The sequence below is a fragment of the Cupressus sempervirens genome, chromosome 11 (genome assembly GCF_028749045.1).
Source record: "Cupressus sempervirens isolate cs-2001-9-10 chromosome 11, ASM2874904v1, whole genome shotgun sequence".
NCBI lineage: Eukaryota > Viridiplantae > Streptophyta > Pinopsida > Cupressales > Cupressaceae > Cupressus > Cupressus sempervirens.
In genome coordinates, this window is record NC_143128.1 from 554,750,666 (window position 1) to 554,822,754 (window position 72,089).

Below are 72,089 nucleotides of genomic sequence, written 5' to 3' on the forward strand. Positions count from 1 at the left end.
GAAGATTTAAAAGAACACATGTCTTTTTGGTGGAATGTATGCGGATCTTAAATTGTCGTTTTAGAAAAAAGAACATAATTAGTGTATAATTTATTTATTTTTTAATACAAAATTATAGTAAATTTTATTAATATTAATCTTGTATTTTATTTTTAAAATAATTTTTAAAAAGATAAGTAGTCAAAGGGCCCTTGGTCTATTAGTATTTAGCTTCATTTTTTTTTCTTTTTATTTATTTAAAATATTAAAAGAAATAATATCTTTAATAAAAGGAGATAATATTAAATATATTCTTATAAAAAGATATAATAATATATAAAATAACTTTGTATTAATTTTTTAATAATAACACTTAAATAAATAAATAAATAAATAAATAAATAAATAAATAAATAAATAAATAAATATTTAAAGTTCAAACTTATTATAATTGGTTTCATATGGGATTCCTAAATGGCCCTAAATGATTTAAGTGGTGACCTTAGATCTAGTGCCTTGCCGAACTACTTGAACCCTCCATAAAAAAATTAAATTTATTATAATTTTAAAGAAGACTAATAAATAACGTTATAGTAAAGAAACACCCACAACTAAAAGCCTATTAGGTTAAATACTGAAAATTATAATTATTTTTACAATAAATAATAGAAAAAATAATTCATTTTTGAAAAGCTAATAAGTTTGGACAATTCAACGAATTTCCCTAAGTCCCCCAAATATTTAATCAAAACGGCAGGGTAGAAGGGTGTGTTTTCAGCGAGGTTGCATACACACTAAGAGACAATTCCGACTGTAGCTTAGGTAGGGGTCCCATGGGAAGGGCTTGGGCTCTATTTTTGTGGAGCAAGGGGCTCCATGGTAATATTTTAGAGGGGGCTAAAGCTTCATTTGGAATCTTTCCCTACAACATAGGAGCCTCAAATTTTTAGCCCTCTCAATTTGAGTGATTGAAAATGGAGTGGGGTTGGATTTAGCCCCACCAGCTTAGAGAAGATTTTTGCCCTCTGTCAATCCTACTCTTCATTTTCTCACCAAAAATGAAATAATCCCACTAAATTTTTTTATAAAAAAAAATATATTTTTATTTTCAAAATTTATAAGAATCTTCCTTAAATTTAGAGGCCAATTTTTAAAATGGATTCACATATAAATAGGACCACTTCCCTTTTCAAATATGCCTAAAAATCTGAGGGGCACCCGCTCTACTTTTAAGAAAGCGGGTGCCCATGGGACCCCGGCGTTAGCTGTCTTTCTCAAGGCAGCGTAGGGCTGTGACAGCTTAAGACATGAGCGCCGTGCGGCATTCGCTGACATAAAACCCTCCATTGCTCTCCGAGGAGGATATCGACATGGAAGATAGGGGATGTGGAGGAGGATAGATCCTACTAAAAGGAAAGGACTCTAGGCTTCCATTCCTACCCTTGTGCTAGTCAAGGCTACTGTTCTCTGGAAGTATATACCGTGAGAGTGCAGGAAGATGATAAGAGATTGACTGTTACTGCTGAAGTCTCCATTAAGGCTGCCAACATGTTCTGCATTTCCGCAGGTTGATTAAAAGCTGTTTGCTTATTACAGGTGTGTTTTTACATATTTTCCCGTTGTTTTAATTTGATAATCTCTTGCGAGATGCCAGTTTTAAGTTAGCAATTTCGTACTGGGCATTTTGCGGGGCGGAGCTAAACAATGGAAAATAGATTTATGGTGAAAAAAGATGGACAATGGAGAAGATATTATTTGATACCACGTTTGAAAAATGCAAAGACTTAGCCATTCTTATGTATTACCATTATAAGAGGCGTACAAAAAGAATTAAACATCATATTTATTCTATTCAGTAATAAATTTTCATGGTGTTTTAAAACAAATTATGTCTTAAAAAGCTGAATCTGACATGTAAACATTTACTGCTCAGCATTTTAGGGGAGAGTATCTAGTATTTGAATATCCAAACTTGGCATCATTATTAAATTTTTATAATAGCTTACTTACTTAGACCGTTGCTTATAATTATGTTTCTAGGTCTATTATCACATCAAATATGATTCCACATCAGTATGTTTTTTAGTTGAGGTGTCCAAACTGATCCAAACAAAAGTATGAGTAATAGTTGTGTGCCAAGTCATGTATTATTGGTTCATTTATGAGGGATCACATGATTGATTTATATAACTTTTTAGATTTAATAAATACATTTCATTCAATAATTAGAATTTGGTATCATAGTTTGCAGACTCGAACTTGTAGAGTACTCGGAAAACCTTCACTAAACTCTGCAGAAACTTTGTAAAATCTTGGCAAAGACTCAACAAAACTTGGTAAGTTAGAAAGTACTGCAAATTAAAATTTCTTAAAAAACATAAATTTAATGCAACATTCAATTACAAAATGTTTTAAAACTAAAAATTGACATCTCAAAAGAGAGAGCATGGTTTTATAGCCAAAGAGGAATGTGCAACCAGCATTTTATTTGCATCGGTGATTTTATCCATGTTTTTCATGTTCCAATAAATGCGTTAGAGCAGAGTAGAGAGTACTGTTGACACGGAGGTTTGCACCCTTGCCTAAAGTTTTTACCTAAAGGCATCCTCGTGTAACATGGAAACAATCTCGAATGTGTGGGACTTTGCAATTAGAGATTGAGTCTCCGGAGAAGGCCGACTTCCTTACTATTAAGGTGCACCTATTTATTTCTTGAGAGGAAAAGGGAGAAGGAGATACATGAAAATCAAACTACTTATTCTAATCTAGAGGGGGTGATACACCAAATAGTATTTTGATCTACTTCTTTCCTAATAGTTGCACTGGAATCCAATAGACTTTGCAAGATATACCACTATCTGCCTTTATTCAATCTCAATATCATAGACAAGTCAAGAAGATAACATAACCATACAAGGGATACAATAGATTCACTTAACAGATCAGTTAACCGAAATGAACATGATCATATGGTATTATAAATATCAAAATACATCTAGAAGAAGTGAGGCATAACAGATTGCACAACCTTAACTGATTGATAATGGATATGACAAAGGCGATTTCTATTGAATAAGAGGCAAAACAAATATAGAGAGTATCTGCAAAAGACTAGGAAAAGAGAGATCCTTAGACCAACAACAAAACTTGCTTTTATAGGGTGCAGGCATAACCTAGATACAACCTTGAGCCCGAACTCCCTAAATCATGAGATTGGATTATGGATGAGAGCAATAATTGAAGATCAGGAGAAAATCTGATCATGAAGCGCAACTACTCACAAGAAATGACAGAAGAACAAGGGAAAGCGTGCACTTTGTCGCAAGAGATCAAATTGAAACAAAAATGATCATGGAGTGCATTTAAGAGGCATGGAGTGTAGTGGCGTTGAGGACACCAAAAAATGGTTGCAGTCGGACAAATCATTCTTCTCCTTAACCTTTCTAACTGTTGTATGAAATGTATTTACATCGCGCCAAGTCAACAATTTCAGCAAGTCAACTGAAGTTGATCATTCCATCTGCCACGTGGCCTTATTTCCTTGAAGCTTTTTGCCACCTCGCACAACATTAAACTTTGTATTGTTGACCTGCTTCTGCTAAGTGTTTTGCGGCGTCGCGACTTATTTCCTTAATTAGATGTCTGACCCTGCAAAGCTGCGACATTGTAAACTTTAACTGCTAGTTTTGCCCTTTGCACGGTCGCAACTTAAAGCTTGTCTGCATCTGGGGTACCTGCAGCCATGTGAAGGCAACCCCTAACCATGATCGCTCTGTTGCGACTGTCATATACTCCTTTCTATTGACCGCAGTGACCATGCGAAGCTATCATACTGATTGGGATTGCACCATCACGACTTAAATATTAACTTTGATGCTAACCCTACGAACGAGTGATCAAAGCAATCGTTGCATCACAGCCTAAACTATGGTTAACCCTTAACCTCTTGCGACAGTGCGAACAAGGCCATTTCGGAACATCGCCACCTGAATCGTTAACCCAACTTTTAACCCTGAGAACGAGCAATGAAGAGATTTCGTTGTCTTGCAACCTTGACCTCAGGTTGGGTTTGACCCTCTGTGATGGTGCGAAAGTGCTTGAAATTTGACTGCTCGAGTTAGGCTTCGCATGGTCACAACCTGATTCTGTTTGAACTCGAAATTGCTTGCGATCATGTGATTGGGTTATACGCTCCATCACAATTGAAATATGAATGTTAGCCCCTCAAGCTGCAAAATTGCGCTGACGTTGAGCTTGACTATTTAGTGTGTTCGCAACCTCCTTGATGGTTAAGTCTTAACTGCCTGCGACTGAGTGAAGAGGGACTATTGCATTGTTGCAGCTTGAAATGCCTCCTTCAATATGGAAGTTATAAGGCTTAGGGATAAATAAAAAGTCAAAGATTTTTGTCGTATCCCCATTGGCTTGCATGGAAATAAATGAATGGGTCAAATGAACGTGATCATGCTTGTCACCTTGGATAATTGAGAAATTAGGAAGGGGGGCAGAATTGGTTAACAAGTACTCAACAACTCGAAGAATACTTGCAGAGTTTGCAAACTATGATTGGTAATCATGATCAAAAGTAATAATTTTTTAAGTCACAACTACTGGTACTATATTGTTAAAAATATTATTTGACATAAAATCAAACTGATCAGCTACTGGGTCCTCAATTAAGAAACTTTTCTATATCACTATTGTTCTGCATTATTGCTGCATTTACATCAGAATTTGAACATTGGGAGTACACAAAGATGACTAATGATCCTGTTATGGAAAAAAACAGTTTTTATAATTATTGTGTTCCTGATCTGTTCTTCCTCATCGAATGAAATGCTCAAATAAGAAGTAAAGAATTACGTACTCTGCATTTTTGACTCAGGACACAAACAACAAATATTCCTAACCTTATAGTTGAACCATGATAAGATTCCCATCATTGCAAATGTGTGATATCTGGATTTTTCCCATTATCTCTTGCAATTTATATAGAAAAGAGGATGCCATTCTCATCTGTATGTGTGCTTTTGAATATCCAACTTTCTGCATCGATGCATTGATACAAGCTATCTACAGATTCCTCACCGCTTTCATTTTAGATCCCGAATAAATGAGGATTCAAGTAATATTCTATCTAATGTGAAGGACTGTACATTGTATGCTGCCTTTCATTGATAGTGCCTATAAATTACTCCATTATAACTTACAGGCATCTCCATTGAAGGACTGCTTGATCACTTACTTTGCTGTGTCCATTGCCTCACTATTATCTCTCATACATGGAACAGCAACATTGACGATTCAAAGAACTTTTACAAAAGGTTCACATGAACTATTGGCCTTTATTGCTCCTTTTGAAAACTTTTTCCCTAAAATAATAGCTGCAATTTATGTGTAGCATGCTCTTTCGAATATATGAAAGATAACAACATATAGCCATGTTATGATTGAGCCCAAATAATAAATTTTATATGTTATACGAGTAAGATGATTATGAATATATGTTCTTTAATTCTGGTATTAATAATTGAGTCTATAATTGTATCTTCAGTAATTGTCTAATATGATTGTAGGATCTCAACAAAGATTGATCTTCTTTTTACATTCTTTGAGTAAAGCTATATTTCTTACTATATCATGTTCCTTGTTTTTATTGAATTTGTGATTCTAGGGTAAAATATAGGGTAATCCCCATAAGGGATTTCAGCAGATATGCGAAGTTTGTCTGGAAATTCACGATTTTGATCATCTTTAAGTATTGTGCTACAATTTAGTGATTTATATATATGTCATAAATTTGTAATCTTTGATAAAACTATTATAATGTTGTGAGTGAATATTATTTAAAAGAATATTCCAAAAGGGGACACTGTAATTGGTATTGGAGCTTTGATCCTGCAGCCTGAGGATAAGTATATGTAGTTGAGAAAAATAGCTCAAAGTGCCCAGGGAATAGGAAAGAGAAAACTTGAAGCAAGTCGAGGTAATCAATTGGATGATCTTGAGAAAAATCAAGTAAATGAATTGAAAGCTTATATGGAGAAACAGGAACAAACAACACAATTGCTTCTCCAAGCAATTAAAAACATGAATAATGCAATCAATGCTTGTAGGTTGAATGAAATTGATGGAAGAGATATTATTTTAAACCATTTTGAGAAAAACAATAGTTCTACTTGAAGATCATGGCCTAGAGTGATGGGGCCTACATTCTTACCAACAGGATAAATCACAAGAAGAAGAAGAAGAACCCAACACGATAACAAATGAAATTGATGAATGTGTGGAAGCATATTCAAAGAATTGGTCTTGATCTTAAAAGGCATATTCCATTTAAAGAATAATACAATGCAAGGGCAAGAATTACGTCAAGAGTAGAAGGCATCCCGACAAAGATTTCTAACAAAGAGTAAGTAAGGTGACTCGTCCACTTTTGATAGTTTGGGAAGCTGAAGATTGTAGCTGTGATAGAGATCTTTATCCCTGATTTTGCTATATATATTGGAAATTGAGACAACACCTATGGATTGTGTTTACAGCTGGAGAAGATATTTATGATAATATTATATGAAGAGACATGTGTCATGTGAAGAGTCATGTGCTTGGAAAGATGAAGAGGCTTGTATTTTGGAATTGAAGAGAACTTTAGGTGTATTATGAAGAGTCTCATTTCAATTTATATATGTGATTGCTTAGTGTGATGATACACGACATCGAGTGGAAAGCACTCTACTTGAATTTTTATTATCAATAAAAGTGATACTTTTCTGGTTTGGTTGGGTTTTTTCCCACTAGATTGGAGGGTTTTCCCAAAATAAATGTCGTGTCTTTTATGCCTATTTTTCTGTTTTTTTTATTGCTGTTTATCATTATTATTGGACAAAATTAACATGGTATTAGATCCAGGTTGATATCAGCAATAACGGAGTGTTAATAAGGGAGTGTTAAAGATGTGGTAGCTGCAAGGGAGCTCCTTCATACCTGTGACTTCCAATTTCTCAGAAATATATATATTTTTGTGAATATGAATGTTGTTGATTTGTGTTCTTTGTTTTGCTATGGAGCTGCATAGATGTTTTGGTTCTTTTATTGGTTCTCACTGAGCAGAGGCTTATCATTCTTCGGTTTTGATTCTAGCTGTCTTCATATGTCTCTCCTGAATACTTAGCTTTTTCTCATGTTCATGCGATTTTGTGTGTTGTGATTCTACATTGCTGTTTCATTCATAATTGCCATCAGTTGGTATTCTGATTGGCTCTTCAGTTTAGCAACATTGTTTTGTTGAATACGATTTTAGTCATATTATCATGCTTCTCCAACTCCTCCAGTTTTTCAGATTTTACCTATTCTTTCTACGTATTTTTGTTCTGCATTGATGTTTTATCTTCCTGGTATCATGTGAACCTGGCCTCCGTTATTTTGTCTTCTCCTCAGATATTTATGCATCAGTGTGAGTTGTCACTTCATTTGTTTGTTAGTTACCTTCCAACCTTATTAGCTATATTCGCTTGTGGTTGTTCGTGTCTCAATTATGATGACCTGGCCCTGGCCCATGAATCCTATGTGGTAAGGGAAACAGTTGACTCGTGGCTGTCAAGGGTGCCGCTCTTCTTACCTCCATTGGCACAACGAGAGAATTGAATGCGAGCCTCGTTGCCGTGAAAAAGCTCTTTGTGACGGAAGTAAATTGTTAATGCTGGTTGGGGTGTATTATTGTGCCTCGAGTCATCATTTCTGAAGTATATGAATGTGCTTGCACATCACTTAAAAACGTTGTGGCTGAGTGTTAAATGATCTTTATCTTTGATTTTGGTATATATATTTAAATTGAGATAATACCTACAGATTGTGTTTACAGGTGGAGAATATATTTATGATAATATATATGAAAAGACATGTCATGCGAAGAGTCATGGGCTTGGAAACACGAAGCAGCTTGTATTTGGATAGTGAAGAGAACTTTAGGTGTTATATGAAGAGTCTCTCATTTCAATTTATATGTGATTGCTTAGTGTTATGATACACGACATCGAGTGGAAATCAGTATACTTGAATTTTTATTATCAATAAAAGTGATATTTTTTGGTGTGGCTGAGTTTTTTCCCTCTAGATTGGAGGGTTTTCCCAGGATAAGTCGTGTATCTTTTATAACTATTTTTCTACTTTTCATTATTGCTGTTATTTCTGAGCAAACTATAACATGGGGAAGGTCACTGCCCAAGTATAGACTTATTAACTGGATACTATCTTTCTCTTAGAATAATGAGAGAAGATGAAGATTTCATCATGAATTTTGGCATCATGGACTAATCACACATGAGCATCATCTCATTGTAACATTGTAATGCCCCCCTTTCAAAGCAATCAGACAAAGGCAATCAACATAAAGACAAAAACGCAATTGCATTAAATTTTCCGATTGGTGGATAAGGAAGACAATAAGGGGAGCACAATATAATTCATGGTGTCATTGTCTACAGGAAGGATAACTAAATTGATTTAAAAGAATGTTAGATTGCTGGAAATAAGTTATAGTAGGGAGTGATTAAAGGGAATACACTAGTTAGTAAAAAATGCAGCTATTGGAGAGAAACCAGTCCAAGTGAAAGGCCATGACCTTCCATCCACATTGAAGGGTATTTAGCGACACATCAACCATTCCAAGAAGCATCAAAGAAGTTATTTTCATTAATCCAAAACTACAGTAGCAAGTCTTCTAATATTTAGTTTCCTGTATCTAGAATAGAATGTTTCTATTTTTTATGATTGTTTCCTAAGGAAACATCATTGATTCTTTTGTATATATTGATCTCTTGATCATTGTTAATATTAAGCAAATATTTACCAATAACTTTGTAATATGGTATTAGAGCCACTATTTCTTTTTTTTTCAAAAATAATAAGAATTTCTTGTTCAAAATCATTAGACCTTTATTTTTTAAATTATTTTTTCATGCTATATTGCTTCAAAATACCTGGTTTGTGCAGGGTTTTCGATGGAAATTTTTTCGGCTATTGCCTACAACACATGTGATATTCAATTGCTTGAGATTAGAAAATCCACGTCTTACATCTGCAACTCATGCGACATTTTTTTACGGCTTGTGTCTGGTTATTGTGGGCTCAATTGACTGCCAAAATCTATTCTTTTTTGCATCATTCTGCGTGATCTGGAAGCTCACAACCTATGTCTGGATCTATTCTTCTCTTTGGCGTCATTTTTCCCATGTGTTAGAGCTTGCAACGAACTTCATTTTTTCTTTCATTTGAAGCAGAAAATGTCTGCAATACTCCCAATTTTTTCTCACAAATACTGTCGCTAACTCAAGACAACACTTTTTTGCCTCTTCAATCCGCCTTTGTTCTGGTCAATTTCTGCAACTATTTCATCCAAATCCACCATTGTTTGGAGCTCATTTTGTAGCTGACTAGGGTTTTGCTCAAAACCTTAATTTCTTATACCAGATCCAAAATATTTTAAAATATTCTTGATGGGCTTTTTGAGAGCTCAATTGGGTTGCCATCAAATTTTCTAGGTACCTCAACTTTCGAGCCAACAGATCTAGAATCCAACATATTCCTTTTGGGTTTTTTTGAGCTGTCTTTTGGGTACCTCTTCATTTTTTATGGATCTGCTTTTTTGCCTCGAAGTACATGCCTCCACAAATTTTTATGCTTTTTTATTGAAAAATGTGCTATGGTATCTCTGATTAATATTTTGCTCAAGAGAAATCATAAGTTCAATGGTCGCAATTATGGCACGTGGAAACAACAGATGCTAACCATCTTAATGTCATGGATGAGCAGAAATCGCTCAGGGAACACTTTAATAGGATTTAGGAAATTCGTGATTAGTTGCTTGCCATTGGACTCAAGATGGAGGAAGAGGACATTGTGGTCATAACCCTCAGGAGTTTACCCAAGTCCTATGAACATTTTATTGAGACTCAACATCACTTCTATTGGTGTTGATATGAAGTTCACAGATCTTTGCACACTTCTACTTCAGCAAGATCGGTGGCAATTCCAGCTCCACTTCCACAGATCAAGCCTTTGCTGCTAAATCCTTTTAGAAGGATAAAGGTGAGTCTCATTCACAATAGTCTTCTCAGCAAAAGTCCTTTGAAAGTGATGTTGATATGAAGTTCACAGATCTTTGCACACTTTTGCTTTAGCAAGATTGGTGGAAATAATAGTTCGGTAGCAATTCCAGCTCCACCTCCATAGAGCAAGCCTTTGCTGCTAAATCCTTTTGGAAGGATAAAGGCAAGTCTCATTCACAATAGTCTTCTCAGCAGAGAAGGCTCCAAGAAAAATAACATTAAATGCAACTATTGCCACAAGTATGGTCACATGAAGTTTGAATTTCGGAAATGCTTAGTTGCCCAATCTAAGCAATCTGGTTCGCAACCCAAAGAGAACAGTACACAACATACTAAGCAAACAAAATCTACCTTTTACGCCTTCATGGCTAAAAGACTTGCAAATCATGTGAAGTCATCTGCCTAGTACGTTGATTCAAGTGCCTCTTGTCATTTCACCCACCACAGAGACTGGTTCATTGGCTACCACCCTTATTCAGATTCTGTTATTTTTGGTGGAGGGGAAGAGTACACCATTGTCGGCAAAGGCAACATTTAGATTCATTAAATTGGGAGGAATATCATTTTCCTCGATGTGTACTACGTTCCAGGGATTGAACTAAACCTACTCTCAGTCAGTCAGTTGCTGCGACACTCTCTACAAGTGGATGTCACCTTTAGTTCACATTAGTGCAACATCATTGATAGGGTGTCTCAGTCTATTGTTGCAGTGGGTCTTAAGGATCATGGTCTTTTTAGACTTATTGATTCTGGTGATTCTTGAGACTTAGCTATAGCTGCTCGACGATCTTCTGTCAGCACACTTTGGCATCAGCAGTATGGGCACTTAAATGTGCACTATCTCTCTCATCTTGCTCAGGAAAAGCTTGTTCTCGAATTGTCAAAGATTTGGACTCAACAACTTGGAGTTTGTGATGCATGTCAGGACGAGAAGGAACATTGCACACCTTTCACCAGTGGCAATTCATGGTGAGCTTCTTTGGTACTTAAGCTTGTTCATGTTGATATTTACGGCCCTATGGCCACTCCTTTTGCTCTTGGGTCTAGGTATATTTTGTTGTTTGTTGATGATTTTAGTAGAAAAATGTGAGTATATTTTCTTATAAAGAAATGAGAAGCATTTATTGTATTTCAAAAATTTAAACCTTTAGTTGAAAAGAGTCTAGGAAATATATTATTTCTCTTAGGTCAGACAATGCAGGGGGAATTTTGTTCTAATGAATTCTCTAGCTTCTGTGATACTCATGGCATTAAGCGCCAATTAAGCACACCCTACACACCACAACAAAATAGTGTAGTTGAACGTCGAAATAGAACAATCATCGAGATGGCTTGATCCATACTTGAACACAAATATGTGCTGAAGAAGTTTTGTGCAGAAGCAGTTAACACTGTAGTTTATCTTTTGAACCGGTCACCTATAGTGACAGTCAAAGGTAAGACTTCGGAAGAGGCCTGGTCAGGTCGCAAGCCCAAAATCATCAGTCACCTGAAGGTTTTTGGCTCTCTTGCTTTTGTTTGGATCCCTAATGCGTCACACACCAAGTTGGATGCCAAGAGTTAGAAACTCATGCTTGCTGGATACAATAGTCTTTATAAAGCCTACCGCTTGATCGACACTTCGACATCTTGTCTCTTGTATAGTCGTGATGTAGTCTTTGATGAGTAGCAAGGACCATTCATGCCCATTTCTTCTATTATTGATCTAGCAGACCAACCTATGAAGGCTCATGATTTGGGAGTTCGACTTCCATTAGGTCCACCTGATGGGAGGGCTCCAACAACTCCTGCAGCTCTAGTTATACCAGTGATTCTTGTATAGATACCTCCGGCTTCTCTTGCAGGATCACCTAGATATGAAGATGCTTCACTTGAATTTGATCCTAATTCTTCTAATGAGGAACCTGCTCATAGAGCATCTCTTGATACCAAGGTTGGTCATTCTCCTCTTCAGCCTAAGTGGTGGGCTAAGACACTTGTTGATCTTCAAGATGATGAGCTCATTGATGGGAGAATTGCTAAAAAAAAGAGCAAACCTACAGAGTCAATTAACTTTGTTCTCATGGCCAACATTCATATTGTGTTTGAACCTCAAACATATTCCATGGCTAAAGGAATTGCAGAGTGGGAACAAGCAATGACATCTGAATGCCAGGGCCTATTGAAGAATAACACCCGAGTCCTTTCTGATCTTCCACTAGGGACGAAACCCATTGGCTGCAAATGGGTCTACAATATCAAATACAAGTCTGATGGTACTTTGGATAAGTACAAAGCTTGTTTAGTTGCAAAGGGCTTTTCTCTATGTTAGGGCATTGATTATGAGGAGACCTTTGCTCCTACTACAAAGATGAGCACGATCAGATTAGTCCTAGCCATGGCAGCAAAGTTTGGTTGGAAGTTTCGTCAGATGGATAGAGTACTTTCCTGAATGGTGACCTACAAGAAGAGGTCTACATGACACAACCTCCTTGTTTCAAGGTTGTTGGTAAAAAACACAAGGTTCATAGACTAGTTAAAGCTCTCTATGGTTTGAAGCAAACCTCTAGGGCATGGTACATAAAAATTGATTAGTACTTTAGTGATCAAGGCTTCAAGAGGAGTTATTTAGACTCAAATTTGTACATCAAGACTACTGATAGTGACAACATCCTTCTAGTCATTTATGTGGATGATTTGATCCTCACTAGAAGTTTGCCATCTTTGATTTAGGGAATAAAAAATTGTTTATGCTAGTCTTTTGATATGATTGACCTTGGGCTCATGCATTATTGCCTAGGAGTTGAGGTTTGGGAGCAATTTACTTGTATATTCATTTCTCAGTCCAAATATGCCAGGGCTCTATTAGACAAGTTTCGTATGCAGGATTGCAAGCCTGCATCTACACCCATGGAGAAAGGTTTCAAGTTATCAGCCAAGTCCGATTCTCCTTTAGTTGATGATACTACATATAGGCAATTAGTAGGCAACCTCATCTACCTCTTTGCTACTAGACTTGATCTCAGCTTCGCAGTTAGCTACATCTCGCATTTTATGACAGCTCCTAAGGCTGATCATTAGATGGCAGAAAAGCGTGTGCTTCGTTATGTGAACGGTACTACTTATTATGAACTTCTTTACTCTTGGAGTTCTAATCCTACACTCAGTGGGTTCACAAATTCAGATTGGGCAGGTTTTTTGATGATAAAAAGTCAACTTATGGATGTGTTAAGTTTGGGTTTTAGTGCCGTCACATGGACCAATAAGAAGCAACAAACAATTTCTCTTTCCTCTACAGAGGCTAAATACAGAGGGACAATCATGGTAGGTTGTGAAGTTGTTGGCTTTGTCGGATGCTTGGGGATATGTAGATGTCACAAGCAGGTTTGACAACTTTATTTGTTGATAACCAAGGTGTTATCAAGTTAGCTCGAAATCTTGTCTTCCATGAATGGATCAAGCATGTGGATGTTCACTATCACTACATATGACAGCTGGTTGAAGATGGGATAATTGACTTGCAGTGGATTTCTACAGCGGATCAAACTGCAAACATTCTCACCAAGCCTCTTGGTCTAGATAAGTTTGTCCAATTTACAGGACTACTTGGTGTTGTGGATAGATTTACCATTAAGGAAGAGTATTACGATAATATACAGTTTCTATTATTATTATTATTTAATGGTTATCTATTGTAATCTCTTGTGAATTTTAGAATGTTTCTAATATTTAGTTTCTTGTATGTAGAATAAAATATTTCTATTCTTTACGATTGTTTCCTAAGGAAACATCATTCATTTTTTTGTATATATTGATCTCTTGATCATTGTTAATATGAAGCAAATATTTACCAATTACTTTGTAATAAAGCCCAACCACACTAAAAAAAATCTCTTGTATTAAAACGATAAATGTCTAGGTACATTGCTTTCAAATGAATACTATATTATCACACAGAGCAATCACACACACACACACACACACACACATATTGAATTGAGAGACTCTTCATATCATAGCTAAAGGTCTCTTAATTTACTAAATGTGACTTTCTTCATATTTCCAAATGCATGTCTCTTCGCATGTCGCATGATTATTTATATATTAAAATATAAAATATTTACTTAGCATACATTGAATACCACATCATGTTCACTTGATTATAAGAAAGATACAAGACAAACATATTATCATAAGTCTCTGCACTAGCTGCTGATGTAATGCTGAGACATTATCCCAATTTCTAATGCAAGAGCATCTTGGGTTCTTTGGTGATCTTGCATTAACCAAAAATATTTCTTTCAGTTGTTCTTGTCAGTTGTTCGAGGAATGACCTTTATTCATGTTTCTTCTCTCCTTGTCGCTGGTTCCTTAATGTGGACCTATCGTGGATCCTTGTCCCATGTTCGTGAAACTTAATTTGATCATATGCGGGAGTTATCCTTTCCCTTTGTTTGTGGCATGTTCTTTCCTTACAGCTCGAGTAACGTGCGGGTTTTGCTTCAGCGAAGTTACGTGTGCTATCAAGGCTTTCTGTGGCCTTGTGAATCTCTTCTTGGTTCACGTGTGGACCTATCTTTGCCCCCGCATATGTTCTTTTTCTTAATTGTAAGGTCGCTGATTTCTCCTTTGGGGTAGGACCTATATTTGTAATAATTCACTTAACAGACTGACTTGTGGTCTTGCTGGTTATATATTTTGAGATCTAGGATTAGGATGGACAAAATGAAGTTAGATAGAAGGAAGATAGTAAGATTTAGCTCGGTAAGTCTGAGCTTCTAAGCTCGCAGATTGTATTTTGAATGTTTATGGCTGCAACTAGGTAGGCTTTCTGTTTGGCATGTTAATGGAAGATTGTCTCATCACATATGCATTGGATTCTATATACTTGTGGTTTCTCCTATATTGTTGGCTTTCGTGTGTAACTCTTAGCGAGGGTAGCTTGGGATTGCCTCCTTTGGCATCCTGGCCTTGCATTAGGTGGTATCAAAGCGAATGTTTCTTTCCTTACGAAGCTTGGATTGCGGAGAACCTTGTTGATTGGTTGTAGGGTGGTAGAATGAGTTTGTGACCTATAACTTGTAAAAGGTTATGATTCTTACATTAACTATTGTCAAAATGGCTCGAGGTAGAGGAAATGCAGATATTGCCTTTAGGGACATGTTGAGACAAATTGCAGCTAGACTTGAAGCTGTTGAGGCAACCCAGAGAAGAGTACATCTTGATGATGTTATTTATGAAGAAGAAACAATTGCACCTAATCTTGAACTTGAGGTAGAACAAGATGAAGAAAGACTCTTGAGAGCCTTGAGTAGAGCGAATTCCAAATCTTTTTTTGAACTTTCTTTTTATAGTGGAAAGCTGGATACTAATGTCTTGTTGGATTGGATCTCTGAGAACGAAAAGTTCTTTGATTAGGAAAGCATCCTCAAGGATAAAAAGGTGAAGATAACAACTACAAAGTTGAGAGGTCATGCTTCTCTTTGATGGGAACTCTTACAGACTGATAGTTAAAGAAGAGGAAAAGAAAAGATCAAGACTCAGGTAAAGATGGTTCGTAAGATGAATTTTTTTCCTTACTGCTGATTATCAAGTTAATTTATTGAGAAGAATACAAAATTTGAGACAAAAAGATATTGCTGTAAAAGATTATATAGAAGAACTCTATAAGTTGGACATTAGATTTGGACATGTTGATGACGAGGTTGAAAAGGTGCTAAATATTTGAATGGTTTGAGGAATCCTATATGAGATTATATTAGTTTTGTAAAGATGGAAATTGTTGAAGAAGCATACTTGTATGCCTTGAGAGTTGAAGAAATATTGCAAAGAAATATGAACATAGACAGAGAAAGAGGTGGAAGATTTCAGAGGAGCATAGGTAGATCTTATGGTGAATTAGTCGATCTGACAGTACACATCATGACAAAGGTAAATCAAAATGCAAAGGGAATAATGCTAACAAAAGAACAGGTAACTACACTAGAGGTAATTCTTCTACTTACCCTAGGAATAACAATAATGGAAAGAGAGAAGATAGATCTTGGTTTAGAGGAAGTTGTTTTAAATGTTAAGGACTTACAACTTTTGAATGTACTTTTTCTAGAAATAAGATAGGAAGTAGTAGAAGAAATGATTTGACTAAAGAGGAAGCTATTAATCCTCTGAATGAACTTGAAAATGGAGAGAACTTGATGATGAGAAGAACCTTGTGGAATGAGTAGTTGGATGGTGAACCTATTTTGAGGAAAAGTTTTTTAAAAACCAGATGTAAGATTGAAGGAAAATGTTGCAAAGTGATCACTGATAGTGGTAGTTCTAATAATTTGGCAAATGAGGAGTTGGTATCTAAGTTGAAATTGCAGAGATTGAAATACACTAACCCTTATCACATTGCTTGCATCAAGGATGAACATTAATTACTAGAAAGTGAATAATGCCTTGTGAAATTCAAGATTGGGAACTACTTTGATGAAGTTTTGTGTGATATTATGCCTATGGATTTTTGTCATATTCTTTTGGGAATACTTTGGCAATATGATAGAAAATCTTTACACGACGGTAGATTGAATCAATGCACTATTTGGGCTAATGGGAAGAAACAAGTATTGTTGCCTTTGATTGAGAAACCTGAAGAGAATCACTATACTACGGTTAGAGTTTTCTTGGTTGAAGGAAACCAATTTGTTAAGGAAATGAAGAGACTGAATGTTTGCTTCATTTTGATCCCTTAAAAGACTGGGAAACAAGATGAACTTGAGCATGTACCTGAGGTTAGATCTTTGTTGACAGAGTTTTAAGATATTATTTTTGATAATGTACTTGATGATATACCTCTTGTGAGAAGTATTAATCATTGTATGGATTTGATACCTATAGGTAGTTTGCCTAGTAAAGCACCACATAGACTAACAAATGTAGAGAATGAAGAATTGAACAGACAAGTGCATGAATTGCTTGAGAAATGTTTGATTAGAGAAAGTTTTAGTCCTTGAAGATTACTTGCTGTAGTGACACCTAAGAAGAATGGAGAATGGAGAATGTGTGTTGATTCTAGAGACATAAACAAAATAAAAATTAAGTACAAAGTTTCCTTGCCTAGAATGGATGACATAATGGATCGTTTGAGTGGAGCAAAATATTTTACAAAGATTGATTTGAAAAGTGGATATCATCAGATAAGAATCAGAGGAGATGAGTGGAAGTCTGCTTTAAAGACAAATGACCATTTGTATGAGTGGTTGGTTATGCCTTTTGTTTTAACTAATGCACCTAGTACTTTTATGAGGTTGATGAATGAATTTTTGAAGTTCTTGGCTAAATTTGTGGTTGTATATCTTGATGACATAATAATCTATAGTAAGAGAAAAGAAGAACACCTAATGCATATCAAACAAGTGTTGCGGAGGTTGAAAGAGGAACAGTTGTTGATAAATTTAAAGAAATGTTCTTTTACAAAAGAAGAGATTGTTTACCTTGGTTTTGTGATTCCTATTGATGGTTTGAAGATGGATCCTGAGAAAGGGAAAGCTATTCTTGAGTGGCCTACATTTGAGAGTGTTGGAGAAGTTAGATCATTTCATGGATTGGCAAGTTTCTATGGAAAGTTTATTAGAAATTTCAGTTTAGTTTGTAATGCTATGACTGAGACTATGAGGAGTGATGAAAATGAGTTCAAATGGACACACAAAGCAAACAAAAGATTTGAAACATTGAAAGAAAAGGTCACAAAATTACCTGTGCTAGCTTTGCCTGATTTTACTAAAGTTTTTCAAGTTGACGGTGGTGCTAGTGGAAGTGTAATTGGAGCAGTTTTGAGTCAAGAAGGTAAACTTATATCTTTCTTCACTGAGAAGTTGAATGATGCTAAGAGAAAATATTCAGTCTATGCCTAAGAGCTCTATGCTACTATATAAGCCTTGAAGAAATGAAGATATTACTTGTTGCTTAAGGAATTTGTGTTGTACACTGATCATAAAGCTTTACAGTATTTGGAAAGTCAGAATAAGTTGAATTAGAGACATATGAAATGGGTTGAGTATGTGCGAAACTTCTCTTTTTGTGTTGAAACATAGAAGTGGACAGTCTAACAAAGTAACATATGCTTTGAGTAGGAGAAGAAGCTTGTTGACAAATATGAGAGTGGAAGTGCTTGGTTTTGGTGATTTGATTAACTTGTATGAAACTGATCCTAATTTTGCAGAACCTTGGAAAGTTTGTAAGAAACAAATAACTGATGAGCAAGATAAGTAGGTTGATTATTTCATTTAGGAAGACATGTTGATTTAGGGAGTGTAGTTGTGTGTACAGAAAATATATTTAAGGAGAAACATAGTGGTGGACTTGCAAGACATTTTAGGATTGATAAGACAGTGAAGTTGATTTCAGAATCATACTTTTAGTTGCAGATATATAAAGATGTTAGGAAGATGGTAGAGAGTTGAAGAATTTGTCAAGTTGTTAAGGGAAGTAGTTAGAATGTTGGATTGTATACGCTTTTGATTGTTCCTTGTAAGCCTTGAGAAGATATTAGATGGACTTTGTTCTAGGATTACCTAGAACTCAGAGAAGTAATGATTCTATCATTGTAGTGATTGATAGATTTTCAAAGATGACACATCTCATACCTTGTAAGAAGACATCAGATTCATTAAACATATCAGATCTATTTTCCAGAGAGATTGTGAGATTACATGGATTGCCTAAGACTAATGTTTCATACAGAGATACTAAGTATACTGGGTACTTTTGGAGAATACTTTGGAAGAAGATAAATACTGAGCTTAAGTTTAGTTCTACATTTCATCTACAAATAGATGGACAAACTGAAGTTGTGAACATAAGTTTGGGTAACTTGTTGAGATGTTTGATTGGAGACAAAACTACTAATTGGGACTTGGTCTTCACACAAGCATAATTTGCATATAACATTTCAGTGAACATAAGTACTAAGAAGACACCTTTGAGATAGTAAATGGAGTGGACCCTAGAGGAAATACAGAGTTGAGGAACTTCAATACTCAGTTGAAACATTGTGCTGAAGTTGGGGAATTTGTGGACTTTATGAAGATTTTGCAGGAGCAAGTGAGGAGTAATTTGAATAACAATAATCAAGAGTATAAGGATAGAGCAGATAAGAAGAGGAGACACAAGATTTTTGAGGTTGGAGATGAAGTGATGGTACATTTGAAGAATGGGTTTCCTATTGGTACATATAGTAAGTTAAATTTGAAGAAATTTGATCCTTGTAAGATGTTGAGGAAATGTGACAGTTGAAATGCCTTTGAATTTGAATTACCTAATGACATGGATATTTCACCTATTTTTAATATTTCAAGAATTTACGAGTACTTTGAATCTGATGAAGAAACACTTGATAAACTTGATTATCGTAAGAAGAAGATAGAGGGAAACAACAAAATTTTGGATACCAAAGTCAGTAAAAGCACTAGAGGAAAAGATTACAAAGAATACCTAGTGTTATGGAAGAATAAACCAATGGAAGACAACCCATGGATATCGCAAAATGAGTTGGATTTTTATGATGCATCTCAGAACATCGGGGTATCTTGATGTGGACATCAATCTTTATTTACCCCAAGTGTCTGATGCAAGAGCATCTTGAGTTCTTTGGCAATCTTGCATCAACCAAAAATATTTCTTTTAGTTGTTCCTATCCGTTGTGTTGGTTACCGAAACCATAGATTGGAAATCCAAGAGCTTTGCCAGTTCTCCAATAGGATTAACCAATTAGTTTTAGCCAATGAACGAGAATAACCTTGATTCCTTTGCACTTTAGGCTTCACTACACCTAGACAGTTATACCTTCACCTTAAACCTTGATTGCTTGGTTTAAAGCTTTTCTATAGCAAGTTTAAACTTTGTATTATCAGAGCTTTTTGAGGATGATATCAACTTTATTTTACTTGACCCTTTTTAAATATACTATGCCGCAAATCGAATTGATGTCTTTCGTTTAATATGGTTGCTAAGTTATTTTTTGAATACCATATTGTTTTGCTGATACAATTGTCTTCGTATTTCTCCATTGAAAGAAAAAAAAGTGAGATTTAGACGGCCATGAGAATGGCGCCTCCCGCAACTTTGGTTATTATCCAATAGTGTAAGCGCAATTTCACTCCTTGTAGACGAAGGCTGTGTAAGATCAATGGGTGGCATTGGGTGAAAAGAAAGAGTATGTTGTATAACGCATAAGGAAACCAACATCCACATCTCTTTTGTCCTCCTATTCGACGAAAAACCAGGGAATGAATTCCTAAGTTGATGACATTGGACATTCACTGTTTGTGTATTGATGAAATCCTTATTCTTGCCTCTTGTTATCTTTTTCATTCTGTATAAGTGACTTTACTGAATGTGATATAAAATTTGTACAATGGTACTGGATGCAATATCAAAAGTTGAAGGTAATATGTATTATCAAACACTGAATTTTTCAACGATGAATGTCATTACCAATGCTGAAATGGGCTATAATATTTAGTACTCTCCTAGTGCCAGGTTGAGTGCGGTGTAACTGAACTGCTGATTGCCCTCCCTTGTTTGTACGTCCTTAGTATTTTAGCGGCAGCCAAGCATTAGTATGCACGTGTCAAGATTCGTATATATAACAATATAATGAAATGTTTTTTCTTTTTTGGGAATCTCTCTTACTCCTCTCTATAGCTATTGCTCAGAGTGTTGATTGCCTGGTCATTGATTGTTAGATATGTGGAATGGATTGATTAATCTCTGTCTAAATTTATTCTATGATGCCTAGATTGCTGTTGCAAGTTCTATTCTCCATATGATATAGTTAACCCAATGTACTGTAATATTGTACGTTGATTGGTCATTTAAGGGTATTCATCTATATGCCAAATGCTGATTGCAATCCATTCTTGAATGGGTCTCAAAAGTCTCCCTTTTATCCATTCCCCGATTCGTCTGTATGTATAATGTATTGGTCTCCAATTTGTTCCTTTCCATTTATAATTAGACCCCCACTGTGAGAAGAATCTGCAACTACTGTAAATATACGGTCACTTTGGACCTTGTCTATGAACTCACGGAAGTCACCATCGAGTTTTTTATGGTCTCCCAAACTTGACAATTCCGTTAGATGCTGCCTTTTCCATGACCCGTTTAATAACTGGTAACTTATGAATGATGTTGAAATTTATTGACTTCCAACATTTTTTCTTTGATGGAGGCCTTAATTTTTTGCAAAAAATTAAGGCTCCATCATGGTGTTTGAGGAATGGCCTTTGTTGTTTATGTTTTCTTTTTCCGTGCAGTTGGCTCCATAATGTGGACCTATTGTGGATCGTTGTCCTATATTTGTGGAACTTTTGATCATATGCGGGAGTTATCCTTTCTCTTTGTTCGTGGCATGTTCTTTCTTGGTAGCTCGAGTAATGTGCGAGTTTGGCTTCAACGAGGTTACGTGTGGTACCAAGGCATTCCACGGCCTTGGGAATCTCTTCTTGGATCATGTGTGGACCTATCTTTGTTCCCGTGGATGTTCTTTTGTTTAATTGTAAGGTTGTGGATATCTCCATTGGGACAGGACCTATATTTTGTAATAATTCTCCTGACAGGTCGACTTTTGGTCTTGCTAGCTATATATTTTGAGATCTAGAATTAGGATAGATAGAATAAAGTTATATAGAAGGAAGATAATAAGAATTGGCTTTGTAAGCCTGAGATTCTAAGCTCGCAGATTGTATTTTAAATGTTTATGGCTGCAACCAGGTAGGCCTTATGCTTGACATATTAATGGAAGATTGTCTCATCATATCTGCATTGGATTATATATAATTTCTTGTGGTTTCTCCTATAGTGTTGGCTTCCGTGTGTAACTCTTAGCGAGGGTAGCTTGAGATTGCCTCCTTTTGGCATCCTAGCCTTGCGTCAATTTCAACATATAGTAATATCAAAGGTAAAGATCTCTATTACAACTATAATCTTCAACACTCCCTCTTTGCAAGAGAGAGATCTTTAGTAAGGCAAACACACATAGCTGCAACCATAAATGTCAATAACAAATTCTCATCAGAGATGATCTCAATAAAAGCATAAGTTTAAAGTCGTGGAGTCACACACATGACTTACACCATGCCTACTTGTAGAGGGTGGATCCACCTACCTACTCGCAGAGGGTGGAATGTTTCACCTCAAACTACTACAAGAGGAGAATGCATTTCCACCATGCCTACTTGTAGAGGATGGATTGAGGACTTTCACCTCAGACTTCTCCTAGAGAAAAAGAATTTCCCCCACGCCTACTCGTAGAGGGTTGAAGCATCGTTCCTACTCGCCAAGGGTGGAACAAGGAATTTTACCTTGAACTTCTCTTGTAGAGAAGAACTCATCAACATGTATAACAGTGACTGAGATTTTATCTCAATAGAGACTCCCTCTCAGTAGAGATTGCTTTTATCACCACAATAAGATAGCTGATTCTAATTTGACAAAACATGCAGCTTCAGCAGTTACACTGCCACACGTGCTTGCAAAACATTCTCCCTTTGTCACGCAAACTCCCTTTGAAGCTGAATTGTATCCCTCTGCTTTCATTTCTTCCTCTTTAATGAAGGTATGTATCATCAAAATTCAGTCCGATGGCTGCAAGCAACATCTCCATTTTCATTTCTACAGTGTGCATGACTCTTGCATATAATCTCTCATCATCTCATTGCTTCTTCGTCCGCCCTGCAATCAAGAGAGATTAAGAAGAGAAATATAGAGATCAAAGCTTAAAGGCATACACTGTTCTCACTGATTAAAAAAAATACATGATCAACATTCAAAGGCGTAATTATAATATACTTATCTCTTTGTAGTCTAATCTTCCTTGAGAAAGATCTCAGTATGCATAACAAGGGTAATGATCATAACATAGGATCTCAGTACGCATAACAAGGGTAATGATCATAACATAGTATTGGTCATGCACATATTGAAAAATACAGAACCATAAAAATTGGTACCTATACATACAGACAACTCCCAATACATAGACAGGCAGACAACTCCTGATACACACCCAGGCAGGTAGCTCTCACTACTCACAAACACTAGCAGCTCCCAACACACACTCAGGCAGGCAGCTCTCGCCTAAGTCACGAAGTTCGAATTTGAATTCGAGTTCGTTGATCATAAAATTGAGATGAAGTTCGGCAGAGGTAATAATTCGGAAAAAACTCAACATTAAATTTAACTTACATAATTTTTTTAATTTTAAATATAAGTAATATATCCACATTATTGTCAAAATAGTGTGACATTGCTAAATAATTAAACAAAACAACTCAATATTATTTAAAAATAAATAAATTATTATAATTATATAAATGTCAAAAAAATCGGATGAAGTTCGGAAAGGGTAAAAATTCGCTGAAATTTGAACTTCATGGATGAAATTCGGCGTATCCTGTGACTTTGGCTTTCACTGTAGTCAAAAGCATCTCTTGATACACACATGCTACCAAAGCCAAAGAACACACATTTTACCACTATATAATAATAATAATAAACAAAGAATGACTAAGCTGCTTATCTACAAAGCTGCTTTTAGCATTCTGCAAACTGATGAATAGAGTAGCCAAAAAAAAATCGTCCAAATTAGATGCACAGAATATGTATCAAAAACTCCCCAGCTCAGCATATATACCAATACTTAATGGCTCACTACAGATGAAAAATGCTGCACAGAATTATTAACCAATGAACTTTCTATTATGCCCGATACCTATCTTGCCAAATAATAACCAGAACTCCATACCAAACTATAGACAATCTCTTTAATTTGACATAACTTCTGAAGGCAACCAATTGACACCAAGAAGGGAAAAGTAATCGATAAATATTATCCGAGCACCTAGAAGGAAAGAGAACTGATAGTATTAAAAGGTAGACAATAATAGAAAATGCATACATGGCTGCTGAGTCAACAAAATCCCAAAACAATTTACCAACTATAATATAAGAGTCTTCACACAAAAAGAACCCAACACGGACATGAGAGGAGGCAGAACGCTTAAAGTACCCAAACACAAGGAGAGTATGAACATAGAAGACGATTCATAAAACTTTAGTTGAAGGCAATAATTACTGAATACAACAGTGCAACTTCTAGAGAAATACAAGTTTTGTTAGGAACAACATGCTCAATAATCCACTCATCTACATATAAACAATGATCAGAGTTTACATCAACAGTAAGGAATTATATCTCAAAATATATGTCTCAGAATGAGATAAAGCTGTCACACATCCTCATAACTTCAATTAAACTCAATATACATTTTGAGGAATACAATTCTTTTATCCACTCGAACTTCAGGTTTGTGCCATTAATGCTAAGGCATTGGACATCAAACAACATCTTGATTCAAAGAGATGCAAGATGAACTCCTTAGCCGCCATAATACACTGAAAAGCAACATAGAGACTTAGTTAAAAACATGGGTGGAAGTCTGCAATAACGAGAAGCGATAGCAGCAACAACTTCCATTGGCAGGTGTTGATGAGCTTGTTCAGTCCAAGTTTTTGGATGAATAGGCAAGGAGGGCTAGGGAACTTAATCTGAAAGTTCGTGGCCTCCCATCCTCCACTGCTGACCCAGTTGATAAGTCGAATGCCTTCCTTTGAGGTCAGCTAGAGATTTTTGAGATTCCCATCGATAGAGCATGGATAGGGTATGATCCACACTTTTTATTAGATTTCTTAATACATCAGACAGGCTGCAATTTTTGAGGGCTTGTAGAAAGCTCTTCCCTTTACCATCTAAAATGTACCTTGATGAGGATTTCACCAAGTCACAGGTTAAAAAGTTTAAACATAGCCGAAGCTTAGTTGCTGCAGCCTGTTTGGAGGGTAAATCGGTAGTTATCTGCAACTTAAGGTAGTTATCAGAGATTGTCCTCCACCTGGTTGGGAATCCAGGTCAGCTCCCCTGGCCAAATGATGCTTAGTGGGTGGGGATGGGGTGGTGAGGTCTAGTGACTCCTTGATTGTTCATTGTTGGAACGGTAATGACACTCTTTGGTCATTGGCTGGTCTTTTTATGGATGTCATTGGCACTGCAAATGTTATTCTTGTTACTGAGACACATGAGAGTCCAACCTGTCCCCTTTTCGAGATTACTGGGTATTAGTGGCTTTTTGCTCATCAAGATGAGGTTAGGTTTTCTAGGGGTGTCAGAGGCTCGAGCAGGGTTGCCTACCTCATATGCGATGGCCTCGTCAGCATGACGACTTTTATACATTTTGATAGCCTTGCTAGATTCATGAGGGTTCACATTAGAGGCAGACTGGACATAGATCTTTTCATTGCTATTTGTTGTTTTTTGCCGACTACTTCTCCATATGTAGTTCATTGTCTCGAGGGGGACCCATTTGATGACCTCGGTGATTGGATTGACAAATTTTTTTACTTTGGGAAACTTGGTTATTTTAGGGGACTTCAACGCCTATACTAGAGATCTTTGGGCTCCTTTTCATGATCAGTGGATAGAATCCCTATGTACTTTTGAGTTAGATAGTGATATGATTGGTTGCCAATATTCCTCTGATGACATCGATGGCCCCTTGACATGGTATGGTAGACATCTCCATCTCTGTGAGTCTTTTGCTCTCGTGGTTCTTAACAAGCTCCCTTGCTTCCCTGGCTCGAAGTTGTTTACTTGTTGGCCTAGGTGCTAGTGTCGTTGACTATGTCCTTGCCTGCACCTCCCTCATCCTCTTCACTAGCCGCTTCTCCATCTCCCGCCTTCCATTGGGTGACCACTCCCTCTCTCTCACCTTGCATGTCCCTCTCTTCACCTCCCCTCCCACCCCCGTCCTCCCCCCTGCCCCTTTGTGCTGCCCTTGCCTACCTGCACCACTTTTTCCTTCGTTGACACTAGTCATGACCTCTTCATCAACCACCTTAGACGCGCTCTTCGGACCGCTCCCTTCATGGACTCTTCTGGTGCTTCCACCGTGTTTGACCTCATGTCCACAACAATTTGGGAGTTTGTCGTCCTCTCTTTCCTGCATTCCTCTACCCCCCTTGTGGAGTGTTCCCCCCCACCCCAGTTCCCATCCCTGAATCACTGGCTTGATGACGACTGTAAATTCTTCCATTGCCTTATTTGTTCCACCTTTACCTATCAGGATCCCTCCTCTCGGGTTAGGCTCTCCTATCGTAGCTCCCTTTGCTGGAAGAAGCATCTTTTCTACCTCGAGCAATGTAGGTCCCTCAGCTCTTCCCTTTGGGCCTTCCTGAAGCACTTTTGGTGCACATTCTTTCCCGTCACTCCACTTTCCCCTCTGACCTGGTTTTCAGCACCCTCATCTCCTACATCATCACCCTTTATGGCATTCTTGGTCAACCTACCTTTTGCGTCACCGCCCCACCCCCCTCTTTACCATATCCACCATTGTCAAGGTCATTAGAGCCATGAGTTGTAGTAAGGCTATAGATGAGGAAGGGTTCCAGCAGAGCTCTTCAAGTTGGGGATTTTAGTTCTTGGTTTGTTTCTTGCTGATCTCTTTAACAAAGTGTTGTGTATTGGCTTTCCGTCGTCTTGGTTTCACCATATTATTCACCAGATCCACAAGGCTGGGCCGACCTTTGATCTAGGTAATTACATGACCATTATGATTGGGCATACCTTTTCCAAACTCTATGCCAACAATTTTGCACTTATTCTCACGAGACAGCTGGATAGATTAGGTTGCAAGGCTAGAGGCCAATCCGGTTTCAAAGCGGATTTTCAAACTATAGATCATATTAGCACCCTTAGGACCATCATTGAGGAGGCTCGACACCACTTGGAAAAAGTCTACAACTGCTTTGTAGACATTCGCTTGGCCTTTGATTTTGTCCCCTAGTCGACATTATTTCAAAGACTCAAAGATATTGGGGTCTTTGAGGTTCTGCTCATGGCCATCATGAAACTTTATGAGAGGGTTGTTGATCGTATTAGGACTCCTCTAGGCTTCTTTGATTTCATTCAACATTCTATTGGGGTCAAGTAGGGCTGCCTGCTTTCTCCTATGTTGTTTGGTATATACATTGATGAGATTGAGTCCTATTTAAGGAGCTTCTTGCTTCTTGAGGACGACGTTATCTTCACTAGGTCTTGATTTCCATCATTCTCTTTGCTGATGACATGGTGTTGTTGTCCTCCTCCCCCTATGGGTTACAACGTCTTTTGAAGGGTTGACCTACTTTTGTGATTCTCGACAGTTGGTGGTTAACTTGGGTAAGACTTGAGTTATGATTTTCAATTGCTTGAAAACCTCTCATCTCCACTTCTTTTTTAGAGGGGATTGAGATTGAGATGACTTCAAGCTGTACCTATTTGGGAATCAGATTTTTTGGGCTGCGTTTTAGTTTAAGTCAGGCCATGATGCTACAGGTCAACAAGGAGCTCGATTCACTTGCTTTACATGAGAGACTGCTTCAGACATCATTTCTAGCATACCACGTCTAAGATGTATATCTTAGACTCCCTGGTTAGACCTACTGTCCTTTATGGATTGACCGTTTATGGGCCCTCCTTGTTGGCCGCTGATTGGCCTTCGGTGGAGAGGGTTCAAACTCTTCTTTTGCGCCTCATCCGTTGTCAGTCGACTACTCTTACCAGTATTATCTTGGCCGAGTTTGATGCTCATCCCTTCATACTTTGTACATACTTTGATCTGATTGGCTACTTCACAACTCAAGGGCTTTGTGGACTCTATTGATGGCAAAACCGTTATTCCTACTTGGCATACTGTTCCTCAGCTTCGATTGCAGCTTCAGACCCTATTGGTTGCGCTTAGTGTTGGTACGCTCAGGCATCCAGTCTCCTCAGCTCTGTGGGTATTGATATTGACTGCCTCCCTCCCTTTTAGTACTCTCTGGACATTCCCACTCATCTCCACACCTCTTAGTCGGAATTGAATGAGATTTCTCAGATGGACATCTACAGGAGGTTTGTTCATGTTATTTGGGTCAACCCATCAAGGGGCCTTTGCCAGTATATGGCTCTTCTATGCAGAGCACTATATTGACATTCAGGATGATATTATTGTTCGACCTTACTACACCTGGCAATGGCCCCTTGCCTTACATATCTAGTTAGGCTCCTTTAGAGTTGGCTCTCACTGGCTCTGAAATCAGACAGATCACGAAAGCAGCAGAGATGAGTGGATTTGTCAGTGCTGTGACATAGGTGTGGGTGAGATGAAGATCCATTTCCTATTCTATTGATCGATATACTATGAGATTCGAGGGAGGTTCCATTGCCTATTCAGAGAGTGCAAGTCCCTGTCCTCCTTTAGGTATGATGATCAATGATTCCTTGTACTCCATCTCCAGGAGGCTTTTTGTCTTCAGGATCTCACTCTTTGGGAGTTTTCTCCCTCTAGATCTGCGTCCTTTCATCAACTTATTGCTTCCTTCTTCACCTTGGTTACCTCTCCTAGAGGAACCAAGTGGTTTGGGGGCTCGTCCACTGCTACTCACATTAGATCAGTGAGACTGCGCAAAGATCACACACACATGCACCATCAGTGACAGTGGCCCTCCTTTCTCCGGCGATGGGATCAAACTTCTTTTCACACGGATAGTTATCCTTTGGTCTTGAGCTACTTTATGATGACTGGGAACCGCTAGTTTGCGGTTTTGGAGTCTCTTTTGTATAGGGTGGTTTCTCTTTGTTTGCTTCTTACTCTGTTGGTTTCCTTATTTTTTGACACTGTTTGGTGGTCCTGCTGCCTTCTGGCCTCTGTTTGTACTTTCAGTCCCTTAGGCCCATTTGTGGTCTCTTGTTGGACATTAATATCTTATCTTATATTATCACCTTGATTCAGATTTGACCAAGATGATCACATTGACTTGTAACTCTTGAAAGGACGATAGAGATAGATTACTAAAGATGCACCTTTCTACACTATGAAAGAACGATTCAGATGAATCAAGGAAGCTACTAAAGATGCACCTTTCTACAATATGAAGGAACAATTCAGATGAATCAAGGAAGCCATTTTAGTTACATCTTGAATGGTCTCCACCAATAATATGAAACATAAATTATAATATTATTATTGCAGAAAGAGACAGACTGACAAAGGAGACTCATGGTGACAATTATAAATATCACCACAAATGTTAAAGAAAATTAGCTACGATACAAAAACGGAACATAGATTGTCATATTGGCAACATATATATTGAGACAGCATATACAAGGATTCCAAGTAAACTGAGAATGAACGGTGACATAAAATCATATATGAAAACTCCACAAACAAATTATTTCGAACATAATTAACTGTCAAAGGCAAACAGAGATATTATTTCTTGCATGCACGATGCTTAGAATTTGCAATGCACAACTAGAAGTCAAATGAACACTAGAGTCTTCAAAGATAATAACATCCTTCAAGTCAGAGGATTCAATGGTAGAGAGTAGAACGATGCACAACAACAAAGTGACACAGGTAGAAAAATGAAAAACATTAAGGAAGATGTAACATGCAGATACCAGAAATTGAACACTTCAAATTGCCTACAAGATACTCAAGCAATATGAACAGGTACACGAATTAAAAAACAAGAGAAACTCTTTTATTGCTGTTATCAAACCGAGCTCTGATAGCATGTCAATGTTTAGCCCAGAAATAAAGATAAACAACAAGAAACAAAAGAAAAATACAAAAGGCACATGAAGATGAAACAATTTATCCTGGGAAACCCTCCAACTTGAGGGAAAGACAGAGCCACACAAGAAAATATCTCTTTTATTAAAATAATAAATCTCTAGGTACAACGCTTTCAACTGAGCACCATATATATTGAATTGAGAGACCCTTCATATTATAACTAAAGGTCTCTTCATTTACCAAATGCATGTCTCTTCATATTTCCAAATGTGTGTCTCTTCATATTTCCAAATGCATGTCTGTTAGCATGTCGCTTGATCTTTAACATAATAAAATATCAGATATTTACTTAGTACACATTGGATGCCACATCGTGTTCACTTGATTATAAGAAAGATACAAGATGAAAATATCATCACAAGTCTCTTACTAATTGTTGACGCAATGTCAAGGCATTATTGATTCTCAATTTCAACATATAGTAATATCAGAGGTAAAGATCTCTATCACAACTATAATCTTCAGCAAATATGCCTAAGACAATAAGGCCGTATGGAATAATTTGTAACAGAATTCCAAAAGATATTTGCCATGGTGGTGGATATTACCGAAAGTAGACTAAAGATTTTATTCATTGAAGGATTCCAAATCACTCAGTGGACTGGTTTGATCTTTTGAACCGTCTTCCTTACAGTATGCTATTTGAAGGGCCTTAAATTTGGAAGGCTTAACACCTAAGAACAGGACCTATCACAAGGGATCACACAAGCAACCCTTTAATAGGAATAACCAGAAACTAAAAGCATTACCTCCTCAATCATACAAGGAGGATGAATCTATGGGAGAGATTTGAAAGAACTTATGCTTCCATTGTAGAGAATCATTGAAGTTGGATAATCAATGCTCCAAGAAGGGACAACTTTGCCACATAGAAGCAATAATGAGTGACAAATCTGAGGAGAATTTGAACCCGAAAGAAAGAAGACGAAATTAGATGACAAAGAGATTGCCTGTGGTACATTGGCCACCTTTCATTGGTCCCAAGTATCAACCCTATAGAATTCATAGTGTTTTTACAAGGACAAAAAGTAACTATCTTTGTGAATAGTGGTGCTATACATAATTTCATTGTTGAAGGTTTAGTAATGAGGATGAAATTAAATATGATTTAAAAAAAAGTTTTCGAGGTAGTTATGGTAGATGAACTCACTTGCACACAATCAATTTGACAACTTAGAATTACCTTGGGGAGACATCACTACCTTGGGGAGACTTCAAATAATTGAAGATTTCTAGTAGTAAACCATGAGCAACATGGATTCCATAATGTGCATACAACGGTTACATTTCTTAGGTAGATATTATCAAGATTTTCAACTTAGTTTTCAACATAATGGCTGAAAAGTAATTTTGCAAGGTCTACTAGATGGGTTTCCAAGGGTGGTGTCATCAAAATGATGGAAAGAACTTCTAGACACAGGCAAGTAAAGTGGGCAGCACCATGTATGATCCCTGATAGATCTTCGTCCTAAGAAGGGAAACCTACTACACACACGAATGGTCAATTCACTTGTGAAATGCGAGTTGATTGGATTGTTAATACTAATTTTTAGGTGATCAATCACATGTCCATAGTGGGGGTAGATTGACTTTTAGTACTTTGATAATATTTTTAATCTGGGTATCGTGTAATATTTGTTTTATTATTTTATTTTATTTGTAATAATTACTGACCTAAGATTTTAATTCCTAACATTAACTATACCCTTGTCAATTTTCCATAGGGATTTAAACTACTGCTTTTAGGGTTTGACATCTGCTAGACTGGGGCTAAAATTTGCAAATCTTTATTTTTCTCAAGACATGGCATCAAACCTTGTTTTGTTCTATGTGTAATAATTAATGACCTGAGATAGTAATTTCTAGCATTAACTATATCCTTGTCATTTAGCCATAGGAATTTCAACTACTGCTTTTAGGGTTTGACATTTGCTAGATTGGGGCTAAAAATTTGCAAATCTTTCTTTTTCTCAAGGCATGACTTCAAACCTTGCTCTAACAGGATGTGCAGTTCTTGATTCTTTTGTGATGCTTCGTCTCCTTTCTATCACATCTCTTGAGATGTATGTTCATCCTCCCTCCTGTTTCATTTAAAATTCCCTTTTCTTCTTTCACTCTTCCTTTCTGCTCTATGTTTTGGCTTAATCTTTGTCATTTGCCTTCTGATAATTATCAAGCCGATTCAACTGTATTATCCATTTTACAATTTTTTTTCTCAATGCAATATTGGATATTCTGACCATCAAAATGTCTTATGTTTTGGACATATTGATTAGATATTTTTTGTATTTTGCATTTCAGTGCATTATTTTGGAGTACCTGAGTGGCAGTATTTGAGTAGGGGCAGAGGGAAATTTGCAAGAGGTTCATTGGTACAAGCAGAGCCACAAGGGAGATGTGGTTTTTTTTATATGTTTCTCAAATGATAATACATAAAGCTGTTCAAGTGCTTTTTATGTAAGAATATTTTTGAGTGACCATACTTTAGACACACATCCAACATGAAATGTGGACAGTGGACAAGTGGAAAAACATGTAGTCACATGTGAAAATTTGAAGCAAGTGAAAAGATAGGTATACAAATATAAGTAAAAGATAGTTGGACTGTATGCAACTGTTAGATGCATGCATCTCTATTCTTTACTGCTGAATAATAAAAGATTGAATTTGCAGACAACTTATTTGGATAGTGTGACTGTATTACCATTATCACTTAGGAGTAGGCTATGAGTTTTAGAATTTAGATATAACAATTATAGTTACTATAGAATGAAACTTGCAATTTTAAATGTCACTGTAGTTATCTATCAATTTGAGACTCTTTACTCTTTCTTTGTGTTTTCTTTTTTTCTGTGATTGGCATGATGTTTTGTGTAGGATGCTTTCATTTGAATACCACCATCTCATGGCTTTTTTAAACATTGATAATATTTTCCTTTTTCTATTGTAATTTCATAAACTGATGCATATAGAAGGATACAGTGCATATGTATAGCATGACAAGGTGTATACATGCAAAATGTGCCAGGAACATGCACATCCTCTTTGTATGATTAGGAAACTAATATCATTGTGACTATAAATGAGATATATTACAAAAATGTGTGATAGTCACTGTCTGTGAATGCTATAAATTACATGCAAGGTCTAGTCGTCATTAATTGTTTATATGCAACTAATGACTATATGATAAGATCATAAATGGTTCAGTTTTGTTTGACATGCATGGATTGTTTATAATTTTTATTTTTATTTAAATGCAGATATCAATGCCACAAAAATATCTTGCCATTTGCATAATACAGATGATTGTTTTTTAAACGGTCAAAAGCAGCTAAGGGTCTGCATCCATTTATATTAAAACTTTAAAAAATCACCTAATGTAAGTGGCTATCAGCAATATCTTTCTGATCATTGCATATCTTTAGAGTTCCGTATTGTAGACTGCATAATCAAGCTACTACTTATAACATTTAACAAAATGTCCCACATTATTTGGGACCTCATACATTGGAAAAATGTCCTACAAGACCCTAGACTGCTTCATCCCTATATACAGAGATAGACATACAGACCTATCAACAGAGGTTGGACACTCTAATATAGGAAAATTCTGACAGAGAAGACAAGGGAAGGCTACCTATTTCTTTGACTATAGTTTCTTTTCAAACCTAACCTTCATTGGGCAAGAGAGACCACATGACATGCACCCAAGCTCCGCGTCTCCTTCTGCTGTTAAGAAACTCACCACATCAGACAACCATTAATGTGCATAGGGAAGGCAATGAGTACTGACTGACGGGTTGGCCAACCTGTCCGCAGTTTCATTGCCTTCCCTATGCATGTGTTACTTTGAAGTTTTCAAACGTTCTTGCCAACTGGCATATCAAACTTACCCACTTTTGGAGTTCCAATAGTGGGCGTATTTTTTTGCAAATATTATTGACAATATTTAGGGAATCTCCTTCTAGATGCAGTTTTACAACTTTTCATCCTACAGCATTCCAATTCAATTCAGAGCCGCCATGAATTCGGCCTCATTATTGGTAGCAATTCTGAGCTTGACCAATCTTTGAGCTAAATTTTTTCCCGTGTGATCCCTAGTAATGCAAGCAGCCTCACTGATACCTGGGCTCCCTTTGGAGGCACTATGAGAGTTGATCAGTCCTATTCTGGGGCTGTCCATGTTAGTTGAATATGAGGGTTCAGAGGAAGATCAATAATATATATGAATCTTATGTTGTTATGTTTGACTCTATTCTCAAATAAGTGTTGTGGCAGGCTCCAAAAGTGCCCGAGATTCTTGTTTAACTTGTTTAAAACATTTTCTATAGGATAGAGGTTAATGCTTGCAGACAACATTCTAGCTTCTGTATAATTTCAAATTTATGTGTTTGGTTCCTGTGCCAAACTAGGAAGGAATTGTTACTGGTTAGTAGGTTCATAGCTAGTTGGGAATGCTGGTGAGCTGCAATGGAAAATGCTAAGCTTTTGAGATTGGTTGCATATGCTTTTACAAGAGGACAAACATGTTATATTATTTTCTTTATAAAAAATCTACATTCATTTTGTAAATTTATATTATTTTCTGTTTAAAAAATGGATACATCTTAAGCTTTTGATAGATACAGTTGGATTCTTTGAAATGGGCGAGGTAACATCCTACATGACAGGTGATGAGAGGACATATTTCTTAAGCTTTTGATAAATGACAAAAGAGTGACTGCCATAGCTCTACCTAATATCTCAAAAAACAATATTCTATGAACCCAAACATCCAAGAAGATGACCAAGATAAAAGAGAGAACTTGCAATCATATGCATGTAGCATGTCCTTCTACATACACCTCTAAATGCTAACTATTCCAAGTTGATCTCCTTCACAACTCCAAGGGAAAAGCCACAACAACATCCAAAACCGTTCAACCTCAAGAGATCAAACATAACATAATGTAAGGTATCTACATGGATGTAAAGCCTTTCAAAGAAGATCAAGCTACTAAATTATCCCACTACCATCTCCTACTATAATAAATGAAAAAAACAACTCAAGACAATCATGCTATCCATCTCTCACAATGAATCTTGTAGAATCATCTAACCGTAGCTCACAATCCATGAGTTTGAGAGAAAAGCATAAAACACCCTTAGAGAAATAATGTGCAATACCTCTCAAGCGATCAATTGCCAAGTAGATCAAGAAAGGGGAATGAGAATGCTCCTCCAAGATTTGCAAGTCATCATGACTTACCTAAGAACAATTTCCTAATATGTCTCTATTGAACTCATGTCTAGTCAAGGTGTAACCTCCTCAGACTTCCTATTGAAATCTCATCAGGAGTATCCATCTCAACATGTCTCTTATATCAAGAGAACTTTAGCCTTACTTAACTCTCTATGTATCCATGAGTACTAGTAAAAGATCAATTCATGCGAAACTCATCAAACCACTGTGAAAGCTCCAATTATCTAAATCAAGAACCCATCATGATATCATGATCTACCATCCCCTCTTTGGAGATCACAAGCTCCAAGCGAACATACCATGGTCTTAAGAGAAATGTACCATGTCAAACCTTTAACATGCAATCAAGAGTGACCGTGACATAGCACCAACATACTCTAAACCAACATCACCTATCAATCACCACCAACACATCAACCAAAGGCTTTGAGAGTCCTCCATGACTCTAAGATGTTACACATCTAGAAACAATGTACATGCAAAGTTGAAGGGTCCTTTTTGCACCAACAATATCTAAGAATCCCTCCAAAATCATTTACGTCACTAAAGAAGATCACCTTCACCACATGATAAAAACATAATCTTTGCTAAAGCTCTAAATGTTGAGAAAGGTGGGTAGGATCAACTAAAGAAAGATGGGCACTAGGTGAAAATGACTCATTACAAGGGAAGAATGAAAGAAACTAGGCTAGGGTAAGGAAAGGAAAAATGTAAATATTGTTGAAGGAAGATATTACAAATAAATACTATAATGTTTGTGAGTTTGATTGAATATGTGAGGCAAAATATTAAAGATGAATAGTTTGAATAAATGCCGAATTTGGATAGAGAAAGGAAGTTGGTCATTTCTTTGAAGTTGATATAAAGTACAAATCAAAAAATAAACTTATGGGAAAAAATGAAGGTCATTTGAGAATCAAATATGAAGAGAGGAAAATTGAAACATGATAGTTGAAGAATCAAAATGAATTTAAATTTGAAACTATTACACAAGAAAATATTGAAGGAGAGAAAAATGCGCTTACATCATACAACAAAGAAGAAAGAGGTTATATTTCCCAAATGAAATGCAAGGAGACAATTTGATGAAATCTAAATATGTTGCGAAGGATGAGGAGAGAAAATAATTTAGGGGGAAAAGAGAGAAAAAATGAAGAAATAATTGATTCAAACAAACATGATCATTGATAAGTAGGAGATATTTGTCCACAAGAAGTCAAATTATGGTATTACTATTAGGATTCATTTCCATAGTTATTTGAAATAAACTCATTGACCCATGGTTCATGAGAAGTGGTTCATATGAACCCCTCTCTCATGAGAATGAATCGAGCTCTTAGCACTCATTGGATCGAGGTGATGCTCACAAAGGTGAAGCACTAGGACTTTTCGGGAGGTCACCCATCCTAGTACTACTTGAGTTTGAGTGCGCTTAATTACAAAGTTTCTTCCATAGTTAAACCCACTATGCTTGCGACCCCATTTACAAAACCTTCACCAAGTGTTATTCCTTATGAACCATTCATTAGAAAGCCCCTTAATCTCATCAATTGATAAGTATGAGATATTTTTTTTATAGCATGTCAAGTTGCATTATTGCACTATCATGATTCAACTGTGTAGTTGAATCCTGATAGCAATATTGAATCCTAATGTCAATATCACAAACAAGATCATTGATAACAAGAAGCTAAGAGCTCACGTTTCTTTAGTGAGCTTTTGTCATAGGATGCCACGAGTGGTTTACTTCTAAAGATTCCTTTTTTAGTATAACTAATGTATTTGTATTTGCTGATTTTGATGGCTTTCTTGAACGTCTTTTGAGGATGTTGCTATCTTCAATACAAATGTGGTGATTCGTGTTGTTGACATTCTTTTATAGGGATTGGTTTGTGAATAGAATACTTTTGTCAGTCTTACTCTTAGATTTTTGGTCACATTGCATGATAAATTTACCAATGCAATAGGATCCATAGGATTAGACTACTTCATGGGCTCGTAATTTATGAAAAGGGTGTTGGAAATCTTTGGAATGTTTGATAATTTTTCTTAGGTTTTAATGTGATCTAAGTGGTGCAAGGATGGCTTCATTTTTGTAGTGTAAATTTTTTATTAGATAAACCTTTGTTGTAAGGAAGGAAAGAACTAAGGTTCTAGAATGTTCATCTATATTATGACAATTACAAAGACAACAGTTGGCCAATTAACCACACTTGAGATTTAATTATAGCTGTACACATTTCTTTCTAGAAACCCTCAATAAGGTAGACATGAAGTGGGAGAGAGGAATGGAGATGCTCAAAGCTAGTTGAAGAATATGGACATTCACCCTTCATGAGAGGGGTTGCAACTTCCCTTTTCTTCCCAAGATTAGCTTGATTAGTGGTTTGTCTTCTTGTCCATCATCGTTATTTGTTTTCTTGGTAGTTTTTGTGTCTGTGTTGTTTTATTTCTTATTGATCTTTTATTAATTCCTTTTGTGGGTGTTTTCTTTTTGTGGGTGTGTGTGTGCTATAATTATATGGTAAGTTTTTCTTTGGTTGCATTCATCTATCCTTATTTATCTTTAGAGACAATGTATCAAGAGAGAAAAACAGTTGATAGCTCTTGTAGTGAAATTAATGGAGAGCAAGGTGTAGGTAACTTTAGGAAATCAACTAAATAGTCATCACGAGTGAAGTAGAATACCATGAATTTAGAAATTGTTTGTTTTTCTTCTATCAACAATAATGGAGAAGGCATTGAGTGTGTCAATAATAGTTGAACCTCTAGTGGAGGAAAAGAATGTGGCAAGCCTCCTTTTAACCCAAGAAATTTCTCATTGCAAACTCTAATTTTGAGATGGCTAATTATTAGTAAGGAAGAAGAGAGCTTGAAAGTAAAGCATTTTTCACTACTTTTCTTAAAAGGGATGCTTTTTTTTCTTGGAAATACTTTTACATGATTGTGTTGCTTTTATATTGGGCAAGTTTTTTAATGATTGAGTTGTCCTTATATTAGGATTTTTCTTTGGGAATTTGTGTTTTCTTTTGTTGATTAGTTCAAGTAGAGCTGTTCATGCTATATTCAAGCGTTACAATATGTAGTGGTATGTGTTAAGATGACCTTTATGGGATATGGATTTTACAATATCCTTGTAGGTCCATGTTGAACTCAATTCCAACCAAGGTGTAGGTCTGAAACCTCATTGAGAGTAACCATATCAACATGTATCTAAACACAAGATAAGCCCAAGCCTCATCAAAGCCTCCAAGTATCCATGAACACCTATAAACAATCAATCTAAGACAAAGCTTAAAATGCAACATAGCATTATCATGACTTCAATCTGACTTCAAAGTCGTTATGTAAGATGCCAATTTCGGTAGGCTTCCATGCCTCCTACTTCATTGGTGGGTGGATTTTGTTCTTAGGAGAGTGGGCAAATCTCTTGGAGACATTTTAATGGTGGATGCAGAGTCTTGTGATATTCTTCACTCTACCTACAATTGTATTCTTGTTGATATTGATGTCTCTAAGGGACTACTTGTATCCAAAACCTCTACGTATCCATGAACACCTATAAACAATCAATCTAAGACAAAGCTTAAAATGCAACATGGCATTATCATGACTTCAATCCGACTTCAAAATCGTTATGTAAGATGCCAATTTCGGTAGGCTTCCATGCCTCCTACTTCATTGGTGGGTGGATTTTGTTCTTAGGAAAGTGGGCAAATCTCTTGGAGACATTTTAATGGTGGATGCAGAGTCTTGTGATATTCTTCACTCTACCTACAATTGTAGTCTTGTTGATATTGATGCCTCTAAGGGACTACTTGTATCCAAAGTCTCCAAGTATCCACAAACACCTATAAACAATCAATCTAAGGCAAAGCTTAAAATGTAACATAGCATTATCATGACTTCAATCCAGCTCCAAAATCGTTATGTAAGATGCCAATTTGGGTTAGGCTTCCATGCCTTCTACTTCATTGGTGGGTGGATTTTGTCCTTGGGAAAGTATGCAAATCTCCTGGAGACATTCTAATGGTGGATGCAAAGTCTTATGATATTCTTCACTCTACCTACAATTGTATCCTTGTTGATATTGATGCCTCTAAGGGACTACTTGTGGAGATAATATTATGTCTTTAAAGGGTTCTTGGATTCGACCTCTAGATTATGAATGAATCTCCTTCAGATGTAGAAGGTGTTTTAAAACAGGTCATGTAGTGACTAGGTTTGATCTTGAGAGAGTGGAATCTTGGAAGTCTTCTTTTTGGTGGAACAGGACCTCTTCTCAACACCATATTGTATACAAAAACTCATACTAAGCGGTTGAGAGAGATCCTACGAAGAATGCTTCTCATGGGGTTAAAGCAGTTGCTGGATTGAATTTTGAAGATTTTGGGTTGGTTGGGGCCTTGAGTTTTGATACAGATACTAATTGTGAGGCTCCTTGTTCTAGATATGTTTTTCCCCAAATTCTAGGTTGATCTCTCTAGGGTCAACATATGCTTTAGATAAGCTTTTGAATGATTTTGTTGGCTCAATTTTTGTGGCTTCAACTTTGTTGTATGTTCTTGATGGTGAGTATGCTAGGCTAGTTGAGAAGACTAATGTCGTTAATAGGTCCCTATTTGTCTATCTCCCACTTGATTCTTTGCGGTGTGTTGTCCCCTCCATGGGGGTTAGGTCCTCTATTTTGAAATTGCCGGCTTGACAGGATGAGGTGGCTAAGGTGGAAGATGGTTAGATTTTGGTATTAGGTAGATACTTTAAGAAGGATGCACCTTCTTTGGATATGACCCTTTGTTCTCATAAGAAGGAAACCAAAGGGAAATCTTAATTGTTCTGTTACATGTTTATATTTTGTCAGGTTGTGAGAGCCTAATTTCAAGATCTATAGGGGCAGTTTGGGCTTTCAATATTTCATCTAATGTTTGCTGTTTACTTCTTAAGTTATGGTTTGATAGGTTTTGGTCAGATACTAGATTGTTAATGTTCTATACATGGCATCATTTGTTTTTATGGGGTTTTTTTTCTCCACCTTTTTGTACAAGATTTTAGGGCCCCTTCAAAACCTATATTTTCCTAATTAAAAAATAGCATTATCACAAGTAATCAAGAAAATGATCGTGTACTCATTACAAAGATAACTAACAAGAACAATGCCACATATCTGACCCAGGACCAAGGAACATAAACATGAGAACATGATCGAGCTATCTCCTCTAGATCACACACTCCAAAGAGCATGTCGAACACTTGTATCATGCCAAAACTCTAGATTGATAATCATGACTAAACCATAGAATAATACTAACTATCAAAGAAGGATAAGTGGGTTCTTTGGATTGACAGATGACTGCTGAAAAGGTGGAAGATGGATGGACATTAGTTAAAGGAAAAAAAGTCAAATCCTCCAAACCTTCGTTTGATGTCTTGATGTTCTCAAAAGATTAGGCCAAAATGATCTGGATGGTCCTTTGTTGTGTTTAGCTGGGTTGCATTTTTTCCCCTCTTGATAGGAACTATGGTGAGTTCCTCTAGTTTGTTGGGTGGTGTTCCACAATTGTTTTAAGATCTTTCATTGCTATATCTTTCTTTTCTCTTTATACAACATTTCGGGTCCTTTCAAAACCTATTTTTACTTAATCAAAACATTTCAAATGATAAAGTATAACCAACATCTTAACCAAAAACTTGATGAGTCATCTATGGGTTCAATACATCATTTCTAATTTGCATGAAGATAACAACTATTTCATGCCTAAACTCTAGTTTGACAAATGACTAAACTATGACATGCCACTAACCATCAAACAAGGATAATATGTCAAATGACAAAGTATAAACACCACCTCAACCAAAACATCTGAGTCATCTATTGCTCCAATATATCAAAATCCTAATTTGCATAATGATAACTTTATCCCAATAGTAATCCTAGAAATTTGAAATATCCTTCTGTAGCAATATGATCTAAGAGCTCCTCTAAACATCTGTAAAACTAAAGAAGGTCATCCTTCATCCAATTGTGAATCCACATCATTGCCAGTAACTCCCGTTGAACTGTGTAATCGAGTCACAAATGAATTATGATAACTATCTCCTAAATGGAGACTATCCTCTTTTGCACACAATTGAAATGTTTGTAAATCAAGTGAAGCTTAGATCTCTAAACCAAGAAGATACAAGTGCCAAAAAAAATTCAGAATTAATGCAACACTTCCAATACATCACTGTCAAAAGTTTTCACTTAAAAGTGTGACCAAACTATCACGACAAGGTGATAAATAATCATGCCACAAGTCCCAAAATTGACTTGTTGGATACTTGAGAGTGGGTTGAATCAATTGTCTCCAATTATACTACATTTCAGGACCACTAAAATATCATAACCTTCAATAACAATTATTTGATGGTATCATTCAGCTTCACAATTATCTTTCATAATCAAGTTGCACCAACCTATTAACTCACTGTCTCTGTTATTACAGAATATTAGAACTATACCTTTACTGTTACCTAGTTGTCAACGAGTTGCAATAAAAAGTAAATACTATGAAAATCAACTTGCAACATAACAACAATCACACATTTGACACCAAGATTTTTAATGTGGAAACCCTGTAAAGGGAAAAACAACTTGGGACCGGAAACCCAAAATTTTTTACTCTTCTGAAGTGAGCTTTGCTAGAAGCCGACCATGTTAATGGTTTACATACATACTGTTAATGTGACCTAGTTAGAGGATTTACAACAAAGATAATTTAGACCTTATCACTCCTTGATCTAGTCTAAAGAGTGACCTTCTCTAAAGGACTTGCAAACATCATTAATCGATGTCACTGTATAGAATTTCATAGACTTTTTAGGTCCACTTGGTTAAGAGATTTTTTTGCTACAATTGTTAGTAACAATTCAAATGATATGTTAGGTTTAGCACTACATTTCTTATTCAAGTCTCTATTATGCTTGATCTCTTTATGATTTCTTTCTTTTGATCTCTTACTGTCTGATTCACACCTTCTCACTTTCACTTTCCACTTAAGTCTTCTTTAATCTTCTTTTTGCTCATCTTGGTCTCCTTGCTTCTTTTATCTTCTTATTTTCCTTTAGTAATTTGTATCCATTCAACATTCAACCATTGATTTCATCAACAACCAAAGGCTTGTTCAAACTTCTTAAATATTAGTCTCTCTGCTTTTAGATTCTTCTAGATTTTGTCTCTTAAACACAATCTTCGATCTTAGATTTGTTGCATTTATTCATTTAGAAAATAGAACTTTCATAAAACTTTGTGCTCATTCTTATCCTTCTTCAATCTCCATCATTAGATGTTCATTGTATTTTTCTAGCCATAGATCTGCCTTTGAACTTCTCGTACATACTTAATTTGACCAAAAGTGAACTTCTGACTCCATCTTTATAAACTTGTTTTTCCAGCTGTTAGTCGATGAAGATAACATTTCACTCATGAAATACATCACTCGGTTAATACTAAACTTTCTTGGTTAACACTCAACTTTTACTTCGCTTTGTCAAACGCTTAGTGACAATTATAGTCACTCAGTGAACACTGCCTTTCTTCTTTCACCTTGTCACTCAGTATAGCTTGTATAGCTCATTACATTACAAGGTTACCTAATTGTAAAACAATCAAACCAACATTACATTATCATTGTCCAACTCATTCAAGTGCCCATTGAATACCATACAACTCAATACTCTATCATCAACATACTTTCTTCAAATCCTCTTCATCAATCAAATGATATGGCACTCTGTTGAATTAGCGTAATGTCTAATCAACTAAAACTTGACATAAATGACAATATAATAATAGATATGACTCTTTTACATACATTCATAGCATTCTTAGTTACATCATCAATTGGGGCTAACAATTTCCCCCTTTGGCATTGATGGCAACACTTAAGATATGATTTATATTACAAAACATTACATAAGATAATCAAATGTATGTATTGACAACAATACAACTATTCAACTCTTTGATCAAGTGTACCTAGCCTTTATCTTGAATAGTAGAAATCTTGTTTAGCATTTCTCACCCTTAGGATATGATCTTCTTTTGTTCATCAACATATTCTCTTCCTCTTAGTCCTTCTCTCCCTCTTTACTTGTTTTCAAAGATTCTCAGACTCCCACTCTCCCCTTTGGGCATACTTCTCCCTTAATTCATGTTCAACGCTACAGATTCTCTCCCTTATTATATTTTTCCCCCTTTGACAGTAATGCCAAAGGTAACTATAAGTTCCAATGTGAAACTTATACTAGCACTTGCACTCGAAGGAGCAAGAGGTACATCGATAGTGGCAAAAGGTGGACGTCTATATAAGATGTCCACATATATTTTTGCCAGATATTTAATATGACATGAAAGGAATATAAACAATGAAACCCAAATTAAACATTGTTAATTTGACATAGTTAATTATTATATCCAATATAGTTAAATTCATATAAGAAATGCATAAGACAAATATAAGAATTCAAAATAAAAATCAAAATGTTTGGAAATTATCTATTGATTTCATGGGTTACTTTATAATGAATTTTAAGCCTAAAGAGTCTTGTTTAGAGTGGCTTCTAATTTGGATGAGGGAGTTTGTCTATTGTCACAATAAGGAAACATTTAGTTGTTAGTTATCGTGGAATTTTTTTTTACACATAAATGTGAGCATTTAATTCTTTTTCTTTTCAAAATTTTAAATTAAAAAAAAAATGCATGATTTTTTAATCTTTGTGGTGTTTTACAACTCTAAGATTGTTATTGGTGCATACATCTCAATGCCTCTTATTCTTAGAAGACCAATTATCTATTATCTCATAAGATTTATGAAGCATAGAACTTAAAGATACATATTTTTAAACTTTTATCTTTCGATTTTCCTTGTCATAACTTGTAACTTAGGAATTATTCCTCATCCTTGAATGAGGAATCTAAGTTTTATCTTCTAGATGCATTTTTTTATATAGTTTAGAAAGTTATCCCTATGCTAATACATATACTTGATTTGTGACACACATCCATCACTGCATCAAGTGCTTAAAAATCATTGTAAATATTGTATTATTTGATTGAATCTCTAGATCACTTGTCATTTGCATGATAATAATCCCAAGTGTACATAAATATTGAGTTGATGAACACTCTTAAAGTAGTTGACTATCTTTTTATCATTAAAGTCTTCTCAAATTTTAATATGACACTAAATTAAAAAGCCAATTTCAAGTTTCATCATAGATTAATAACTATAAGTAACAAGCAAACAATTAAACTAAACTAAAATTTATTAACCTTTTACATAATAATTCAATATTTCCACATTCCTAAAGGATTTACTTACATTACACTTACATTACTTTTGTTAGGGGCAATGAGGCCTATAACTTTCAACGTTACAATTGTCATTGTAATGGTTGGGGTTAGTTTTCTCATCTTTGATATTCATTTTATCAAAATTTAATGTAAATGGGAACTAGATTTGATCACGCACATGAAGGTACCTACCAAACAATTTTAAGTGTGTTGATCTATGAATCTCTATAAATCATAAAGCATGAAGAAGCCTTCCATTCATGGAAAAGTATAATGATGACAAGATAGATGAAGTAAGATTAATAACGACTCATTATATCTAAGAATGATTTTGAAGAAAATCTAAATATATCAATGGTGACCAAGATTAAAATAATGTTGTTTTTGCAGCCTATGCAAGGAAACTATTATTTGGCTCATTTTATCATTGCTATCATAGACCCTGATTATGCTCAAATTTGAGTTATGAAATTGGGGCAAACTATGCATGAAATAACAAAAAAATGAAAGGAAATTTTTTGGATGTAGTTACAAATATTCTGTAGCCTATTTTCAAGATAATTTATTTTTGAACTTAAAATTTATTTTTAGCTTAGAAAAATAGTTTTGCAACACCATTTGAAATGTTACATCTAGACTTGAATGACGTGATTTTAACTCTCTACTTGATTTTAGAAAATCTGTTGGAGAGCACTCATGTTCACAAACTATTTAGGATCCATTAAAAAAGGATGAATAGAGAAAAATCTTCTTCATATCTAATACATACACGAAGAAAGAATCAAATAAACAAGGATCACTTACAACAGCCTTGGATAAATACAATCCCAAAGTATTTAATAACCAAAAAGTAGAGAGACATAACCAACTTATGATGCCAATCTTATTGCAACACACCCTAATAACACCATACAAAAACAACAATGCCAATATAAATATTGTGAAGATACAATTATTTATGCACACATAGAAAGATACATTCACATGAATAAAGCTCCATTCATTAATCATTATAATTGTAAAATGTTAGCTATAGAACTACTCAAATACAAACTGCCCTCAATTTATAAGGACATAAAAAATAATATTTATCAACTTAAACAAACATCTACATAGTTGCCAAGTATTGAAAAAGCTTCCCACACATTTGAGAAGATAAGTCACTTCAAAGGGTAAGTTATACGGGCCTTATATCATTTAGAAAATGACCAGCACTCTTAGAGCTTACCTAAGTTCAAGAACACATATGTTTTAAGATCTTGGGGAATGGAGATACAAAGAAGATTATTCTTGTCCTATAAGATTGACTTTTTGCATTACATATGCGAGTTTTTCTTTTTTGTCTCCAAACATTTTCACAAATTATAGTCTTTAGATGCTTGGTGACGATCTTCAGATTTTGTCACTCAGTGAGTGGTTTTGATCAAGATCCAATGTGGAAGAGCTTTTAAAAACCACGAACTATTTCATTCGGTGGAAAATTTGGCCCGGTAATTGTTTTTCTTAAGCATTTTTTGAAAAAATGATGTTAGAAATGCTTCTAAAATTGGCAAGACTAGGAGTATATTTGGAAGAAATTAGCTATCATCGTGATTTTCAAGTGAGATTTTGCATTAGTTAGATGGGAATTTATGTGTTTGATTTAGTTTTGATGAAGATTTATGATTGTTTCTTTTTAGTATAGCACAGTTTCTCAACTTTGATAAACGATTATTGAGGAAGCCAATGCTATTGGAATAGGATTAAATTAATGAAGATGTCAATGCTCTTTGAAACAATCAAATTATGAGGGATGGAGACAACAACACAGACCATGCCTTGGATGACCACATTAGCATCTGCCTTAATTTCCATTAGATCAGTTTAGCATCTACCTTTAATTCATTCGACAATGAATTTCTACACCCTTCATGGATGGCTATCTATCCATCCTAGTGCTGTGCTAAAAGAACAGAAAATGTTTCTTTCGAAATATGCTTTTCAGAGTTCCAGTAGGCATCAAATTCTTTGAATAATGAAAAGTGCTGGTTCAAGTGCTTAAATAATCGATACCTTCTTACCAAAGGAATATCAATTTCCAGAAATTTCAATCGCAATTTTCCTCCTTACCTGTTTCCCTGGTTGCTTCATTCATCTCTAATTTCCACATAAAAGTTTCTCTTCTTCTTCCTAATAGCTCAACAACTAAGACCATCATTTGACACCAAATCTAATATTTTATTTATAAATCACTATTTATCTTTACCAAAAACTTCTTTCCTGCTTGAAGGTAAGGCTTACGAGATTGGGTTAAACTCAGATTTTACTTTGACCTGTCTCTCATCCCCATCCAAGCTCATTATTTCCCGTGCCCTCTTTTTTCCCACACCATCATTCAACCCCTCCCTTTTAATAGTTTTATCGCAAACAATAGCATTTAATGTTGTCAATCTGAAGTGGAAAGTTAAGCAGCGCCTTAGAGCCTCTCATCCGATAAGAAGTGCGGTCATATGCAACTGCTGCATCCTCCGCTGCATCAAACATTCCAAGCCAAACCCTAGCCCCCTGCTGTGCATAATCTATCCAAATAAATTAAATGAATTGATATGGTCGGCATTGGAGATTTAGATAAGATTTTCATTTATTGCTTGGTGAGCAGTTTCGAAATACAACTACTGGTTTTTCATGAACATACAGGTTTTGTTGAAGTTCCCACCTATAATAGCCTATCGGTTAAAAACCTTGTACTTATCTTTGTACCTTGCATGCACTATTTACATCAGTTGCATCACAATCATTTTCACAACTTCAAAAGTGTTCCTAAAGTGTGAACTATTGCATCAACTCCGTAAAAGGTATATTTGTTCATCCATGAATTGATGTGACATACATCTCTTTTTAGTGAATTTTGGATAGGGGAAGGACTCCCAATTTTCCTCTTAGATACTCAAAAGAATCTTTAGGCAATGGCTTAGTAAAAATATCTCCAAATTTCTCTTTAGACTTCACATATTCAAGCCTAACTTGTTTCTCTTGTACTTGCTCCCTCAAGTTATGATACTTGATTGATATATGCTTTGTTTTTGCATGCATCGCCAAATTCTTTGATATGTTTTTGATTAAGATAAACAGATTTTGAAGGGTGCCTAAAACTTGTACAAGTCTAAAGATTTTCAATAAGTCCAGATACAAAGATACAACAAACAAAGGTAGAACTGGTCACCCCCCGAACATAGGGTAACCAAGGTGACAAAAAGCCTATCACCAACCAAAAGTAAAGATCCAGCAAGGGGGCAGAGCCAGATATATCACGATTTGCCCTTTGATTTAGAGCCTCCCTTGCACGATCGGAGGTTCATTTCTAAAGGAGGAGCAGATGGTCTAGTGTTCTTTCTTTTTACTGCAGTCCAACCATCCTCCACCTTAGTTGCCTCAGCAAACCAATCCCTAGAAGAAACTGAACAATGAAGCCCAAGGGAATTCGAAACACCAACAATCTTCCTAGAAGAGCCCGTTGCCAATTGGCCCCCCACAGAACTAGGAGGAAGGACAAGGGCAGGGGCAAGAGAGGGTAAAGGGTCCTGGCCCCCAACAAGACGAGGAGGAACATCCAGTATTGGGGCAGGAGAAGGAACATGAACCTCCTCTAACATTGGCACTGAAAGATCATCAGCGGAGGAGACATTCACAGATACAACTGCTGAATCCAGAGGCGCATCACTGGACTTAACCACCATATAGTGTTCAAAAGAGGACCCTGACCACCAGGAAGGTGGTCGCCTAGATTTAGTCTTCGTAGTAGCATAACGAGCAACAATGTGACCAATCTTATGACATTTTCTATAGCGAAAATGGATACCTTCATAATCCAAAATTAGGGTCCAAGAGCCCCTCGAAGAATCCAAACAAACCTTCTCAGTAAGGCCCTTAGAAATATCCATCTCTATAAGAAATCGAGCATATGTCGAATGAAGGATATCCAAAGTGTTTGAGTCCACATAAAAAATACCAATGGCAGCCCCAATAGCTTCATAAACTGAATCTAGCCAGAGATACATCAGGAGATTCGGTATCCAGACCCAGATAGGAATCCTGTTAAAGGATTCAGTTAGCGGATCAAAATCCATATGCCACAATTTGGCCATAAGAGGATATCTATCCTCCCATGAAAAATAATTATTGCACAAAATAGTCTTCCTGTCTTTAACAGAATTAAACTTTACTATGAAAAAACCTTTAGCCATCGGAAAGATGTGGACCTCACTATCTAAAATAGCCTCCCAATGCTTAGAAATCCAAGCATGAAGCTTAGAAAGAGAGGGCCAAAATCTCCGAAATCTAAAGATAGCAGCAAAAGAAGAGAGCATATGTTTATTGCACTAGTGATATTACAATAAATAGTAACGAGCTCAGTTTTCTCTTCTTGCGTACCTTCCAATAGTTGCTTAATACAAACAATATTTGAACAATTGATTGCAACATCAACATACTCAACATCAACAATAGTTTGTAAAATGCAGTTCTGTTTCCTGCTTAACCATGTTATCAATCTTTCTCCTAAAATGAAAGCTCCACCACTTGTGCTTTTTATATCATCCACATTGCCAACCCAATCAATATTTGTATAGACTTTAAGTGTAAAGTCATCCTCTTGTTTATACCATAGTCCAAAATAATTAGTTCCTTTTAGATATTTGAATATCCTCTTCACAACAATCAGTAATTCTAACATGTGCAATATCTGGTCTACTATGCACAACATACTCTAATTTCTCAATCATTGATTTGTATTGTGTTTCATTTACCTATGTAGTGGTATCCTCCTTTGATAATTTCACTACAATCACCATAGGTGTATTGATTGGTCTAGACTCATCCATTCCAATTTTTTCCAAGATTTCCTGTACATACTTAGATTGAGTCACATATATACCGTTCTTTGTTTGATGAACTTGTAAACCAATGAAAAATTTGATCTCAACAAACATACACATCTCCTTACTTATTTGATCAAAAAATGTCTTGCATAACATGTCATTTCCTCCAAATATAATGTCATCCACAAATATTTCAGCAATCAACACCATACTTTCCAATTCACATTTTAAATACATATTACTATTCTCACTTGTTCTAACAAATCCACTCTTAATCAAATAAGAATGTAACCTTTCATACCATGCTCTCAGTGCTTGTTTTAGTCCATATAATCCCTTGTTCAATTTGCAAACTATGTTCATCTGATCAGGTTCAATGAATCCTTACGATTTTTCTATGTATACTTTTTCTTCAAATATTCCATTTCGAAATGTAGATTCGACATCCATTTGATAGACTTTGAATTTCTTGTAGGTAGCATAGGCCGACAATGTTGTTACTCCTTCCAATCTTTTCATAGGTGCAAAAGTTTCATCATAGTCAATTCCTTCGTCTTGTGCATAACCTTTGCAAACCAGTCTTGCCTTTTTTCTCATCACTTCTCTATTTTCATTCAGCTTATTTCTGGAAATCTATTTTGTTTCTTTCTCATTCTTGTCTGCAGGTCTTGGTACTAGAATCCATGTGTTGTTCTTTTCTATCTAATCAATTTCTCCATTCATAGCATTTATTTAGTCTTCATTTTCAAGACCAACCTTAACTATTCTTGGTTCAAAATCAACTATCAAACATGTATTATCTCTTAACTTACCTCTTGTCAACACTCCAACATTTTTGTCTCCAATAATTTGTTTAGGTGCATGATTCCTTTTTACATATTTTTCTAATATAGGTTCAGTTATTTGATTTTTTACATTTTCTTCACTCGGTTGAGGTTCAACTTTATGCTCGAGTTGTACTATCTGGTGCTTGGGTAAGATAGTCTATAATTTTGATAATATTGTTTGATGCTTGGTAGCTCTTTGCTATAACTCAGGTAGTGTGTCTAGTGCCTCTTCATATACATACAAAAATTTGTTGTAATCTTCAAGTTACTTCTTTCTTTCCAGATCATTCTTGTCTGCAAACTCATCAATTCTTACATTTGCACTTTCAATTATCTTGTTAGTAGTTTTGTTCAAACATTTATAATCTTATCCCTTCTAATGAATAACCAAGGAATATACCTTCATCTCCTTTAGAACTCAAATTTACCATTCCTTTCATCCTTATGACTGTAACACTTACTACCAAAGATCTTGAAATAACTTACATTATGTGTATGAACATACCATATATCATTAGGTGTTTTGTTTTTTACTTTCTTCAACTAAACTCGGTTGAGAGTATAAACAACAATGTAGATAGCTTCTCTCCAAAACATTTGCGCAACATCTTTTTCAATTAGCAGTGTCCTTGGGCAATCAACAAGCAATCTATTTCTTCTCTCAGTAATTCCATTTTGTTGTGGTGTCCTCGGTGCAAATAACTGTCTCTTAATACCACAATCAACACAAAAGTTAGTGAATTCAATATACACACCACCTCTATCAGATCTCAAAAATTTCAATGATTTACCAGTTTCTTTCTCAAATAGCCTTATACCATTTGAACATATCAAAAGCATGTGATTTCATTTTCATGAACTTGATAGTCATCATTCTAGAACAATCATCAACATACAAGATGAAATATCTATCACCATAATAACTTTCCAAACCCATATGTCCACATAAGTCAGTATGCACTAGCTCCAAAATATCATTAGAAGTGTGTGTCTTTCTTGAAAAACTTGACTTTGTCATCCTACCAAGCTGGCATTCTTTACACAACATTCTCAGGTTTTTGCAAATTTGGTAAACCTCTCACTCGTGTCTTTCTACTAACCTTCACCATTTTCTTAAAATTTACATGAAACAACCTTTTATGCCGCAACCATACATCCTCAACTTTAACAAACAGACATGTCTCAATAGTAGGATCAAGATAAAATAGATTTAGTTTGCACTCCAATTCCACTTAGATTTCCTTTATCATCAAAGATCTTAAGTTTTATGTTTTGAAATTCTAACTTGTGACCTGAATTGTTCAATTCAACAACACTCAAAAGATTATACTTTATTCTTTTACCCAATAAGCATCATCACATCTGATTTTATCATTCAACACTAGTGGTCCTTTACCTTTCATTGGACATGGAACATCATTACCTAACTTAATAGTTCCACCATCATCAATTTCCTCAAAAATTTCAAACTTGCTTATGTCAGCAATCATGTGATGTGAGCATCCACTCTCTATAATCCATGTATCATTCTGGCTAACATGTGAAATAAGGGCATTTTCACTCTCATACCTTTCTCCATTGGGATCTTCCTTGATATCAACATATACTATCTCAACTACTTCCTTCTCTTCATCAATACTAGACTCGGTGTGCTCCTCTTCAGCAATGTAGCATATTTTCTTTTCTTTGTCTTTATAGTCCTTGTTCTTCTTGTACTTGTAATCTTTCTAGTTATTTCTGTCAATCTTACTTATGTTAGGGTATTTAGCAAAAAAATGACAACTTCATTGTATTTGAAATAAATCAGGGGCAGTTTACCTTTGAATTTATCTTTACCTCTTCATAACCTCCTTGTAAGCAATGCTTCAATCTCATCTAAATCATCTTCAAATTCAAGATCACTCTCATTTTTACTAAATTCTTCTTCTTGATCTTTGAATTACCAATGGTTAGTGAAGACATAAAATCATTTCCAAGGATAACCATACTGTTATCATAATTGCTCAGCTCAAATGTAGTCAACCAACCAACCAAACTATCAAGTGTCAAAAAATTACCAGGCACAACTCTAACTTTTTGAATCATAGTCACTATTATAGCATAGATAAGCATAAGAGTACTTACAATTTCAATGTCACTGATAATACCTCCAACAACTTTGATTGCACTCACAACTTCCTTGATTCAATTTGCATACTGTGCAACATTCTCACCTTTCATTCTCATGCCATCATATTTGCCTCTAAGACTTTTATCTTTAACTCTCATCACATTTGGATCTCCATTGTGTATAAGTGCCAATTTATCCCACACATGTTTACCAATGGTGCAGTTCTTGATATCATCAAACTCGAGATCATTAAGGGTAGATCCAATCTCAATCATTAGGCAATTATGATTTCTCTTCTCAGTCATTTGTTCTATAGAAATAGGAGCTGAAGGTGTAGCATATTCATTGTCCAACCAGTGTGTAACATTATCTCTAATTCTAGATAGATGCCACCTCATTTTGTCTTGCCATGAGGAGAAATTCTCCTTATTCAACTTTGGTACCTCTCTCTTGTACATCTTTTGATCTTTAGCTAAAGTACCTTTAAACTTCTTTCTCCAATTACTATGCTCTGAGACCAATTGTTAGCTAATTGGGGGGGGTGGGGGGAGGGGGTGTGAATCAATTATCTCCAATTATCCTACACTACCTTCAAACATTTTAGTATGAATGAAAATTTATAACCCTCCATAACAATTACTCGGTGATATCATTCAACTTCAAAATTAACTTTCATAATCAATTTACCAAACTATTAACTCACTGTCTTCGTTATTATCGAATATCACAATTATAACTTTACTATTACCTAGTTGTTATCGAGTTGTAGTAAAAAGTAAATACCATTAATATCAACTTTCAACATAACAACATTCACACATTTGACACCAAGAATTTTAATGTTGAAACCCTGTAAAGGAAAAAACCACTTGGGACCGACAACCCAAAATTTTCCACTCTTTTGAAGTGAGCTCTGCTAAGAGCCAACCTTGTTAAAGGTTTAAATACATGTTAATGTGACCTAGTTAGAGGATTTACACTAAAGATCATCTAGAGCTTATCACTCCTTGATCCTGTATAAAAGGTGACATGCTCTAAAGGACTTGCAAACATCACTAATCGATGTTACCATATAGGATTTCACAAACTTGTTAGGTCCACTTGGTTAAGAGATTTTTCTTCTATAGTTGTTAGAAAGTAATAGTTCAAATGATCTATTTAGCACTATCTTGCTTGTTCAGATCTCTGTTTAGCTCAATCTCTTTCTAATCTCTTAGTGGATGATTCATGTCTTCTCACTTTCATTTTCCACTTAACTCTTCTTTGATCTTTTCTCTGCTCTATTTAGTCTCCTTCCTTCTTTCAGCTTCTTCTTTTCCTTCAACAATTCACATCCACACATTGACTTCATTAGCAACCATAAACTTATTCCAACTTCTCCTTAAATGGCAGTCTCTTTGCTTCCAATTTTTTTTCTAGATTTTACCACTTAAACACAATTGTTGATCTTAGATTCATAGCTTTTTTTCATTAGAAAATAGAACTTTCATAGAACTTTGTGCTCATCCTTATCCTTCTTCAATCTCCATCATCAGATCTTCATTGTATTTTTCCAGCCATAGATCTTGTAACAAACTCTGACTTGTGCCTTTGAACTTCTTGAACATTCTTAATTTTACCAAAAGTCAGCTTTTGACTCCATCTTTATAAACTCGTTCTTCCATCTATTACTCAGTGAACATAACATTTCACTTCGGAAAAACATCACTTGGTTAATACTAAACTAGCTCGGTTGACATTGAACTTTTACTTTGCTTTGTCAAATGCTCGGTGTCAACCGTAGTCACTTGGTGAACGCTATCTTTCTTCTTTCACCTTGTCACTCAGTGTAGCTTGTATAGCTCATTACATTACACGATTACCTAATTGTAAAACAATCAAACCAACATTACATTATCACTGTCTAACTCATTTGAGTGCCCATTGAATACCATACAACTCAATACTCTGTCATCAACATACTTCCTTCAAATCCTCTTCATTAATCAAATGATATGACACTCTATTGAATTAGCATAATGTATAATCAACTAAGACTTGACATTAATGACAACGTAACAACTGATATGACACTTCTACATACATTCATAGCATTGATCAGTTACATTGTTAGTTGGGGCTAGCATGACTATCTATGTGCTTGAAACAATATCCATCCTCTATTCTCAATGAAGGGCCAAGTAATAAAATTTGCATCAACATTGAATCAATCGTGCGGATAAAGACATTTCACAATGAGTCATCCCACAACAATATAATGGGTGGTTAATTTACAACTTGTATAACTCAAAGATCTAATCCATGAAACACAAAAACTCACCACCTCATGAATAACTTGCAAACCGAGATATCAAAGAGAATAATAATGTAGATTAAATGACTCAAACACTAAATCAAGTTTAGATATGATTTTCCTAACTTCACTTGACTCCCCCAAAGACATTTTTTAAATGAATGTTTCAAAAGGATTTCAATTTTAGTTTTTAATTTGTCAATAACATATGAATAATTTCAAAAATCAATGATATATATTTTTATACTTTTTATTTTTTATAGATGCCCTTGATGATCGTATGAATGAGTTGGGGCTAATTTTTTTTTCACATTTTTCATCTTTAATGTTTAATTTTATGTCATTTATTATCTCTTTACCATACAAGATCCAATGGTGAGATCTATTTTGTCCGAGAGAATAATATATAGAATTTTCCCTACAAAACCTTCATATCTTCCCATGTATTCATTCTTTCATGTAAGCTCCCGATTTAAACTTAATAGATTTTCTCTATCAAGGGTTATACAATCATAACCATAACTTTGATACCCAATAAAAAAAAACTTGCAAAGATCTTTTAACAATTTTGAAATCACGCAAAGGAGAAATTCATGCAAACAAGTATTTAGTATCAATATGCAAAATAATAGACAACATACCTATCTACATTGAAACAAGATAAACCTTGGGAAAACCCTAAAGAGGAAAAAACACAACCTCCAAAAGTACCCATTCTCAATGCATTGTTTGATAATAACATTACAATGCATCTTTAGAGCCTCTATAACACCTCTTAAACAACAAACCTATCTAATGCATCCTTTATGTGTCCAAGCACAAATCTACACATCCCATGCCATACTCACATATACATTGTTTAAAAGAAGACTCAAAACCCCAACTGACCAACCTTATATATTTACACTTATGTTTTTTAAAAACAAGATCTCAGTAAACAACAAGTGGTATTTCATAAAGCAAATTGAATAAAACCATGGTTTTAAAAACCATTGGCCCCATATTTAATTTTTGGTTAGTTCACTAATTGATTTCCCCAAATATTTAAAATATACATTTTTATAACTTACATTCAAATATCCTAATGCTGCATATAACACAAAAAGTAGCTTGACGAGTGTTAACTCCTAGTGATGCACATACTTCTAGCCCCCCCTAGGTGCGTGATTTACAACAACTAATTCCTAAAAAGATTCTCCTTGTGGACACTAACTTCTTGAGGATCTCATCCACGTTAAATTCATGTCTCACATGACAATGAGAAAACATTAATGTTGACCTTTTAAGCCATTTAAAAAATAGTTTGATAGATACCTTATTTAAAAGATTACAACATACTTTAAAAATTGACTTCTCAAATTTGATGTGTAGATATGTGATTGATAAATGATTGTATATCTAGTTTCTTATGGTTTTGTCAATACATGAATATTAATTATTTCTTGGATGTAGACATGTAAAGGAAGTAAAAAAATCACATTTTTACATAAACTAGTTACACTTAAATAGATTTCTAAATGTTCTTTGCTCCCTTCTCCTGATCATCTTTCTTGACTATTAGAGTGGGTCCTGCATTTGGGCTTCCTATGGGGGAGTTGGGTGTTGGGGTTTCTTGTAGGGAATATAATCCTTTTCTCTCTATGATGACTCCTTTTGATCCAACAGGTTTGTGCACTACAAAGTATTCAACCACTATGCACACAAAAACTCACAGTGCTATTGTAATTGCAATTCTTCATGCTAGAGTGATGTTTGATATTTCTAACAATGTTGGTGCTGACGGGGTTGCTTCTATTGCTCCCTATGACTAGTGGGGTGGGGGGAAGGTGTCCCTAAAGCTTCTTCCTCATCTCTTCTTGGAATGGAACTAACTCCACACCTAGTTGTTGGTGGATCAAAGGTTGTTACCACTATTGGGGGAAGGGTTTTTCAATCACCCCCTCCAAAGTCTTTAGTTGCTCATGCTGTCAAATTTGCTACAATTGTTTCTCGAAAGGTGAAAGCTTGACCCATTTCTTGTGCCAAGACATCCCTATGGTGATGTGCGACTCATATGTGGAGTTCTACGAACATCATGGGTTGGTTTTTAGATTCACTAGTCTATGGCTTTTTCTTCTAGATCTACATCACTTGGTAAAACGTTCTTGGCAACCCTTACAATCTTTGGTAGAATTGAAAATTTTATGTACAAATGAGTTTTTTATTATTCATGCATTTTTTTTTCATTTGAAGACTATGATGTGGTGCTGAGAAAGTTGTTGGTTTGGGGGAATTACTCTCTTTCCATCAAACCCTAGAAATCTCCTTGAACCTCCTCATTGAACTGCTCAATGCACACTCTATGTGGGTTTGTCGCCCTAATATCTCACTTTATTTTTAGGAGATTTATTGCTTTGAGGCCATTGAGAAATCTATTAGACATTAATTAAAGGTGGATGAGGTTGCAAATTCACCAGGCTTCTCTACACTCAATCACATTTGGTTGGCTTGGATATCTCTATACCACTGTCGAGGGACATGGTTCTCATGATTAGAGATAGGCCTTGGACTCAATTGTTGGATTATGAGGGCCTCCCCTTTCAGTGTCATCAATGGTTCTCTATTGGACATATGGCTATAGATTGTTCTCTTTTGCATCACAACGGTGCTGCTACTTGGTGGAAGGATGCAAATGTTGATCATTTGACCATCCAAGCTTCTGAATCTACCTTTGAGGGGTCCTTATAAACTGACGATGAGGATGTTCCTGTTACAAATATGGGTGATACCCCTATTGTAAACCATGTGGATACCACTAGTGCTCCTACTAGAGTAGGCCCCTTTGGCCATTTGGAACATTCTTCATCTTTTTATCCCTCTCTGCTCCAAGCTTCAACTAACAATTTTTCGCATCCTCAACATTGGGCAATGTGCTGACCAAAGTCCAAATGATGCTCCATTAGTTGCTCCACCACCACACCCCCCCCCCCCCCCCCCCCGGCCCCTCTTGTGGTGGGGATCCTAATGGCAACATTGCTTGGATAGTTGTTTGACGATAGAAGAAAAATAGTTCTTCAAACTCACATTCTTTCCCATATCCAATAAATGAGCAACCTTCCCACTCTTGAGAAGGGCTACTTGCCTTTGTGCTAGTGTATTGGTAATTTATTTGTCACCTAACACAAAAATAAGACTACTATAACTTATCATCTTCAAATCTATCTAATTACAATTTCTATTATCATTACTTATAAGTAAACTACATTAATTATAAACATTAGATTGACCACTCTATATTTCTTGTTGTTTTTGAATTTAAAATGATAAATAATAAGGAATACTAAATCTTAATTTTAAAAGTTTTTGAAAAATAAAAATAATGAAATTTTATGTCTTTGTCAATGGGCCCTTGGTCTACTGGTGAAGTTGAATGGCTCACAAAGAGCCCACTAGGGATCAAGTCTTGCTAAGTACAAGGCTCGAAGACATCATAAGGGATGAGATCGGGATTGTAACCTAGACAAAGAGGTTTCAGACACGTGCGCGAGCCTGTATTAGGTACCTAAAACTTGTTTGTGGATGACCTCCATAAAATAAAATAAAATTTAATTTATGTCTTTATATTTTATTTTAAAATGATCATACTAATTTGTATACAATTTTAAATAAAATAAACTTTATAATTATTATCTTGTAAAATTAATAGTACAACTATTTTAAAAATTTTAACTATATATATTATTTTCTAAACTTTTACAAAGTGTTCCATACAATTCAAATTATTCTTAAAAATCTAACAATAACTTAATTTTAATACTTAATCCTCTATCACCTTACCCAAATACGCATCACGTGTGTCATCTTACCCTAGACGAAAATTTGAAATATTATAAGGGTATGAAACGTGACAATTAAGATTTGACATACTAACTTTTGACAATGATTATTTAACCCCAAGTTGTAGAAAGAGATCGTATCTATTTTGGAGATCATATATTTTATTATTTGGGTTTATTAATATTATTATTATTATTACATTGGGCAACTATTAATGGTTTAAACTACACATTTTACTTGGGAAAGGTTATTCTAGACTATTAGGTTATCCTTCCTAGGTAGCGTTTACTTTGCAAAACTTTATTATATACGAGGTAAAATATTTATATTCTACCGAGACAAAATGAGCAGTTGTAGAACTTAAATAGGGGATGTTTTTTATGGAATAGTGGTTGGGGGTTCGACTCCCAACCTCAAATTATTGTTGCTTGAAAACTTAACCTTCTCCCTCCATACGAGGTTGATATCATATGGATTGAACAATACACTTCAAATATAAATATAAATATAAATATTATTTTTAAATTCTCATAAGTTTGATCAAATTATATTAAGATAAGATTAAGATGTATATTTTAATTCTAAAATGCTAAAAAGTTGATAAAAATAGCTTTTCAATAACATGAACAAAATAAAAATATATTTTAAGTAAATTTAAAATATAATAAATAAAGTTTAATAAATATAATAATTTTTTATATCTAGACTAGTTGTACATGATGTTGTTTGAGGATTTTTTTGTCATTGAAGATCTTTGAAAATGAGATTTGTATTTTAAATTAAATGGCATACTAATTTATACGTAATATAATTTATTTTATTAAAAATAATAACAATAGTAACAACAATAATTTTAAAATAAAACTTAATAATATTATTTTGGTAAAATAATAATAATTAAGCTTGGATGACTCTCCATTGTAATGGAAAAGATCTCAATTACAAGTCATGTTGATACAACAATACACAAATTTGAATTCCCGTTTAGTTTCAAAGGTCATAGCAGAGACATACATGCTCATATGGTCATGCACAATCCAAGGTGCTAGTGTGGAGTTTTGACAACTCAGTCAACAGGGGGATGAGTTGGAGTTTGGACCTCATATGAGAGCTATCATAGGAGGTTGTTTAGGGACCCAATGTGAGAACGAGACTTTACAAAGAGATAAGGGATAAACAATCGTTGAGGGAAGCATAAGGTGGTGGTTGACAAGTGGAGAGATAACAATGGACATCGAAAGGAGTGGTCATTACCTATGGAGATATAAGGAGGTTACAACACTACTGATTAGCAATTGATTAGGGATACATAAGGAGAACTTGAAGAAACATGGAGAGGAGACATAAGGATCTTATGATGCCGCAACGTGAGAAAAACATGGGAGGTGCTAATACCTCAGACACTGAGATGTAATCACCTCGAGGATGAGGTCCCCTAAATGTGACACCACTGGTTCATAGCTCCAGTCAAAAGCATTTAGTGATTAAAGAATTAATATTTAAATCTACAAAAACTAAATTAACTATTAAAACTCAATTCCTTTTCCCAAATTCATTACCTAAAGAACTTGTCTGAAATAAATACTATATAAAATAATATTAATATAAACAAAAAAAGAAAAATATATAAAATATTTTACTTAACATTACATTAATTTGATTGGTATATCCCATTCCTTTAATAAAGGTTGAATATCCTTCAATTAAAGTGCTCACTTAAACCAAACATTATATCTAAAAATTTTTATTTGAGAAAATATTTAAATATTTGCTACACAAATGTGAAATGTATGTGGAAAAATATTTAAAATAAACTACACTTGCCGTTCACTAATTCACATAATCTTCTTCCAAAACTTCCTACTATTTATAGGCTCATGACAACAAAAACCCTAAATGAGAAACAATGATGTGGTGTACAAGAAAGGACAAAGACAAGTAAGATGATATAGAAGGTGATGATGATGCTTTGGAGGATCATGCTCTTAGTTCCTTGGTAGTGTTTTCCTAATAAGTTAATGGCTACTCTATGTTCACAACCCCTTAGTATTTGTGGTAGTGAGAGTGGAAGTGAGTTCAATGGTGAAGTTTATTTTCCCTAATGGGGAGAATAGTGACAAAGATATAGCCATGGTAGAGGTGGATGGGGAGGCTCTCTATGTTGATGAGATATAAGATATAAATTTGTTTTATATTCTTCTTAAAAATAGGCTTTTGGGTGCTTGCTCTGCCCCTAAATTTCTTTGGATATTTATACTCCCACCCTCTCCTCAAACTTTGGCATGCAAAAGGACTTCCTTCCCCAAAGATGGCCTCTCCCATTTGATTGATGGTGCAAGAATGGTGTCTAGTCCATCTCCTTCTACCATGGATTTTTCTCCATCCATTTATTTACTACTACAAAAGTTATTTTTTCTAACCCTCATAGCTCTTTTGTGGTGCCTTAGTATCATATTATGCCATTTCATGCATAAAAATTCTCAACTATAATCATACTCAAGAAACCACCAATTGCACCGCACTACAATCCAAAGCACAAAAACTTGAATCCAATATTTTCAAACACTACTCAACAACATATTGAAATCTCATTAGTAGATTCACAACATGAAGAATATTCAGAGAAAGATTAATAGAACTATTGCACAAGAAATAGTCACCAATGAAAGCAACATGTTGACATCAATGAAAACCATTCTAACTAATCAATTAACCAAACTCACTTAACCAACAACTCATTCTACTCAATACTACAATAAGGAGTACCATTCACAAAAACATTTGGAACTCAAATTTATTATGACTCATTATCCCTAATTTATTGATCAATGTTGATATGATAATAGTATTGCCTTGTAGACACAATCATTGCACAAAGATAATTCTACCATTTGAGGGTAAAAATTTAGCAAAGATCACCAAGGAAAGAATTGAGAATACCTTCCTACTAGAGATAAATATGGAGCGGTGGCCCTTTGATCAAGTATATTTAATTTAATATTTTGAAAAGAACAAGGATACATACAAAGGAAATATCCTCTCCATACACCATCACAACTATCGAAGAAAATGAAAGCTTTTCTCCTAATTGATAAGCCACCCTACCACATTGATTTGTATTCTTAGCACTTGAAAAATACATACAGTGCCTTATGTCAGTCATATTGTGAAGATTATAGGACAAACATACCAAATTGTATGCTTATGATGTGTTTAACTATACAAGGACCTGATACTAATTTTTTTGATTATGCACCAATATTAGCTAGTAGAATGCACAATACTTTAGTAAATTTGAAAGCAAAAAGTACTTTGAATTTCATGTATTATTCTATATTGATGCATATTTTATTGGGGAATGGATTCAAGGTCTAAGATAAGGAGCTCCAAACTGAGCCCAAATTTCAAGAAGAGTGTGTGCCTAGGAGTGGACATACTTTTGGGATAAATATTGTATGGGATCATCATATTTCATGTTTGAAAATCTTTTTGTAAGAAGATTAATGAGATTATTGAATGGATTTTTCCAAAGGGGATTATTAGATAAGGCCAAGAAATTATTAAAGCCAAAAGATTTAGATAAAGATAATGATATGGATTACAATTGGGAATCCTAGTTCTTGCATCAACATCATACAATCATTAAGGTTTTTGTTAGTTCTATACCACTAATAGCTCTGCTAATATTAATACTAGATTGGATCGTATTTATTGAATTTATAAATTAATTAGTCTTTACAGAAGAATCTACTATATGAGGAACTCATAAGAATGGATCATTCTTTCCACCCTAAGTACACATTAAAGGTTCATAACAATTTTTGAATTGAAGAGGATTTGAGGTCACACCTAACAAATTGATCTAGTACCATATTCCCTTTGATACCTACAAATCTTATGATCCAATATTGTTCATAAGACATATTGCACCTATTGCTTTGCACATCAATCTGACGAGGCTAAATATTGGACCAAGAATGCCAAAGAATATCAAGATGTCTAAAAGATGAAAGTGAGGTGATACAATATTCAATATGAAAGAAAATTGAAGGAATAAAAGGTAATTATTCTCTTATATAATGCTAGTAGTTGTAGAGGCAAGAATGAAAGATCTTTTTAATTTGTATATAGATTTTTATAACATGCCTCTCCCACATGAAACATTTGTAATATATGTAAATCCTAGGCCCATTTGACTTAAATGGGGATGGGCCTAGGATTTACATATATTACAAATATTTCATGCGGGATAGGCATGTTATTTTGACTTAAATGGGGATGGGTCTAGGATTTACATATATTACAAATATTTTATGTGGGAGAGGCATGTTATCAAAATCTATATACAAATTAAAAAGACCTCTCATTCTGGCCTCTACAACTAGTAGCATTATGTAAGAGAATAATTACCTTTTATTCCTTCAATTTTCTTTCATATTGAATATTGTATCACCTCACTTTCATCACTTATCTGGGAAGATTCTCCCCCTAAAATTCCTTAACAACCTCCACCTCTTCCCCTCATACTTACATAGTTGTACAACCATCTCCCCAAGTCTCTTTTACACCACCTAGACCATTCATTGCATAATATTTTAAGAAGCCCATTGAAACTTCATCATCATTAGGGTATCAACCACTTATTATGGCTAAAGATGCTTAAGCTACAGTTCCTTTACAAATTTTGTCTCCTGGTTGGGACATTCTATATGCATCCCATAAAGGGTTTGATACTCAAGTAGAGTAAAGGTGCATTTATGGAAGGAATGTCCAAAAAAGAGATATGCAAATCCATGCAAAAAAATTCAACATAGTAGAAATTGACTACTCAAGATCATTAATAAGTTAGGTTCCATGAATTGGAAAGATGTAAAATCCTACATTCATATTATTACATATTCATATATTTACATTACATTGGCCTACAACCTGTAACTCAAAAAATTTAACCATCATGGATGATTACAACAAAATTCCAAAACTAGGCCTAGAATTAACCCCAAAGGCTATTATTGCAAATTCTTACTGCTACACCTCCAAAAAATGATCAAATTACCACCTATATAGTGCCTTCTAGTCAACAAACAATTCTTCCTTAAAAATTTCAATTCCCCCAAACAAGAAATGTAATAGAACAAGTATAGGCCAAGACCCAAATCATAAGAATATGTAAGGACCCTCCTCGTATGTACTTATCAAATATGAACCCTCTGTTAAAACCATTATAAGAGATTGGAAATAAATATGAAGTAATGCATATATTGTGAATGTCGTAATGAAATCTAGAGTAGTTGATATATCCATGATCTAATACTTAATGATTGTAGAACTATTTCATCACCTCGACTGTTTAAAACATTAATTGTTACTATCAGTGATGTGAGGTATTTTCACCTAATAATGAGGTCACTGATTTTGGTACCTTGATGATTAAGTGGTATGCTTTCAGATAGTTCATTTTTCCTTATTAATGATGTTTATGATGTTTAATTATATGCATGCCTAACGATGATTATTCTAGTATTTTAATCTAAATTAATGAATAAAGTTACGTTGATTTCATAATTTATAATGATTAAAGGTGTGTAGAAATAAGAAAGGGTTGCTTAAATGAAAGATTCATGTTTTGATTTGTGAGGCCTCGCCCCGACCCATCGTAGCATCGATGATACATTGTTATTTTGATACTCATGCATTGTTATGTCAGAACATTATTAGATACATTGAACATTTTATGCTATTTTACGATGTGTGATGCTTTACTTCAGTTACTTGATTTTGTCATTTAATGCTTATAAATATGTATAATGATGAAGAAAACATATGCAACACTAACACTTTTGGTTATGCAAGTCGAAGGGTTAGAAATATGAGTAGAATTAGATAAACAACTATTTATTACGAAATGGATGCTTTAATTTATATAATTCCTCTAATATGTAATTCACATTATGCATGTGGTTTTTGGACCTACTGATGTGTGCAATGAGTGTGCAGGAAAATTAGCCGAGACAACTCAACGGAAAAACGGAGCTAAATTACTTGTTAATTTTGTGTTAACCTTGTATTGTAATTCTTTAAAGGTTGTAATTTGATCTTACTACTCCCCTAACTTTTAATTGTTCCTAATAAGTCTTTAAAGGCTTAGAAACATTAAATTTAAGTACCCCTATGGGTAAGGGTATGGGTGGGGGTACTTTCCAACCCTTTAGCCTCCTAGGTTGACTCTTAGGGTCACTCAAAAACCCTATTTTAGGTTGACTTCGAAAATGGGTTGTTCTTTACTTGGGTTGGTGAAACCAAACCTCCATCTTGAGTTACTTGAAGCCTAGTGGAGTTAAGGACCATACTTAGAGGCATTTTGGGAGGAGTTTTGGTTTTTGTCACCCAATCCTCTAGTTTTGGAGGAAGTCTTGAAGATTGAAGGAAGAAAGGGAAGCTCTTCTCAAACCACCATTGCCATAACTCTTCTATGAAGGTAGGAGTTCTTCACTCCTTGAATGGTTCTTTATGTGTGTTCATGTTTTGAATCTTGCTTGAATCATGTTGGAGACATTGTGTAGTTATGCATTTCTTGCTTATGTGTTGGGGGTGGATTTGGGAGGGATTTTATCTTGTTTTCTTTTGATGTTATTCATATGCCTTCTTGATGTTTTGATTGTTTTTGAGAGGTTTTCATGGGGATGTTCTTGGCAACACTCACCCTTGGATAGGGAAGAAGTGGCCATGTTTGGGGAAAGGGCCTTAGTTGGACCTCAATAGTGTAGAGTCTCCTCTCATGGTGAGAGGAGGGAGAAAGGGTAGGGTGTATGGGCCCCTACTTGTCATCTCATACCTTGTTGTTATTGAGAATTCTTGAATGTGGAAAAGAATGAAAATCCTTGTGGATATGGCCTCGAAAGGGCCTTGTGAAAGAATGGAAGTTCTTGAAGTTTTAGCCCTGAAAGGGCTAAGTGATGGTATGGTGATTGACTTCTCCTATTGAGAAAATCCACCTTTCCCCCTATATTGGTTCATTGTTGGACCTATTGTGCAATCGGGTGGGAATGCATGTTTAAATTGGCTTATCTCTTTGTGTTGTTTATCTCCATGTTGGTTCTTGTCTCTTTCATGTTTTCCCTTGATGCAATGAAGACATTTGATAAAAGTTCTCTTGTGAAAGACTTGAAGAAAACTCAACGAATTGTAATATTATGTAAAATGTATTTGAATTTTGATGTATTGGCAAAGACATCGGGTTTTCTTACTAGTTCTTTCCCGATGGAGCCTTGAACCAGGTTGATTAATAGAAGAGAAAACATTGAGTAATATTCTTGCATGGAGCCCTTTTAATATTTCAGTTCTTTACATCTGTTTAATTGAAAATGGATAAAATGATGATGTTTCACTCTTCTTACGGTATTCGTATGATTGTAATCATATTCGTTTGATTGAAGTTAATTAGATAAACATAGTGATATGTATCAATTTATGAAATTTAAGATTAAAATAAAATTGTGTGTTTTAGCCCCATATTTTTGGGCATGACAGAATATCCCTCTATATGATAAAACATGATCCAATATAGACATTGTTCAAAGATCCAAGAACATCAAGATATGAGCTCCTAATATTTTATGAGATGGAAATACCTTCAAAAAATTAAAAAAAGTGTCTTACTAATGAAATAGTGAAGAATATACAAAACCTGACAAGAATTTAGAGTATCTATTACTCAAAGTATTTTAAAAAAGAGAGAACTATGACATAGATTAACCATGATGCATAGAACACATCCTTAAGTTTTCAATAAAAAATTATCATATACTAAGGAACACCAAATAAAATAAAGAAATTGTTTAAAAAACATAACAAAAATGAAAGGAAATATTTTTTTGTGGGATGAAAGATTGCCAACGACCCAAAGATGTTCTTGCATTAGACACCCTTATTGAGAAGAATATGTTCCATAAGAAGTAGTTATGAATATCTTATAGGATTCAAGACACAAATCCCATGCTCACTCTTAATATAAATATCCCCTTTATCTACAACTTTCATCTATTCTCAACACCTTCTCTTTCATTCCTCACATCAGGATGAGATAGAAAATAACTTTTAACAACAGTTTTTGTCTTCTACACACTTGATTTATCTCTACTACTAAACTTCATCTAACTAAACTTCATCTAATTAGGAACAACCTCTCTTTTTTCTTCTCAACTTTACCCTTCTTGATATATACTTGATATCACATTGTTTTCAGATCTAAGATCTTCCTTAAGATCAAAGTCTTCCTTCAACTTAAAATCTATATTCTGTGACCATCACCTAGATCCAATGAGTGCTAAGTGTTCCATTTATTCTCATGAGAGATGGATTCATGTTGAATCACTACTCATGAAAAATGGGTCAATGAGTTTGACTCAAAATCACACAATTAAATCTTGATAACAATATCACAATCTATATTCTGATTCTTAGAGTAGCAACTCTTCACAATCCTATGATTCCTAGCATTCCTCTCCTCTTCCTCAGTTAAGGTAACCAAAGTAAGCTTCTTATACTCATTCTCTATTATGACCAAGTTTCTCCTACAATCATAGATATCTCCCCTATAATAATATTCATAAGGTGTGCCCAATACAACATGAAAACCACTCAAAGATACTACATCACATAATACATCATCTTTGTAAGGCCTGATTTTGGTGTTCACCAAAAGTTATTCTTTCACCTCCACCATATGATCATCTTTAAAATAGCTTATTCCATAAGGACAAGGATGTTTAAGCCTCTCAAAACCAATATTTTGCACCATTTTTTCTGGTACCAACTTACAATATTTACCTCCTAATTTTCACATAGTCCTAAAAAAATTCCTCCTTTGTATAGGTTCAATTGCCTTCTTTCTCAACATGATTCTCCTAAGCATAAGAGACTCTCCCAGTTCAAGTTTTTCCATACTCTACTAAATTGCATCATAAGTATGCTCCTTGTGTGAGAATATTTTTCTTACCCAAGTCTTTTCTAGTTCCCTCAGAACATTGAAAATATCTATGTCCTATGTCACTACATTTGAAACAAGTACCTTTAAAATCCTTCCTACCACTTCCTCCCCTAAGTGTTCTCTAATCTGGTCCATAGAAAATTATTGGTGTCCAAATTTGGTTGTCATCTTTTAAAACTCCTTCATACATTCCTTCTTGTTTATGTCCCTTTGTTTCAAGTTTTGAAACTTTTTGAACAATTCTAATTCATAATCCTCGGGGATGAATTTATCTCTTAACCTATAAACTATCACCCTCCATCTAGTAATTTTTTTTCACCATTATCTTCCCTATATTTTTAAAATTATTTCCACCATAAGGTAGCAATACCCTTCAACTTAGTCTGTACTAATATAAACCTCTATGGATCTATGATATCCTCAAGCTCAAAGTAAAATTATAATTCTCCAATCCAATCAATCAAATCATCAAGATGCAATGAACTAGAAAAATTAAAAACCTCCATTCTATGACTCTTACCAATTTGTGCCATAACTCCCAAAAATATCTCTTTTCCTATAGTGATAGAAAGATCTACTATCTCAAGAAATTTAGCAACTTCCTTATATTCCTCCTCAGTATTAGGATTCCTTTACAATCCAGTCAAGGCGTTACAAATCTCAATCCTGATTTTATTTTTAAAGTCTTCTATTTTTTTTCTAAACTTCTAGGGTTCATTCTTATAGGGAACATTTTCCCAACCTCTAGGTACAATTTCCCCAAAATTGATGATCTACTTAGGAGTCATTTTCCTCTCACTCAATGATCTATCAAATAACTGTTACAACTTGCCTCTAACTCAGAGATCTTCTCATTAATAGGATGCCTCGAAAGTTAAACACCAACAAAAAATCCTTTCCTAACTACCTCACACAAGTCCTCTATAATTGTAGGCTAGATCTACACTCTTCCACCTCACAACTAACACATCATGGTCTTTGCAAGCTTAGGAGCATGGATCCATAATCATAGGAATGATCTCATTTTGATGCCAAATGATGCAATCATTGAAGGAGTGTCCCCAAAGGATATGGTCCAATCCATGCAACAAGAGTCAACAAAGTGTAAACAAACAACTCAAAATCATCAATAACTCAACAATAGATTGGAAACATGCAAAATCCCACATTCACATTATCATAGATTCATTAATTTACATCACAGGGGCCTACAACATGTAGATTGAAAAATTTTGGTATACATGCTTGACTACAACATAAATCCAAAAATATCCATAAAATTAATCTCCAAAGGTTATTATTATAACTCCTTAATTATACCCTTCCAAACAAAGATCAAATTCCTCTGCAATAAATAAGTTGATCTAAACAATTACATTTTCCAAGGACAAGAAAAAGTGTCACAATAAGTTTAGGGTAGGACCCAAATAATATGTACCTACCTCCATATGGTACCAATTTATCAAAAATCTAAATGAAATATCATCCAAAAACTTAGGAACATCAAGATATGAGCCACTAATGTTCGACGATTGGAAAACTCAACCAACTGTTAAAACAACAAAGAACATACAAAACTAAATTACTCCAAAATATCTCTTGTAGGAAGTATCCAAAAAAAGATAAAAACCAAACATATATTAACCGCAATGTCTAAAATATATCTTTAAGTTCATAACAACAAATGATAAAAAACTAAGAAATTTTAGCCAAAATATATAAAATAGAAAACACGAGGACAATTGAAAAGAAATATTTTTTTGGGTTATGAAAGATTTCCAATGACCTAAGGATGTCCTACACTAGAAACCCACAATGAGAAGAAAATATTTCATAAGAGGAAGTTATGAACATCTTATAGAATTTAAGATATAAATCCCATGATCACTAATCCAAATATCCTCTTTATCTGCAACTTTTACGCTCTTCACTTTTTGTCTTCTTTCTACCAGATTTTATAAAATATGCTCTTCACCTTATCTTTCATGTCTCACACTAGTATTAGATATAAAAAACTCTTACCAATATCTTTCATCTTCTACAATCTTGATTTACCACTTTTACTAGTCTTCATCTAATGAGGATTGATTTCTCTTTTTTGCTACTCGACTTTACCCTTCTTGATACTCGATGCCACTTTTTATTATTATCAAATATAATATAAAATTTCTCCTTCATCTTAAACTTGTCATTTTGGTTCTCAAAATAATAACTCTTCAAAATTCTTATATTCCTTTCACTCCTCCCCTCTTCCTCCTTCAAGGGAACCAAAATAAAATTCTACCCCACCTTCTCTATTGTGACCAAGTCTCTCTTGAAATTATGGATATCCCCCCTATCATATTACCAAGGTCTTCCTAATAGAGTATGAAAATAATTCTTACACACCACATCACATGGTACCTCATCTCTATATGACTTAATGTTTAAGTTCACAAAACATTTTTGTTTTTTTAAACCTAAACCATGAAATCATCTTGAAACCAACTTATCCCATAAGGATAAGGATGCTAAAGCTTCTTCAAATCAAGATTTTGCACCATTTCCTTTGATAGAAGTTATCAATACTACTTCTACCAAGAACAACCTTATAATATTTACATTGTTGATTTGCATACAATCTTAAACAAATTCATCCTTTTTATAGGTTAAGATTCCTTCTTTCTCAACATTATTTTCCTAATAATAAGAGATTCTCTTATCTTAGGTTCTACCATATTCTCCTCAAGTGCATCATTATTCTACTCATCATGCACCACAAGATTCTATTTTCCCAAGGCTTTTCTATTTCCCCAAAACATTAAAAAGCTCTATGTCTTATGCCACTACATTTGAAACAAGTACCTTTAAAATCCTTCCCGCCACTTCCTCTCCCAAGTTCTCTTTGATTAGGTACTTCTTCAATGATCTTCTTCTCTTTTTCAATTCTAATCACTTGCTTTTCCTTCCCTTTAGGACTACTCTATTTCTTGTTAAATTTATCTTTTCCCTTTAATTCATATTGATAAGCATCTCCAATTATATAAATCTTCAACATAATTATCTCATATTGAATATCTAACCTCAAACCATTAATGTATCTAGCCACATTATCCCTAGACAATTTTCATTTCTAGATCTGGTTGTCATATTGTAGAACTCCTAAGTGTATTCCTTCACATTCATATCATTTTGTTCAACTACTACAACTACTTGAATAATTCTAATTCATAATCCTTACGTATGAATTTAAAATTTAACCTAGAAACCATCACCCTCCATCTATTGATGCCACAAAATGCCTCTATTAGAAAGAAAGAGGAGATATTGACTTTAACAAAGACAGGTAAGAGATTAACATACAATTTTTTTTTATGGGAACACTATTGGAGGTATATTCCAATTTTCTACCCTAGAAGGGTCTTCATTTGACAAAGTAATGAAAATGAAACATGATTTCTGCTATTAACATTAAGAATGACAGAATAAAATAAAAGAGAAATCAATTAAATAAAACATATTATAGGAACACATATAAAGAACATGGAAGATGTGATTCAAACTCTTGTCAACTATAAAACATCGAGTATTTAATTGTGTTCTACTTATTTATGGAAAAAAGCATATGAAATTTTTGAATATTAGATATTAATATTTAATGGAAATGATACCATTCTTGTTCTATTTTGTAATTGTACATGTTAATTAAGAGTTTAGAATTCTATTAAAATAAATTTAATCCAAAGACTACAATATTTTTCTAATAAGGCGAAATTCAAATCAAATATTTTGGTTCAAGCATTTTCAAAGAAGACATTGTATACCAAGATCATCAAAAAACAATTATTAATATTTAATTCCATGACTGCACAATATCCCTCTATTTTTTATTGAGAAAAGGGACGGTGATGGGATTATCATAGTTTTTAGACTTGAACTAAAATGTTAACAAGAATTGGGAGACCTATTAGATCCTATCTTATAGCTATATAATTGAATATGAATATACTTTTAAAGAGGTTGGATGTAAATTTGAAATATTTATCTCATTTGAAGAAAGGGTCAGCCAAAACTAGATTGGAAAAAAATGATAAATGATAAGGCATATAGTTAATATCTTTTGACCCTCTAAAACTTAAAAGATTATGGGTTTGAAGCTTTATGATTATTTTGAATTTATTTGACCAATATTTCTATTTTGAACCTTTTGATCTAGGAAGTAGTACTAGTTATTTTCATACCCTTTTTAGAAATTTTCTTGGCTTTTGATTAATCACAGGATGATCCAATCTTATTTTGTCATTCATTTCCATGATAAGGATGGTTTTTAGACTTGATCTCACCATAAATTGAAGAGTAAATGCATAAATTTTGAAAAAAATACCACAAGATGTGCTTTTTCAAGGATTTCTACTCAAATCTTACAGATCAACATACCTTATGTTAAATTATTTTTAGATTTCGATAAGGATTTAACTCAAACATGTTATCTTCAAAGGTTTCTACAAAGAAAAAAGAATGTCTAAACAATGTTGTGAGAAAGTCAAAACTACTTTTGTCTTTTAGTAGCAAGACGTTCACCTATTGCTTAGTAAAACATCATAGAATGCCTAAAGCTTCTTTTCTCCCTCAATCTATGAAAAGAAATTAAAGGTTTTATTTTGAGGTTACTATTTGTCTATTAGTTTGAACAATTTATGTAAAGTTGATTTTTTTCTACAAGTTCAATTGATATGAATTGAAAAGTGTCTTTTGTCTTAATGTGTCTACAACTTCTATGACAATTTTCATTTTAACAATTTATTTGTAATTATAGGAACAATTTGGGATCAAACATAATGATTTTCTATTTTCTCCTCACATATGCATATTCCAA

General features: G+C 34.8%; 1 long non-coding RNA gene across 1 annotated transcript; it reads left to right on the forward strand.

Annotated features, from left to right (window-relative positions):
- Positions 1-1,189: 1,189 nt before the first annotated feature.
- On the forward strand, positions 1,190-32,441 carry LOC149530838 (uncharacterized). The gene is made up of 2 exons (XR_016359060.1): positions 1,190-1,575; positions 32,066-32,441. It is a non-coding gene; the product is annotated as an uncharacterized LOC149530838 (long non-coding RNA).
- The last annotated feature ends 39,648 nt before the right edge of the window (positions 32,442-72,089 follow it).